The 72,089-nt window shown below is 34.1% G+C and overlaps 3 protein-coding genes across 3 annotated transcripts; all 3 read left to right on the top strand.

Moving 5' to 3' along the window:
- The first annotated feature begins 49,980 nt into the window (after positions 1–49,980).
- LOC131857574 (uncharacterized) lies at positions 49,981–50,463 on the top strand. Its single transcript, XM_059210256.1, has one exon. The coding sequence runs from the start codon at positions 49,981–49,983 to the stop codon at positions 50,461–50,463; it is 483 nt and encodes a 160-aa protein (XP_059066239.1).
- Positions 50,464–52,466: 2,003 nt separating this feature from the next.
- Positions 52,467–55,917, top strand: LOC131050620 (LRR receptor-like serine/threonine-protein kinase EFR). Its single transcript, XM_057984813.2, has 2 exons — positions 52,467–55,180; positions 55,291–55,917. The coding sequence occupies exon 1, from the start codon at positions 52,540–52,542 to the stop codon at positions 54,172–54,174; it is 1,635 nt and encodes a 544-aa protein (XP_057840796.2). The 5' UTR covers positions 52,467–52,539; the 3' UTR covers positions 54,175–55,180; positions 55,291–55,917.
- LOC131857573 (putative leucine-rich repeat receptor-like serine/threonine-protein kinase At2g24130) lies at positions 54,262–57,178 on the top strand. The gene is made up of 4 exons (XM_059210255.1): positions 54,262–55,180; positions 55,291–55,505; positions 56,851–56,921; positions 57,118–57,178. The coding sequence occupies exons 1-4, from the start codon at positions 54,262–54,264 to the stop codon at positions 57,176–57,178; spliced, it is 1,266 nt and encodes a 421-aa protein (XP_059066238.1).
- The last annotated feature ends 14,911 nt before the right edge of the window (positions 57,179–72,089 follow it).

Here is a 72,089-nt window from a genome sequence, read left to right as displayed (position 1 = left end):
ATAGGAGAAGACCATCTCATCACCAAGTGTAAACAAGACCTAGCATTTGAATTTGACATGAAGCAATTGGGTCTTCTACACTATTTTCTTGGTTTAGAAGTATGACAGCAGACTGATGGTATTATCCTAAATCAAGGAAAATACACTATTGACATTTTGAAATGGTTTAGAATGATGGATTGTAAACCAATATCTACACCCGTGGAGACAAATCTACATAAGTTAAAAGAAGTGACAACAAACTCTGAATTAGCAGATTCCACTCTCTACTGATAGATGATTGTGTTAGGATTCCCAAAGATACTGAGAGGGGGGGTGAATCAGTATCTTACCGGTTAGTGAATTTACTTGATTTAAAACATGAAAAGCATATCAATACTATGTACTAGTAAACCAAAAATAATGCAGTAAATAGGAATAACAACAACCACATGAGAATCACACCATAACATAGTAGTTTAACAAGGAAACCCGATGTGGGAAAAATCTCGGTGGGATTTGTGACCCACAATATTCGCTTACTAGCCAAATAAGTGAATATTACTCTTACAATAAGGGTCTGCACATGTAGGAAGGCCAAGTGCTTAGAGCTCACTGCTCAATTACAAAATGGATTATGCAAATCCAATGTCTTGTACTGCTTCAAATTAGCATCTGCTATGCCAGATTCAGTACCGGTTTTAGCTCTACTACATACATATTCCTGGTAGAAAAAGAGAAACAGGAAGAGTATAAAAAACTAGAACCTTCAAGGTATATCAAGAGGACAGAGACAAAGGAAAAGGTAAGGTAGGTGGACCTCCCAGTATAAAGATAACAAACAACTTACCCTCACCACCTCTAGATACTCCATTGGTAGACACTACTGACAATCAACCGACAACTGAGAGTATCGATACACCACACGAGGATACAAATCCTGATCTTGAGGTGTTATATACAATGAACATTGACACTCAGGAAGTCAATATTGTGGTGGATAAGGAATCAACTGAGAAGATAGATGTGGTAATAGAGCCAACAATAGGAAATGTTGAAATTGAAAACATTGGAATTGGGGAACAACAACTAACTGAAGGATTAAATGAACCCCCAGACACTGGAAAGGCAATAACCACAGATGTGCATATTGATGCATCTATTGAGCCACCGACAACTACTGAAACTGAGAAACCAACTGAGTCACCAGCACTAGGCAGCACAGAGGTAAACAAAGAAAAACTGGTAGATACAATAGTTAAACCATCTGAAGAACTGACAAAAGAAAGTTTAGAGGTACATACTGAGATAACATCTGAGAAACCAGCAAATGAAAGCTCAGAAAAACCTTCTGAAACATAGCCAGAGAAATAGGTAGAGCAACAGGCTCCTTCACAGGTACAGGTTGAAGCACAAGTACAGACAGAGACAGTGCCACCGGTCCAAACTAAAAAGCCTAAAACTTTGTTTGTGGAAATGCAAACTCAGACTGACCTACCAAAGGTCGAACCAAGCAAGGAAATAACCACAACCAGAAACATGGCTATTGTAAAAACTGTTGGACAAACATCTGGAACAGCCATGACAAAATTCAGACCTACTAATGTAACTGAGGTCTTATTAGATTTAATAAAGAAGATCATGGATTGCAATGCACAAGCCTATAAGGCTATTGATGACACCATATCAATTCTTAAATTAATTGCACCAAAGTGCACAGTGGATAATAAAGATTCTTTAGGACAACTAGACACATTGTCTAAATTCATCATCGGTAACCTAATCATTATCTCACAAATAAATGAGGATACATTTAAGGAAAGGATGATAAAAGAAAAAGAGAAATTATTTGTGGAAATTGTGAATAAAAACAAAGAGGAAATGGATACTCTTTTATCGGAACTCAATGAAATCATTTTTGACCTCAAGAAACTATACAGGGACACTTGCAAAACAGATGTATTAATAGAGGATCTTGACAAAGAAATCAGCAAAGCACAAGAAAAGATAAACAACATTGCTGACAATCTGATAGGGGCATCAGACTCATTTTTGGAGTTAGAGAAGAAAATTATAGAGCAAGAAGAAAAAATCAAGAAACTAGAGAAAGACAAACAAGAAATTAAGGATAAAGCAAAGGACCTAAAATGCAGACTTAGTCCAAGACTAGGATACCTTATTTCCTTAAGAAAAGAAATATCTGAGGCTTTGGTTCCTAGATTAAAGACACCGGAAGAGAAAATGCACATACTCATTGGTACAGTGCAAAGAATAGATGAGGCAATAAGAGATAGCAAAACTTTTAGTAATGATATAAATTTGATTTTGACAGACATTTTTCAGATTGTAACCCACCGCTTACAAGATTTCTGACAGGACTCCACTGACAGCAAATGACAACCTTTGTCATTGATGTCAAAGGGGGAGTAGAGGCTATGAGAAAAATGATCAACAAATGGTTCATTAGCTCAGGGGGAGCACATATTTTTTTTGGTAACACATTTTTGGTAAGACAATTCTGGCAGATTCATTTTTGGATGACACGTTTTTTATTTTTCTCATGAGTGTTGCCATCAATGCCAAAGGGGGAAATTGTTGGCAAATGCACACTCCAATGAGAAATTGTAGGTGATTGAAGGTTTTGTCATTGATGGAAACCTTTCAATCATATGATACCGGCAAGACAAATATACCAGCACCAACACCAACAGATTGACTCTACACCGACATACAGAACATCGGTAGTGAAAGGAAGGATACTGACATCCTGGCCGACAGGAATTTTGTTTATAATGTATTTTGTAATTAATTGTAAAATCATTGTAAGCTGACATGGCAAGTTGTAATATGACTCATATATGTATGATATCATTGTAGAACATTTGGTAATAAGTAGATAGGCAAAATTATGCAGACCTAATATGCGAATTATAGGTTAAGGGTTTATGTATGTAGCAGAGCTAAAACTAGTACTGAATCTGGCATAGCAGATGCTAATTTGAAGTAGTACAAGACATTGGATTTGCATAATCCAAAATGGGAAGTCACACTGACTTACAAAATGGATTATGCAAATCCAATGTATTTTACTGCTTCAAATTAGCATTTGCTATGCCAGATTCAGTACCGGTTTTAGCTCTGCTACATACATAAACCCTTAACCTATAATTCACATATTAGGTCTGCATAATTTTGTCTACCTACTTATTACCAAATGTTCTACAATGATCTCATACATATATGAGTCATATTACAGCTTGCCATGTTGGCTTACAATGATTTTACAATTAATTACAAAATACATTATAAACAAAATTCCTGTCGGCCAGGAAGCCGGTATCCTTCCTTTCACTGCCGGTGTTCTGTATGTCGGTGTAGAGTCAATCTGTCAGTGCCGATGCTGGTATATTTGTCTTGCTGGTATCATATGATTGTGAGGTTGCCATCAATGACAAAACCTTCAATCACCTACAATTTCTCATTGGAGTGTGCATTTGCCAATAGATTGGGTCCTTGATGTACTTGGTCAACACCAGACCAGATTTTTGTTATGCAGCAAATGCACTCAGTTAGTTTATAGGTGAACCAAGACAGTTACACTTAGTTGCAGCAAAACATTTTCTGAGATACCTACGTGGCACAATTGAATATGGATTAAGATATAATAATGTAGATCTAAATCTACAGGGGTATACTGACACAGATTGGGCTGGAAGTGTAGTTGATTGTAAGAGTACTTCGGGGTGTTGCTTCAGCTTAGGATCAACCATGATTTCCTGGTTTAGCAAGAAGCAATCTTTAGTTGCACAGAGTTCCATCGAAGCTGAGTACATTGCAACATCTATGGGAGCTCTAGAAGCTATGTGGTTAAGAAAACTTCTTATAGGATTGTTTGGACAATCCTTGGATCCCACAATCGTCCACTGTGATAACCAGAGTTGTATAAAGCTTTCAGTGAATCTAGTGTTCCATGACAGATCAAAGCACATTGAGATCCATTACCATTATGTTAGAGACATGGTGGAGAGAAATGTTATTGAGTTGAGATATATTAGTACAAATAAACAAATAATATACATTCTCACCAAACCTCTCTCCAAAACTAAGGTGGAATACTTTATAGGTAAGCTTGGTATAGTAGAAATGTAAGCTTATATGAGATTGAGTCTCAACAATATAAATTTATTGTACTAATATATTTGAAAGATGTTTAATGTGTAAACTCTTTTGTCATGTGTGTGATTACATGACTTCATGGGCCCCTGTGAACATCTTGAAAGGTGGCGATCTTTCAATGATGTTCACTTGTTCTTATGGTTACTATTGTAAGGTGATGACTTTACAATAGATAAGCCTTAGTATCATAATGGATATCATGTGACTTGATATCCATGGACATGTCATGATAGTTCATATCTCTTAAGTGATATTAACTGAGTGGTGATTAACCACAATGAGTTATATTTTTGAGATATTTCATGGTGGATATTATGTGATGTAATATCTGTGGATATGCCATGAGTAGATATTCTTTTTGTAGACATCATGTGACTTGATGCTAGTGTACATAGCAGAAAGGATATTGTGAGTATGGTGAATATCATGTGACTTGATATTTGGGGACATGCCATTACTCCTGATGTCACCATGAGGTGACATCATTTATGATGGATATAATTAGACTTGATATCACATTGAGGTGATATCCCTCCCACACAATATACGTATCTATTGTGTTTACGTGAGGATAGTAATCATCCTCCCTAGCTAAAAGGGAGTGTTAATGAATTGTAGCTTCAATCGGATTATTCCTATCGATGAAATCAAATGCATAAGTGGCCTACCAGCCTTGAGCATTTGATCTCTATCCTTCTTCTATATTCTGCTATGATTATTTGTTATCATATACATGATTGAAATATAACTATTATTAATCATGCTAATGATATTAATCATGTTGTTAATTTCATTCATATCATTAATGTTAATCATGCTATTAATACTAATCACATTGTTGATATTAATTTAGACATACATCGATATTGAGTATCAAAATCCACATTGTTGATATCGATATCATACTATGCTATCAATGATAGCACACTATGATACCGATATAATATATATTAATGTTGCATTGATGTCATTACAGTTCGATAATGAGTATCAACCTTGGTTAAAATTACAATATGAATCGATATCAGTATCGATGATAATTAACAACCAACACACATTGATTAACATTAGTTTGTGTTTAGTGGACATACATATCTACGTAGACACATGTCTCTACGTGGACTATGTCCACATAGAGACATGTCTCCACTCATTAATATTTATATTCAATCCAATATGACTTGGGAGGTACCGAAATTGATAAGTGCTAAACAAGTCTCAGCAATATATATATATATATATATATATATATATATATATATATATATATATATATATATATATATATATATATATATATATATATATATATATATATATATATATTGGAATCGTTGGATCAAGGATATATCAGCAACATCATATATACAAAACCGATTTACATTGCAATCTCATTGTATTGAAGCATCTCCTTATTAATATTGATATTAAAAATTCTGCAGATTGATATATATTCATATTACATTGATATTAATATATATCCAAGAAGAAATTATAGATACATTGTGATCAACATATTATATAAAAAAATTTAAAAATACTATAACCTATAAATCTGATCAAACTTTAACAAACACCTCATACTTACTTAACATTACCATCAAACCACACAAAAACATTTGAATAGTCACTTTTGTACCATCGGTAACATCTGCAGTACACATAGTAACATCAATGACAACACTAGACAAGTTGACATCAATGACAACATAGCTCAAGTTTCAAACAATCTCCCCCTTTGTCATTGATGACAACAATGGTACCATCAATTAGAAATAAACTCTTTCTATCCCACATGTACTGTAACTGTCTCTCTCCATAATTTCTCTCTCCCCCCTTTTGACATCAAGGACAAAGGGAACTTGCGAACAATAACTTTCTCCTCAATTGTAGAACTCTCACCCCCTTTTGGATAAGACTAGTAATTGCAACACTCATTTCTCCCCTTGATAGCAACCACCTCATCAATCTAGGAGACAAAAGTTAATTTTTAATTCTCCCTCTAGAAATATGTACCACCTATATACATCTAGTTTGAAGGAGGGGCATTGAGATACCCAAAGGTATCCTTTATCAGTGCCAAAGAGAATCAGTTTTGAACTTTGTGAAGAATCAAGGATAATTTTGGTATAATCCCTTCGATTAATGAATTGATTAATCCATACTATTTTGACTACCAAAGATAAAATTGGAACTATAATTGATGTGTGAAGGAAATGATTTTGCTAAGTTGACTAAGGGAGCTTATATCAACATAAGCTCAAAAGTCATTTTAATATCCATTGAACTTTTAATACCAAGACACATTAATTGCACAATTTTAATTACACATTCAATACAAGTATAAACAATTTATGGAAGCCTATATATGTTCATACGTGGATGTATATTTATTCTTCATTTCATATACTTACACATATACACATTATACGTATTCATACATTCACTTAATACATGTCTTGATTAAGTAATTAAACCATGAAGATACTTTTGATTACTTAAGAAAGGAAAGGGCCCTAATCCCTCACAAAGAAAGACAACAAACAACAAAATTGAGCAACAACAGAACAACAACTAACACCACACAGTAAAAAGCTATAAAAAATCAAGTAGCCATAATAATATTAATAATAGTAGCCATAATTAAATAATGAAGATGTAAAAAATAGTAGCAATAATAATATTAATAATATTGACAAATAATATTACCACTACAAATTGTGGATTAAGAAAATACGTTAATAACATAGGTAAATCCAACCATGGCTTAGGTCAAGGTTTGATGACCAAGGTGAACATAGACCAACTATCACATACCTGACGATACACAAGGGATTCTTACAAAGTTTGACAAAATGAACTTATTCCAACATGAATGTGTGTGTCACAACTCTGATGGCAACTTAACCCATTTTTGTGTCTCCAACCCTCTCTCTAATGATACTCTCCCTCTCCTCTTGGAGGGTGGTGATATATCTTGCATCCATATTAGTTTGACGATTGTAATTAGACCATTTAGATAACCATCTCATTGTATTAAATATCAAACATTAATCATATTGATTATTTCCAAGGAAAAAATTATATTGAACATCTAACTGGTGCAATCACATAGCTGAGCATATATTCACCCCAAAACTATTATGCAAAGGAGGAAAAAATTAACTATATCATAACAGGGGTGTCACATATCCCCCCTCATGAATCATAGTCCTTGATGATTAGTATCAATGTACACATAATGTGCCATGTTTTAAAGAATGGAATTTACAAGAGTTCTTTAACTATTAAAGACATTAAAAAGGTGATGAAATTTTTGATGGATCTCATCATAGCACCTCTCAGGTGGCACTATCTTTTGGATAGTGCTCCAAATGGACTTTGCATTGTATTATTTCATAGTTATGCAAGCGTAACTTGCACATCACAAGAACCTTGAGAGGATCAATCATTACCACCCTTGGGTCCTATACCTGCAGTGAATTTTGATCAATCATTTGATCAAAATTATATACATATTTCTTCAAATATGATATATGAAATACATTATGCAATTTGGCAAGAGCTGGAGGTCGAGAAATCTTATATGCAACTAGATTGATGACTTCCAGGGCTTCAAAATCCCCCACGCATCTAAGACCTAGTTTGGAAGACTTCCCAATCTTTTATAAGATTTCAAACCATGTTTCCACTTCTATTAGAATAAAAGTGCAATTCCAATGTTCATTGTCGTCTGTAAAATTCATCTAAAATTGACAATGTATCAATTAGAATCAGAGGAGGGAAATCACGAATCCCTATCTAATCAAAGAATCCTAACAAACAAGACAATGCAAATAACACAATATCAAGCAAAATAGGAATTAAGAATGAAATCAATAAAAACTCCCTATTCCGTGACTACGTATAAGTTCCATTGCTATTCTCTTCTATGTGGTATGATGGCTCTCAGATATTACATTGGCAACCTACAAGTGACACAAAGATTCAAAGTTCGTGATCGTTGAAAATGGAGATTGGAAGCTCAATTTATAGATTTTTGGAGAGGATTGATTGAAAAGATGGAACAAACTGATCAAGAGGTGGAACTCAGGTGAGCTCAAATGAAAATTGATAGTTGAACTGCTGATTGTAGGAGTGAAACTCAATAGATTGAATAGATTAATTGAGCCAACTGATTGAGAAAAAGCTAACTGAAGGAAGAAAAAGAATGATTGGAGGAAATAAAGAGGATGACAAAGAAAGCTTAATTTAGAAAAAGCTAACTAAAAGATGAAAATAGAGACTGGAGAGATAAATGATTTAATTAATTAATTGATTGAATTAATTAATTTAGCATGTGCTTGCATTTAGACTTAGATTTTCATTTCAATCTTTGCATGAGATTTTAATTCAAATAATTGAATATATTTTAATTCAATTTAGCATTTGAATATATTTAGAACTTGACTTTGATTTTCAATTTAATTTTTTGAAATCATGCACATGTAATTGAATTTGGAAGAAATTAGAAGAAATAAGAAATTAAATGAAATTAGAATTTGGGGATTTGGAAATGGAAGAATTAATTAGTTAATTAAATAATTTAAAGAAACTATTTAATTATGTAGAAATGGAATTTAATTAAATAATAAAGATTATTTAAATTAAAAGATTAAATCAAATTTAATTAAATAATAAATATTTAATTAATATTTAGAAGAGGGTTGAATGATTAGATGATCAGAGATGAATAATTAGTAATTTATTTAAATAATAAAGATTATTTAAATTGGGGATTTAATAAAAAATAATAAACATTTAATCATTATTTTGAAAATGATTAAAATGATTAAATGATGAAAGAATAAGAAAATAGAATAATTAGTAAGATTATGAGGAAATATGAAATTAGAAGAATTTAAATAAAATGAATTTAGAAGAATAATTAATTAACTTAATTAAATAATAAAGATTATTTAATCAATTAGAGGAATAATTAGTACATGATCAATGAGACATTTTTAGGTGTCTACATTTGCCCCTATTTGAGACAAAGTCGAAATGGCATTGTTTCAAAGAAAACAAAAAATTCTGCCCCAGTATGCCTTGGTACTGCTGTATAGTGTAAATATGCCCCCTCGAAAAAGGTGGTTAGAAAATTCCAAAATGGAGACCATGTTTTCGATATCAGTGTAACGAGCAATCGTGTGAAGTTTCATGCGATTTAGAGATCATTTGAGTAGGCTACATGGCGTTTTATGTTGGCAGGGTCCATGGGCGTCGAGGTGTCAAAAAACCCTAATTTTGAGCTATAAATAGAGATTTATAGGTTTTCATTTGCTCATTTGCACTTTGGTAATTTATTTGTTTTCTCTGTAATTTGTGTGCTTTTATCTATGTATTTGACCATCATGGTTGGTTACAGAGCTCGATTGCACCTGTCTGATTGAGTACGTTCATATCAGAGACCTCCTAGGACTGGTGGCATGGTATTTTTCCAAATTTTTCCTAATTATTTTGCCTGTTTTTTGCTATTTTCAAAAAAAATTCCATGATCAATTCTTCCATTGGATTACGCATTTGATTGTCGGTTTTTACGCATTAGCTTTACTTGTTATGCAAACGCTGTTAATGTCACACATGCATCTTAAATGTCACACATTAGTGTTAAACATGTCACATTCATATATATCATTATGCATGAGCTAGAAATACTACGCAAGGGCTCATTTCATTACGCATTAGCCTTAAATGTCATGCAAGATTCATAAATGTACTGCATTAGTCATAACTATCACGCATTCGTTGTATGTGTAATTTTTGTCATGCGTTGTGAAAATATTTTTTGTTTTTCGAGATCCGATATCTGATATTTTGAATATTTTCTCATTGTAGGAGAACATTGGAGTATTATACTGCCGACAGAGCAGACCTAGTGGACTTGATCTTCGTGCGGACTTACCTAATGAGGAGATCGACAATATCTGACAGCTTGGTCTATATCATGTTTTACATTTGCTAGAGGTTACGGCCAATAGGGCCATGATTACAGCATTGATAGAGCGGTGGCAATCTAAGACTTGTTCTTTTCATCTTCTAACTGGTGAGGCATCCATCACATTAGAGGATGTATGGCATATACTTCATATTCTGATTCATGGTGAGAGGGTTGTGTATGACCATGATGATGGCATTGCTGGATTATGCGCACTTTTTGAGTGTGAGATTCAGGACTTGCAGATTAGTGGCCATTATGACATCCCTTGGGCGCGTTTGGACTATGATGACCTGACCATTGTGTTATGCGGCATTGTTAGTGGTTTGCTATTACCTGATCGACGAGGTCATGGGTTTCCAGTTGGATGGGGTAGAGTGCTCCATGATATGATTGTTCATCGATGATTGTATGCTTCGGGTCCTTGTCTACTTGCCATGTTGTATTATCAGATGCATGGTATTGTGTACCTTGGATACCGTTCTATCAGTTGTGGTGTGACTTTGCTTCAGACATGGGCATGGGAGCACATTTCTATTTCTAGGTCTGTCATTCATGTAGATTTGTAGCCTAGTGAGCCTTATGCTTTCAAGTATACAACAGGGATCAGACACAGGGGTTCGTGGAACACCTTGTACTAGAGGCATCAATTGGATATTCTGCAGCATTTTATTTGGAGACCATACTTGGATTGCCCTGTTTGGCTTGATGATGTAGTACACCTGCCTTTCTACCGACAACAAAGGTATCTTATTGGTAGGATCTTTGAGACCCAGCGGATCATTGAGATGTATCTTCCAAGGCGGGTTCTCAAAAAGTTCGGTGAGGTACAGGTGACACCTGTGGTTACTGCTTACTTTGCTTGAGTATCTCGTGAGGTTTTTGATTAGGGTGTGTGCATTCAGCTACATGTTGCTTCGGCTAAGTCCGATGCTCTGCAGCCCTTACTCTGGGGTTGGGTTAGAGGTGCATCTAATCCAGGTATGACAGTAGAGTACAACGCATGGTTTGATAGGCACGGGCCAGTGCCACTTACTGATCCTGTTGTTCCTATTACAGCTCAGCAGATTCAGCATCCTAGACAGCGGTTGAGGATAGTCACAAGGGAGGGAGCTGGAGGAGGAGGAGAGGGTGGAGCTGAGGGAGGAGGTGGTGGAGATGAGGGAGGAGGTGGAGGAGATGAGGGAGGAGAGGGAGATGAGGATGTAGACATTGGTGGAGACACCGAGTATATTGGTAGTGAGGACAGCGATGATTCTTCTGAATCATCGAGCAGTGAGGGTGGAGATGATGATGAGGATATGCCCGAGATGGAGGATGTTCCTACTGGAGAGGGTAGGATGAGCTACAGATTCTTAGGGCATGGGTCCGGAGTTTAGAAGATGAGGTCGCTAGACGAGACATTGAGCAGCAGACCTACCGTGTAGATTATGGTGTCCTCGAGGCTGAGAGAGACCGTCTCCAGAGGGAGAGAGATGAGGTCATGCGTAGAGGTTAGATTACCATGGATGCCTTTGATCATCTTTTTAGAGAAGGTACCGATGCGCGTGACCAAGCAGAGAGATACTTCACTGCTGTGCAGGAGGCCATTTATTATAGATAGGCATATGAGAGAGCTGTCCCTGAGGGTCAGAGAGATCCTAGCTTCAGTGTGTTTATGGGGAGGAAATCGAGTAGATCTACTTCACGATGGACTAGCAGTGGTGGCATTATGGGACCACCTCGAAATCCTAGGGCAGGATCTAGTGGACAGGATCCACCTGCTGACAGAGGCAGTGTTGGTTGATCATGTTATCTGAGCCTTCAGGCTTATTTATTGTACACATTATCATTTTTGAGTTATATATATATGATATGCAGGTTTTGGCAATGATCTATTTGTGTTTTGCTTTTCCATGTATGCTTATATGAGGCTATGAGTTTTATGATGCCTATCTATTTCATTCTATATGATTTTGAAATGCAATGGTAGTACATGTATGTATTAATGATGCTAATGGATGTAATGGAATTTATAATGAATGCAATGTAATCTATAATGAATGTAAATGAAATCTATAATGAATGTAAATGAAATCTATAATGAATGTAATTAATCTATAATGAATGTAATGAAATATATAATGAATGCAATGAAATCTATAATGAATGTAATGAATCTATAATGAATGTAATGAAATCTATAATGAATGTTTTTGAATCTATAATGAATGCAATGAATCTATAATGAATATTTTTGTATGATAATGGCTAAACCAATTTTAACTCAGATACACCTTGAAGAAATGTTAGTTAGATGATAGAGAGAAGAGATTGATGATAGAAATCATGTTAGAAAGAATGCGATTTGGACAGAAGATGAAAAATCAACAAATTATTAATAAGCAAATGAGATGAGGATGAGAATGAAATTGAATGAATCACAAACTTGTGTCACATATTTTATTGTGCAATAGATATTCATCACTGAGCCTTTTTTTTGAACAATGAAGCTTAGCACATCAGGGTAAAAGGAACCAAGATGCAAAGATATCTCATTGTAGAAACAAACATGTAGTAGACAAGGAGTGAACCCTCCATTTTGGGAATTACGCTAGGGGTCGAGGTATGTGTGGCATCTAATAGCTAGAAGCTCCTATCACAGACACCCACTAGAGAAATTTCCCTAGAATTTCATCGTTTCACACCACAAACAACAAACAAAGAAAAATATAATGCCCATCATAGCTCCTCTAGTCACTTGTAGACATCCCTGAGTAGCATAGGAACAATATCTGTCACCAAATGATAAAAAGATAAAGACTGACCCAGATAAAATTCAGCAGCTATATTGACCTTGTGCCTTCATTTTCAGTTGCTTGATTGGATGATTGATAATGTCTGATCTCAGAAAGTTGCAGACCCTGTTTAAGACTGACGTGTTTGATTTCGAGTGTATCCTCTTCTGTTTAAGACAAGATAATGATCACTTTGATATGGATATGATACAATTGATAAGATAGTTTGATCAGTTGATTGCAGATGTTTGACTAGATAGTCGTATCCTTTGTTAACTTCATGCGAAGTGTTTGCTGGATATCTGCTAGGGTATTTGTTTCTCACAAGACATTTTATTGAAAGTTTTTTCTGATTGATTGATTTTTTATTTTTAGTTCTTTTCCAAGAGCTTTTTTGATGTTTTTGAATTATGTAGATCAATATTTGAACGTTTTTGATTGATTTTTTCAGGATATTTATATGGATGTTTCTGGTATTTCATGATTTTTCACTATTTTTGGATTTTGAGTATTTCAATGTTTTTGGATTTTGAGTATTTCAATGTTTTTGGAATTTTGAGTATTTCAATGTTTTTGGATTTTGAGTATTTCAATGCTTTTGGATTTTGAGTATTTCAATGTTTTTGGATTTTTGAGTATTTCAATGTTTTTGGATTTTTGAGTATTTCAATGTTTTTGGATTTTGAGTATTTCAATGTTTTTGGATTTTGAGTATTTCAATGTTTTTGGATTTTTTCAGTTATGCCCCTAGTGTGCAGACCTATATGACATGATGATCTACAGAATGTACGTAGAGATAAATGAATTTCTAACATGACCTATGTGAATGCAATATGCAAGATGAAGATGCATTTCCTATTCGAACAAGGTTGACTGTGTTTGTTTTTGCATTTGCAATACATCAATTGAAATGGAGGTACAAAACCTTTCATAGATAAGCGGTCAATCAATCCCTAAGGTCCCTGGGATCATTCAAATTAACACACTTAGTGACTAGGATTTACAAATGGAGACGCGGAAAACTTCCCCATTGGTTCTTGAAACTTTGATCTTCTTTTGCCCATGTGTGTGCAGAGGAGTTAATTCCTTCTCATGTGTTCAACAGAGATCCTTAGCATCCTATATGACTAGCTACATGGATTATCCTAACTTCAAAAGCATCCCGAATAGAGCCTCGCTGCTAGCAAGCTTTGAGAGCTCTGATGAGGTTATAGACTATAATTTCTCAAATATTGCTCCATTGCCAATAGGCATTCATAGCCCTGATGGAGTTACTTGCATGTTCCCATAGTCAAGCTTTTTTATCGCACTTTGTATATATGATATTTCAATTATATATCATTGCTCTTTTTCCTTGAAATGGATATTTGGCATAGCTCTTTTTCTTTTTATTTTCTTGCCTTGACTTGTAAGTAATGAAACCTACTTGGGTGTGACAATTATAGCGGCGCTGAGGTAGAATTTTAGATTTTTCACTAGCCATATGATCAACTAGGTGTCTCGAGTGAATTAGAGATTTATTGTGTTTGAGATATAGCAATTGATAGATTTTGGGTTAACAAGTCTCCAATAGTGAAATCACTACCCAACCATAAGTAAAGCGTCGTCACAGGGTAATGTTGAAAATGAATGACCTTAGAACCCCAAAGACTTCATGTCAAAATATTTAAGAAAGGAGATGACCCTTGTTTCTCTTGAATGCAAACAAATGACAAACTTGAGCAGTTGTCTTGTTTTATTGATGCTGCTATATGTAATATCATTTAAGGTGCATGCATTTGAAAAAGAAACTATATGTAATGCAGTGTTTTGAATAATATGATATGCAATTCGAAAAATAAAGCCTACACTACACAACCCTTAGGTATAATATCGTTTAAGGTGCATGTTGTTCATAGGGTCAGAGAGTGAATCTCCCTCCATGGTAGCCAAATTATATGCTCCATTGCCTATAACCCTTGTTATGATGAAAGGACCTAGCCAGTTGGGTTTGAATTTCCCTGGCTTTTCTCGTTCCACTAGGTTCCTTTGATTCTCTTTAAGCACAAGATCTCCCACTTGAAAAGTTCGTGGGTGGACTCTTTTATTATAACTCTGTCTCAGTCTGTTTTGATATCCTTACAAATGGTTGAACGTTGTTTGTCTTTTTTCATCAAGGGTCTCGATCTCTTGGAACCTTGCTACCCTATAGTCTTCCTCTGATATGATGTTCTATAAGGAAACTCTTAGAGACGGTATTTCTATTTCAATAGGGAGTATTGCTTCTATACCATAGACCAAGGAATATGGTGTTGCTCCTGTAGGTGTGCAGACTCTTGTTCTGTAAGCCCAAAGAGTGGGATTTAACTAGAGATGCAAGTCCTGTCCTATGTTAGTGACAACTTTCTTAAGAATATTTAGTATTGTTTTATTTGTAGCCTCTGCTTGTCCATTACTTTGTGGATAATATGGTGTGGCAAATCTCTGATGTATGCGAAATTTGTCACACAATTCCTTCACTTCCTGGTTCTTAAATGGACGTCCATTATCTGTCACAAAGCACATTGGAATTCCGTACCTGCATATAATGTAATTGAGCATGAATTTGGATATCTGCTTTCTAGTGGTGTATGTAAGAGGAATTGCCTCAACCCATTTGGTAAAGTACTCAGTGGCTGTCAAGATGAACTTGTGCCCATTGGAAGAAGTAGGGTTGATTTTACCCACTAGATCTAATCCCCATTGTGAAAATGGCCATGGTGATGTAATGGGTTGAAGATCTTATGTTGGTGCATGAATGAGGTCTCCATGCATTTGACCTTGTTTACACTTCGATACATACTTGTAAGCATCCTTTTCCATAGTTGGCCAGTAATAACCTGTTCTCAATAATTTCTTTGACAATGGTGGACCACTTTGGTGAGCCCCACAAATTCCATCATGGAATTCCTTTGAAGCAAGATGCGCTTCACTCTCATCCAGACATCGAAGAAGAGTTCCATTGAAACCCTTTCTATACAAAGTATCAGCTATAATGGTGTATCTAGATGCCTGCCTAATAAAGGTCTTCTTTTGATTTCTAGACAAATTCAGTGACATGTATTGAGTGTGTAAATATGTATATATTTCATTATACCAAGGTGATTCTGGACCCACAATTGCACATACATGTTCTGCTGAAGGAGTCTCATAAGCCAATAGCATCAACTGTTCTATGATAAAATCAAACTGAGTTTCATTAGCAAACATATTCAGAAGAGATCCTATGGTGACCATTGCATCTGCTGCCTTGTTTTGTATTTTTGGGATCTGTTCAAAGGTGAGTTTGCTAAAGTGCTTTTTGTAATCTTCCACTAGCTTCTTATAAGGCATGAGTTTGTCATCCTTTGTGTTGTAATCATCATTGACCTGGTTTACAATTAATTGTGAATCCCCATAGACCTGTAATTCTTGTATTCTCCACTGTGTAGCTGTACGGAGTCCTATGAGAAGAGCTTCATATTCAACTATATTGTTTGTGCATGGAAAATTTATCCTAAATGATTTATGTATAGAATCCCCTTGAGGAGTAATGAAGAGAATCCCTGCTCCAGGCCCATGACTTTTATATGACCCATCAAAGTATAATTTCCACATTGGAGATGTTGTCAATGTAAACACTGATTCGTCTGGAAAGTCTACGAGCAGTGGGTGACTGTCCTGTAAAGGAGCCTCTGCTAACTGATCTGCTATAACTTGTCCTTTAATGACATTTATGTCTATGTATTCTATGTCAAACTCACTCAAGATCATGACCCACTTAGCCAATCGCTCAATCAATGTTGCTCTGCTCAATAGGTACTTGAGTGGATCAAAGCGTGCAATGAGTTGTACCTTATGACTTAGCATGTAATGTCTGAGCTTTTGAGATGCAAAGAGTATTGCTAAGCACGCTTTCTCTATGGGGGTATAATTAAGCTCATAGCCAATCAGAGTCCTACTTATGTAATAAATGGCTCTTTCTTTTCCATGGTCATCATGTTGTGCCAACAGAGTTCCTAGAGCTGAGTTTGTTGCTGATATGTATAACAATAGAGGTTTTCCTGGAGTAGGTGATACTAACACTGGCATGTTTAAAAGATAATCTTTTAGAACTTGGAAAGCTTCCTGGCATTGTTCTGTCCATTTAAAAGTAACTCCTTTCCTGAGTAAATGTTGGAATGGGTGACACTTATCTATCAACTGTGCTTTGAATCTCCTTATGGATTGTAGTCTTCCTTGTAACCCTTTGAGTTGTTTAAGTGTGGATGGAGGTTGCACATCAATGATTGCCTTGACCTTGGCAGGATCTACTTCAATTCCTCTGTTTGATACTATGAATCCTAATAGTTTACCTGCTGTTACACCGAATACACACTTCTTCAGGTTTAATCTGACATTATATTGCTCCAACCAATCAAATATCCGTGCAAGGACCGTGAGGTGACCTTCTCTTGTTTTTGATTTAGCCAATATGTCATCCACATAATCTTCCATTATGTTGTGGATCATGTCATGAAACAACGTTGTCATAGCTCTTTGGTATGTTGCTCTGACATTTTTAAGACCAAATGGCATCACATTCCAGTAGTATGTTCCCCATGGGAATGTAAAGGCCATTTTATGTTGATCTTCTGGTGCAATTTTAATCTGGTTATACCTTGAGAAACCATCCATTAAGGATATCATTTCATTTTCAGCTGTTAGGTCAACTATCATGTCAATATTGGGTAGCGGGAAGTCATCCTTAGGAAAAGCTTTATTTAGATCTTGGAAATCAGTACAGATTCTTATTCCTCCTATGGGCTTAGTCATAGGTACTAGGTTGGATATCCATTCTGCGTAATCAATAGGTCTAATGAAACCTACATCCAACAACTTTTGTAGTTCTATCTTAACCAGTAATGCAATAATTGGATGCATTTTTCTCAGTTTTTGCTTGTAAGGTTTTACTCCTGGTATTAGAGGTAAATGATGCAACACTAATTCAGAGTCTAATCCTGGCATATCTGAATAGGACCAAGAAAATTTGATAGGTTGTTTCTTGAAAAAATGAATTAATCTATCTTTTTCTTCTTTGCTTAGTGATTTTGCTAGATGGATGTTGTGTACAATCTCCCCTTCTGTTATGTTTACTTCTTTTGTTTCCTCCATAAGAAATGTTGAACTTTCTCTTTCAATAGGAAGGTTACCCAACTCACTCTTGCCATTATGGGTAGTTTGATCCTTATCTTCTATTGTAGAAGTACTTTCTTCTCCAAAGTATGTCATTCTAGTCAGGTCTATAGAAAACCCTTCTTTATGGTCACCTTGTGGAAATCCCTCTCTGACTCTGAGAAATTCTGTAATTGCTTCGTCATTTTCAAACCAATCTAGTGTTGGTTTCCCTTCTTGCCCCCAATCAATCAAGTGTGAATGTACGAGGGGTAAATCATTACTCCCTTCTATAGTAGACTCTGATAACATGAAGACTTGATTGTTTGAGTGACTTTGTGTATTTTCATCTTGTGTAGGCGTTGTTTGATACCTTAATATTTCACTTTCTGGTGGGCTAGAATCATGGAGTGACAAGAACTCATAGTCATGAGAGTCTGTCTCACTTTCCATATACGTTTCATCATGTGAGCTATCATCACTAATTTCATCTTGTTCCTGCCTCTGATTCTGTTGTAGATTGACTGGTCTTCTGTGGACATTTGTTACCCTTCTTAAACCTGGGATAAGCCTTTGCAATCTTTCTTCATTTGTTTCATTTGGTTGAGCCTGAGTTGTTTCTCATGGTAGAAGCAATGACAATAACCATGAATGGGATATAGATGGGGGTGGTAAACCTGTATCTGTTGCAATATTAGCCTATACTAATGTGTCAACGACTACATCATTTTGTACCTCAGTGATAGGTTCTTGCAGGAGTTGTCTCATGTCTTCTCCATCTGATTCTGCACTTGGTGATGTGGGTACCTTATTGCTTGTTTGCGATGTAGATGGAAGTGCCTATATGGACAAATCCCTTTGTGTTATATAGTCTGACAGTTTTCTTGGTCGATTCAATATATCAAGTGTATGTTGTCTTTCTTCTGTGATCAGTTGTACATGCTTATATCCCAATTCTTGATTTCCTGGATTATCATTAGGAACTATAGGTTCTAGCCTTCCTTGTTTTTGTAACCCCAGGCCTGTGGTACCATCATATCCATGTCTCTAAAGCATTTTGAATCCATTGCCATACTGATCTAGTGTGTATTCTAGGTATTGTCATATGATCTTCTTCTCTATATATCCAATGGTTAACATCTTTGTTCAAGGATTCTTCTTGTAAGTCACCCCATCTAATGAAAGAGCATGAGTCTATGTATCTAAAAATTTCTTTTCCTTTGTCTTGTTTCTACAGTGTATTGTGAGGTTTCCCAAAAAACTTAGGAGAAAGAGACAACCGATTCCCATTTAAAGTGTTTGCAATAGAATACTCTCCACAACCCATATCTTTTATTTGTAAGGATGATGTTGTAGGTATATCCTTTTTTGTGTCTATGATTTTTAATGCCTCCAATTGTGTAGTGAGAGGTGCTACTTGATTGATAGGTACCTGATTATCTAAACTTTCTTTCAAGTAATTACAATGTTGGAAAGGATTTGGATCACCCCTTATGGTGATTTCAATACCATTGTATGGGAATTTGACACACTGATGAAATGTGGATGGTACTGCTTGCATGGTGTGGATCCATGGACAACCAAATAGCATGTTGTAGCCCAGTTCTCTATCCAAGACTTGAAAAGTGACCTCTATTGTTATGGGTCCCACTTGTACAGGTAATGATACAATTCCTTTTGATGGACGTTCTTCATCATCATATGCCTTGATGTTTATCCTCTTGGAAGAATCAATGTGAAGTTCAGAATATCCTAGTGCCTTAACCAGTTTTAAAGTACAAATGTTGAGACCAACTCCTCCATCTATGTGTACTCTTCTGATTCATCTCTTATGAATGTAAGCTTCCAGATGTAGTGGGTTGTTATGAAGTAGTCTATCACTAGGAATATCTTGTTCTGTGAATGCAATACATGTGCCTTGTGTCAAATTGCCTACCATAGTCTAGAAGGCATTTTCATCTATATCTCTTTCCACTACTGAATCTTGAAGTGCTTTGTCCAATATAGCTTTGTGAGTAGGTGAAATATGCAAAAGTTTGAATAATGATATCTGTGCAGGAGTTTTCTTAAGTTGTTCAACAACATTGTAAGTCCCTACTACTGGTGGATGAGTTGGTGGTACCCCTTGTAAAGTTACCTTTGATCTGCAAGTAACCACTGCATAGTCTCTATCTCTGGGAGTTATGGTGATTGTAGCGATTGTATTATTTGACTTACAAGATTTGTCAGTATCATAGGTTGTTTTATAAAGATTTATGTTAAATCCCTCTTCATAGTCCTTATGTGTATGTTTGACATCCATGATGTGTTCTATAAGTTCATCTTCAAACCAATCTGAGTGAGATGGTTGATCATGCCCCCAGTCTCTGAGACAAAGATTTGTATCATCATCGTATTTTGGTGCCTCTGATATCATGCAATTTTGGTTTTCATCTGTGTGAGTGTCTTGATATTGCTCATCTTGATCAAGTGTTTCTTATGAATCATTATTTGCTATATCTCCTAAACTAATGTCATGAATAGTGTAGTCGTATGAAACCTTTGTGTAGTTGGCTGTATTATCTTGTGTGCCTGATGTGGTAGCTTTCCCTTTGTCATTCTTGACAAATGGATCCTTGAAAATCATATGATTTGTGTTTGTTGAGGTTTTACCTGTATCGATTGTGATGTCCCCTTGGTCTATCATATCTTGGACCAAGTTTTTCAGTTTGTAGCAACTTGTTGTTTTATGACCTTTAGTCTGATGATAATCACATAAATCATTATCATTCCACCATGTGGGTTTGAATGGACCTAATCATACACTCTGACTTCAGGTAAAGTGATCATGTTTGTCTGTATTAACTTTTTGAGCGCTAACTCAATAGGTTCTCCTAGAGGTGTGTAATTTCTTCTTGGAGCATTTACCTTGGGGTATCTTGTGTTAATGTTTTGTGTAGCATTTACATTTGCAAAGGTCATGTTGTTCCCTATATGTGGATTAGATGACTGACTCGTTCCCAAAGATAGAATGGGTTGAGTTCTGTTTATCATTCTGGCATCTACAATACCATCATTGGTCACATTTTTGTTTTTCGACCAAAACTTGGATTTGTCATTGTTGTTGTTGTTGCCATACTTAATAAGACATTGTTCTATTAGTCCCTTCTCACATTTGAGATCTTTTTCCGTGATTTGTTTGAATGTGGTTAAACATTACATTTGTATCAGATATTTAATCTTAGGAATCAAGTTTTCTGTGAACATGACTACTTGTTCTGTTTCTGGGATAACTGTCTTGTACCTCCTATAGAGAGCCCTCCATCATTGTATGAAGGATGCAAATGTTTCATTATCATATTGTTTAGTGGCACACAAGTCCATCAAAGTAACTAGAGTGTCAATGTTGTGCAAGAAGTTTGCAATAAATTGTTCAACTAATTCTCCCCATGATGTGATGGTTGGTGGTAAATGTGAAAACCACTCTAAAACTGGACCTCCCAGACTTTTAGGAAATAGTCTCATTAGATAAGTATCTTTTGAGGCCACCTCTATACATGTCGTAAAAAAATCCCTGATATGATCTATAGGATCACCCTTCCCCCGATATCTATCAAATTTAGGCGTTTCAAAATATTGTGGGAAAGGCGACATGTATAGTGTGTGATCAAATGGATAAGGATGTAAGTCCTGCATTGTGTAGCTCTTTTTATCATTACCAGTCTGCATGGTTGTCATTTGTTGTGTTAGAATATCTGTTTGAGTCAAAGGTAAACCTTGTATTTATGTATGTCCCACAAAAGGATTCGTGGTTGCATAACTAGGAGGTTGTTGGAAGGCACCAAGATTATAACTTTGTGTGGTTTGCATTCCACTAGGTACTGTGAAATAGGTGATATGTGAACCCATGTTTGGTTGAGTTGTACTTGTTGTATTGGCAAGACCTAGATTTACATTTTGATGACTATATGTTGATCTCATAGAATATGAAACTAGATGTTGGGTAGCACTTGTTGTTTGTGTTTGAATAGGTGCTGAGACACTTGATATTATCAGTGTGTTCTATGTTGGTATACTAACATTGATCGCCGAAGATGACACACTTGTTTGAAATTTTGCATTTGTGTTGACATTTGTTTGGGTAGATACATTTTGAGGAAAACTGGAGGTCGTTGCTTGTATTTGTGTCATGGGTGGTGTTTAACTGTTATCTTGACCTAAAGATTTTCCCGGTGGTAAAATCTTAGTGACATCAAAATCTTGAGTGTTGACCTGTTGACATATCCATATTCCAAGTAGGGTTTACAGACTGTGTGTTGTTCGGATCCATTATTCCTTTCACTGCTAGTCACCTTGTGATGGGCATCTAGACTACTTATATGAGGGTGATTCTATGCAAGATGATGACTTAACACTAGACTATAGACATAAATATGAGGTATGTAAGACTATACTAGACTCTCTATTGAGGATTTTGACGTGAGACCTGTTGAGCTTTTCTAGATTTCTCTAATGCAAGTCTTTCCATTTTTTGACTAAGTTGTTTGGCCTCAATCTCTCTATCAATTCTATAGGAAATCTTAGACTCAATGTTTATCTCATGTATGACTCCTATATATTGAGGTGCGCTTCTTTTTACGTCCCAATCTAAGTTAGCTAGACCGTCAATGATTTCTTGTTGACCATAGTTTGGAACTAGATTAGGTTGCTTGAAGCGGAGCAAACCATCACCTAGGAGACCCATGAAGGCACATGCTATGACTCTATAACTGACAATGGACTTAGACGTATATGAGGTCTAGATGAAATGTAGGACTACGTAACTAATATGGATGATAATGCAAAAAGACTTAGGACGATAATAAGGATGTAAGTGGAACTATGCAAAAGACTTAGGATGATAATGAGGACATAAGTGGGACTATGCAAAAGATGTAGGACGATAATGAGGATGTAAGTGGGACTATGCAAAATACGTAGGATGATAATGAGGACGTAAGTGGGAGTATGCAAAAGATGTAGGACGATAATGAGGACGTAAGTGGGACTATGCATTTAAAAGACTTCCTAGGGTCACAAGTATGTAATGACTTTAAGTTTTTGGTTTCAAAATGGACTTTGTTTTCTGGAACTTCATGTATATGACAAGTTTTGTAGTTTTCCAAATCTGAGAACAATTGCTTGTAGGTATGTATAGCTAACTGACTCAATTTTCATACAATCTCAAAAAATTTGGAGATACGTGGGATAGGGCCTCAAATAGCCCAAGGGATTGACTCAATACTGGTCTAGTACAACGATACATAAAAAATCACAGAATACAATCTTAGGCTAGAAAGTGGACACCATTCAATGAGGCCCCCGCAACAAAATACTAAAACAAGACTGACAGATAGAGAGTCTGGCAGCACTCGCTCCACTCCACGATACACACTTCTCGGGCATTCCAGTCTCTCTTACCCTGAAGATTCGAAGATCTTATCACCAAGGGATTTCTGTCTCATAATGTAAGGTACATGAGGGGTATCTATGGGGTACGATCCGCACTCCCGGAATCACTGAATGTAGGATTTTAGGCAACTAAATTGGTTCTTAGTATTAGGTTTCGAGGGATCTCGATCCAACGATGGATTTTTCAGAGCAAGCCACTTAAGACTTTAATTGAGCTTATCGGTGCAGGGAAGGCCCCCACATACGTCGAATTCACTCAACACTCTAGCCGCCTGACCAGTATACTTATATAGTGGCTCGAAAAAATTGCTCAAGAGTACATTGGGAGAGATGATATCCCCAATGCATCCCAATTTGAAGTACCTCTGTGGGGTGATGAAATCCCCAGTCAAAGATACCCCTCACTACATAGAATTAAAAAAAATGGATGTCGTTGTCACCTCCTTCCTTTCTCCCAAGACCCTGAAGGTGGGTGGAAAGTCAGTCAATGCAACAGTAGGTCCACCCTAGACACAATAAAATTCTTTACCTTAAGAAAAAGAAAAAATGATTTAATCTAATGCAGCTTGATTCACGTTCGTTTTATAGCCCAAATTTAGGTGTTAGATATGCATGTGCATGTCCATTTTAAACACCAAATTGAAATATGAAGGCATGAATGTCAATTTTAACCATTTGTTGATTTTAAGCACCAAAAGACCAATTGTGAGATACATGCATGTCAATTTTAGCCCATGTTCATTTTAAGCACCAAACAACGAAGTGTGAGATTATCCATGCATGTCCATTTTAATTGTTGTTGATTTTAAGCACCAAAAGATGAAGTGTTAGGTGATGCATGCAACAATTCTAATCTAATCCTTTATGCAAATCCGCCACAGGCTGTAAACAGGAGATTAGTAGTAAAATCCAACCAACAGAAAACAAAAGCTCAAAATTTGACAGAAATGAATGCGTAATCTTACCTATGTGATTGCGTGATACTTACAGATCGAATGCGTGAACCTAACAGAGCGAATGCGTAATTTTGACAGACTAAATGCATGATGATGATTGATCGATTGCGTAATACTAATAGGTCGATTGTGTGACAGGCAGACAAACAACAAAAAAAAAGTTAAAAACTAAAAAGAATAAAAGAAAACTAAACCCGATCAGGAACCTGCAAAACCAATTGTGAAGCCCTAGCCAAATCTCTCATCATCCATTCAATATTGATTAGATCATATTTAACTTGATAAGAAAGAACTAAGCTATTATATCTATCAAAGGCTAGTTGATCTTCTGAATCTTGTATCTACTGTTCTGCTCGAAGAACCTTTTGATAGCATTTGGCTTCTCTTCTTTCTTGTTTCGTCCGTCTTGCACCTGAAATTCTAAACTGTACTTTTCTTGCCATAAATTGTTATAATGAAATTATGAAATAAAAGTAATTCAATCCCAGATTAAAGCAATTTTAGACAAAATTAGACAGATGAAATAACAGACAGAAGAAAAAATTAGACAACAATTCTCCCTGCGAATGCGTGATCTAGAAAGGCCGATTGTGTGATCTGAACAGGGCGATTGCGTAACCCTGTCAGAGCGAATGCGTGACCCCGAGGGTTCGAATGCGTAATTTTGTCTATGCGATTGCGTGATGATGTAAGCTCGATTGGATGATGAAGAATCTATTCTCAAAATTCGTGCAACCTAAAAAAATGAAAAATCCGTACAATCCTACAAAAATCACATAGAAAAGAAAGAAGGTTAAATTATTGTTAGTTCACGTCGGGTTCACCAAAATATCATCTGTAAAATTCATCTAAGATTAACAATGTATCAATTAGAATCAGAGGGAAATCATGAATCCCTATCTAATCAAAGAATCCTAACAAACAAGACAATTAAAATAACACAATATCAAGCAAAACAGGAATTAAGAATGAAATCAATAAAAACTCCCTATTCCGTAACTACGTATAACTTCCATTTCTATTCTCTTCTCTGTGGTATGATGGCTCTTAGATATTACGCTGGCAACCTGCAAGTGACACAAAGATTCAAAGTTCGTGATTGTTGAAAATGGAGATTGGATGCTCAATTTATAGATTTTTGGAGAGGATTGATTGAAAAGATGGAACAAACTAATCAAGAGGTGGAACTCAGGTGAGCTCAAATGAAAATTGATAGTTGAATTGCTGATTGTAGGAATGAAACTCAATAGATTGAATAGATTAATTGAGCCACCTGATTGAGAAAAAGCTGACTGAAGGAAGAAAAAGAATGATTGGAGGAAATAAAGAGGATGACAAAGAAAGCTTAATTTAGAAAAAGCTAACTAAAAGATGGAAATAGAGGACGGAGAGATAAATGATTTAATTAATTAATTGATTGAATTAATTAATTTAGCATGTGCTTGCATTTAGACTTAGATTTTCAATTTAATCTTTGCATGAGATTTTAATTCAAATAATTGAATTTATTTTAATTCAATTTAGCATTTGAATATATTTAGAACTTGACTTTGATTTTCAATTTAATTTTTTGAAATCATGCACATGTAATTGAATTTGGAAGAAATTAGAAGAAATAAGAAATTAAATGAAATTAGAATTTGGGCATTTGGAAATGGAAGAATTAATTAGTTAATTAAATAATTTAAAGAAACTATTTAATTGTGTAGAATGGAATTTAATTAGATAATAAAGATTATTTAAATTAAAAGATTAAATCACATTTAATTAAATAGTAAATATTTAATTAATATTTAGAAGAGGGTTGAATGATTAGATGATCAGAGATGAATAATTAGTAATTTATTTAAATAATAAAGATTATTTAAATTGGGGATTTAATAAAAAATAATAAACATTTAATTATTATTTTGAAAATGATTAAAATGATTAAATGATGAAAGAATAAGAAAATAGAATAATTAGTAAGATTATGAGGAAATATGAAATTAGAAGAATTTAAATAAAATGAATTTAGAAGAATAATTAATTAACTCAATTAAATAATAAAGATTATTTAATCAATTAGAGGAATAATTAGTACATGATCAATGAGACATTTTTAGGTGTCTACATTCATCCTAAATAATTGAATCATGTATATATTTTTGAAAGAGAAAAATTATAATTTAATTTGTTTGAAAAAAATGTATTTAACTGTAAAATTGAATAAACATCATACGTGATATCATTTATATATATAATTTCCAATTTTCATGTTGTTTGCAATGTAAAATTTGATATTTAAAAACTTGAATACATTAACACAAATCTATAGTCAATTATTAATATAAAATTTAGAATATGGCAAACATATTAGGCCCACATACCTTCAATTTTTAGATTTGGTCTAAAAAAATTTAAACATTTAATAAATATTTTCCATCAAGTTGACATGGATAATCAAAGGTCAATTTAGAATATAAATTTTAGCATATAAAACACACGTAAGACCCACAAAAACTTAATTTCCAGGCTTGGTCTAAAGATTTTAGATGTATAATGCAAATATCTCTCATCAAACTGATAAAGCTAATTTGTAGTCAATTTAGAATATACACTTTATTAAATGGCAAACATGTATGGCCCACTTACCTCCAATTTGTGTACTCAATCTAAAAGTTGTAGACTTATAATCACATTAAAATATAATTAATTTACACTCAATTAAAAATATAAGCTTTAGTATATGATAGATACATAAGATCTACATATGCTCAATATTTATTTTTGCCTTGGCTCAAAAGTTGACAAAGTGAATATTCGTAGTCAAGTGGGCAAAGAAAAAGTTGATGTATTCCACCATTTCCATGCACCATTGACAATTGCATGGTCTTTAAAATAAATATTATAGAATAGGTGGATACACGGATGCATATTTCCCTTGAAGGTCTATAAGAGAAATATACATATGTGCATGCATATTTATTCTTCATTTCATATACTTACACGTACATTATATGTATTTGTACATTCACGCATACATGTATTGATTAAGTGATTAAACAATGAAGATGTTTTTGATTACTTAAGAAAGGAAAGGGCGTTGATCCCTCACAAAGAAAGATACCTAACAACAAAATTGAGCAACAACAAAACAACAACTAACACCACACACTAAGAAGCTAGGAAAAAATCAAATCTCCATATTAATATTAATAATAGTTATCATAATTAAACAATGAAGATGTTAATAACAGTAGCCATAATAATATTAATAATATTGATAAATAATATTACCACTGCAAATTGTGGTAATAACACAGGTAGATCCAACCATAGCTTAGGTCAAGGTTTGATGACCAATGTTCAAACATAGATCAATTATCACATTATTGATTATAACAAAGTTTGATCAAATCCACTTATTCTGATGTGAATGTGTGTGTGACGACTCTAATGGCAACTTAACCCATTTTTGTGCCTCCAATCCTTTCTAATGATGCTCTCCCTCTCCTGAAGGGTGGTGATGCATCCTATGTCCAACTTGGTTTGACAACTGTAATTAGACCATTTAGATAACCATCTCATTGTATTAAATATCAAACATTAATCACATTGATTATTTCCAAAAAAAAAAAACTCATTTTAAACATCTAACTGATGCAATCACATAAATAAATATATATTCACCACAAAACTATTTTGTAGAGGAGGAAAACAATAACTGTAACTTGATTTGGTGTAATACATGCGTGTAATACATGACTGGGGAACCTGAAGAACTCAGTGAAAAATAATTCTAAAGAGCCTTCCTCGATATTGTTGATGTTGGAAAAAGCTACACCTCGATTGACGATGAACTGGTCCAAGAGGGGCCAGTAGCTCAGTGGTAGAGCACTCCAACAGTGTATGGAAGGTCCTAGGTTCGAGTCCTAGCTAGTCCATGTCTCAACATGGTATCAAAGTCAAGTCCAGGCTAGGAGCCCCAAGCACACGAGAGGTGTGGCTTAAGGGGGTGTGTTGGTGTTGGAATAAGCCACACCTAGATCAATGATGGACTGGTCCAAGAGGGGCCAGTAGCTCAGTGGTAGAGCACTCCAGCAGCGTATTGAAGGTCCTAGGTTCGAGTCCTAGTTGGTCCATGTCTCAACAGATATGAGGAGCATGGTGTAGATACTTTTTAAAGAAAGACAACAGAGAAAGGAACATGAAGCAGAAGCAGTTTCAAAATGACAAGATCGCAAAGACAAGAAGGGAAAACGTCTAGGAGGTGGTGATGACCCACTAGATCCTCCTTAATCTCCTCCTCCTCCTTCTTCTTCTCATTTCTCTTCTTCTCATGCTTATTCTAAAAATCCTTTCAAGGGTGCACATAGGCCTAGGATTAAAATGGATGTGGAATTTGATCTACCAAAGTATTGTATTGAAATAAAAGCTGAAAAACTAGATGACTAGATACAACAAGTTGAAGTCTATCATAGAGTTGAAAACCTCTTATATGATGCTGATAGGATTCAAGTTGCTAATCTTTGGTTGGGAGGTACAACTCTCACCCAGTGGGAGAGTAGGACTTGAGAAAAAATTTCACAACATGGTAGAGTCAGTTTAACCTAGATAAAATCTATAAATGCTCTTAAAATACAATTATATCCCTTAGGTCACATGCAATACTTAATGATGAGTTCGCAAGTTTTTAGACTAGGGAAAGGTCAATCTATTGAGGAGTACACCCATGAATTCCATAAACAAGCCATTGCATTAAATCTTTCTTTGTACACCCAGGTTACTTTGTTGATGTATATAGGCGGTCTTCACTCATATGTCAGACATTCCATTTTGGTCTTGAATCCCTCTAATTGGATGAATTCTATGTCAAGGCTACATATTTGGAATCAAGACGAACGAGTTCTTTTATTGATAAGTTTGATAAGAAATCATCTATGTTTGAGGGGAAACCCAGGGGTAAAGATAAAATAAAGGGGAACAAAATAGCCACAGTGAAGAAAGAGGGTGAAAAACCCACAAGCTCACATTGCAAAAAACAAGGGCATGAAGATTCCAAGTGCTAGAAGCTACAACCAAAACTAAGGCCAAAGAGGTATGGTGGAAACAATGGAAAGAAAAAGATTGGTATAGTGATTCAACAAGATCTTGGATTTAACTATGGGGATGAGACAAAGATTGTAGCTTCTAGGATCCAAGGTAAAGGGAAAGGTATGATTCTCTCTTCTGATGAAAATATTTCTAATGCAAGTATAAATAAAGATTCTGCTCCTAAAGTTGATAAATAATAGAATGAACTATTTCACATTCGAGTTGTAACTAAGCACAGTAAGATTGACACATTGTTTGATATGGGTTTTAAAGTCAACTTAATATTTGAAGAGGTGGTAAAGAAACTTAATTTAACTATAACACCTCATTTGAAGCCATATCCACTTGGATGGGTTTGAAATGATGCTCAACTGCAAATAACAAAATAATGTAAATTGAGATTTTCTATCACTACAACCTTTGTTAATGAGGTAGAGGTAGATCAAGTGTTCTTTTAGATATTTGTGGGCTTGTGTTAGGGAGTCCTTATCTATATGATAGGAAAGCAATATTTTATAAGGGGGAGAGTAAGTATCATCTTTTTAAAGATGGGGTAGAATACATTGTACATGCACACAAAGTTAAGACTAATATTGCACTAGACAATATTGGTCAGATGAAAAGGCTGGTCAATTCTAGTAAGAACTTTGTATTAATGCTTGTAAGAGCCATAGAAGATGAAACATCTGAGGCATTCAAGGGGTGTGACCTAAAACATAAAGCTGAATTGGTCAAAGTTGTTTCCACTTATGATGACTTATTTTGGGAACCAAAGGGATTGCCTCCTAAGAGAGAGATACAACATGGAATCTAGTAGTAGCGGGATGTGCCCCTTCCTAATATCAGCATGTTGTGTAGAATGAAGATATCAAGAAGCAGGTTCAAGAGTTGATTGACAAAGGATTTATTTGTCCTAGTACATCTTCTTGTGGTTCTCCAATTGTGTTGGTTCAAAAGAAGGATGGGACTTGGAGAATATGCATCGACTACAGAGCTTTGAACAAGATAACGGTAAAGAGTAGATATCCTCTTCCTCAAATTTATGATTTACTTGATCAGTTAAAACATGCAATTCATTTTACTAAGTTAGACTTGTGAGGTGGTTATCATAGGATAAGAATTGTAGAAGATGACAATTGAAAAATTGCTTTTAAAACAAAACAAGGACTATTTGAGTGGTTGGTCATGCCTTTTGGGCTTTGTAATGCACTAGATACATTTATGAGAGTCATGAATGATGTCTTTCATCCTTTTATTGATGATTTTGTCGTAGTCTATCTAGATGATATCCTTGTATTTAGTCAAACTTGGGAAGATCATGTAAGTAATGTTAAAAAGTTCTATGATGTATTGAGGACAAAAAACTCTATGTAAAGATGTCTAAATGTGAATTTTCTAAGACATCCTTAGCATAATTAGGCTATGTTGTAGGGGGGGTTCAATTGAAAGTAGACTCTGTGAAGGTTGAAGCTATTATAAAATGGGCTAAGACAAGTATAGTCACAAAAGTTAGAAGTCTATTAGGTGCAGTCCAATAATGGATAAATTTCATTGCAAACTTCTCTTATATTGCATCACCATTGCACACATTAACCATTATGAAGGTAATTTTTTAGTGGGGAGGTCCCTAGTAGAAGGCTTTTGACACTTTGACCAGACTTGCATCAACCATTTGAGATTGAAATAGATACAAGCAGGTTTTCCATGGGAGCATTACTCATGCAAGGTGGTAAAACAATCTGCTACCACTTTGAAACTTTTTCAGGAGTAGTAAGTAACTATCCCACTTATGATAAGGAACTTTATGCATTAGTTCATAGTGTTAAAAAAAGGAAACACTACTTAATCGGGGGAAAAATTGTAATTCAATCCGATCACCAACCATTTCAGTATTTACACTCACAAACTAAGATGCAACAAGGTAGGCATTTTTGGTGGATGGATTTTCTGCAATAGTTTCACTTAGTAATTATAAGAAATGTGCCCATAAAAAAGTAGCAGATATGATCTCTAGGGGTCATAATATGAATGCTTTGATAATCCTTCAGAATAGTTCTATGGTTCATGAAATTTTTCAGGAACAATATGCTAATGATGGACATCTATGGATCTTTAATCCAAGGAAAACATGTAGAATAGAAAGATTACTATGTGTAGGATAAATTATTGTATCACTTGGAAAAATTATCCATTCCAAAAGATGAACAAGAACATGTAATCCGGGAAGCACACACCTCATCGATTGCAGGACACTTTGGGGTAAGCAAAACATTGGCTTAGTTGTAGAAATATTGTTATTGGCCTCGCATGCAAGAGATCGTATCTAAATATATTAAATGATGTGTGATATGTGCAACTAGTAAACCTAGTAACAAGAAGTTGGGGTTGTATACACCTTTACGTGTACCATCTCGTCCATGGGAAAGTGTGTCTATGGAATTTTTTAGGGGTTTACCCATATCTAGGAAGGGACATGTCTATCTTTATGTAGTAGTTGATCAGTTCAGTAAGATATGTATCCTAATGCCATGTAAGAAATAGGTCCTTGCTGAATTGACAACACATATGTACTTTCAACTTGTATGGGTTCATTTTTGGTTACGTGCTTCTATTGTATTGGATCGAGGTTCTCTATTCTGAGGGAAATTTTGCTTAGCATTGTGGGCCTCATGGACACCAAGCTGAAGAAGAGTACAATCTTCCATCCACAGACCAATGCACAAATAGAGATAGTAAATAGGAGAATTTTCCATCTTCTCAGAGGTTACTAAAGTAAGCATCCTAAGTTGTGGGATGAGAGTCTTCACTATGTGTAGCATGCTTACAACCATGGAGCACAGTCTTTTACAAACAGATCTCCTTTTGAGACTTGCTTTAGTTGCATGCCTAAAAGATTGATGGATTTTTGGGGGGGGAATGACAATGTTGAGGATGGATGCCATGAGCTAGATAAGGCTTTAAAGTTCATCTAGAAGGTCCAAGAAATTCATTAGGTAGTGGAAGCGTAGTTGGAGAAGAGCCAAGCAAAATACAAGGCTCGCCATGATAAGCATCACATCGATCATGATTTCCAGGTTGGAGACAGAGTTTGGTTACACATCAGCTTGGAAATAATGCAAGGTGAAGGTAAGAATCTCAAACTAATTAGATATGGTCCCTTCAAGATGTTGGAAAATATCAGTACCAATGCTTTTTGCCTAATTCTTCCTCCATCTATGAAAATTTACTCAGTTGTAAATGTGGAGAATTTGAAATTGTATGAGACTCCAATGATATTGGATGAGGAGATAGATGTCCAGGTTCCTTCTATCGATGAATTATCACCTGAGTACATGAATATGTTGCAAGAGGATGTCATCATAGACATAAATGTCGGATCTTTAAAAAGAGGTGCTATTGAATACCTTAAAGTGCTACGAAAATGAATGCATCTTGGCAAAGCAAGATGGATGGAAGTTGGGGAAGTGAGGAAGTTGTATCCTCATTTACTTTCTGAGTAACCAAAATTTTGGAAGTCCCAAAGCTCTCCAGTGAGGAGGATTGATCTAGGTGGCTCCAGAATCATACGTGGCACCTCGATGGCATGCAATTTTAACAAAAATTTTGTTACAGGTTTCGATCACATAACCTCCTTTATACCAAACATAGTCTCCATCGTTACACTCTCGAAGGATGTCTTTTCTATTTAGAGCATCGGGTTTGTTTTACTATGTTAACTATCAAATATGGTTGAAAAATGTGGCTGCCCAAGGTTGAACCCTCGACTTTCCACCTACTAAAAAATTACACTGTCATTGTGCAATTGATTCCTTATGCTATATATAAGGCCTCAGTTATATTTAAACTATTCATAACCTGAAAACCTTAACAAATAATGATTTATTGCTATAAACTAACCTCTAAATGATGAATGGTCAGGTGAACACACAATAGTGGGTTACACTTTTTTGCCAACTTTGACACTGCAATGTTCCTTTTTAGAAAAAAACTTCAGATTTAGACACCTATTACTTCTAAACTGTAAGGAATTTGTAGATGATGTGAACTAGTGATTTCTATCATTTTGTATGTAGATATAAAAAATATTTTTTTGATAATTTTTGGAATCAATTTTCTTCTATTTTTCTATCTCCCTTCAAAACTAGTTTTTCCCAAAAAGCAACATTTTTAAAGAGTGATACTCACTCTGTACAACATACTTTTTTTTTTCTATAATAAATATGAACGTGATTCTTTTGAATTTGGTTTTGTAACATCGATATCTAGTGTTTGAAATTGGTTTCGTAACATTATCTTCAATATTTCATATTTTATTAAGATTTGAAGTCAAGTTAACTGTAATTTTGACATATGTTCATTTGACTTGTTGTATATGTAACGAAAACCAATTTTATTTTTTTGGTTGGAAAAAGGACTTCAATACCTAGTGCGTAAACATTTTTCAGAATTTTTTGGGCGACGTTTCCTATTTTTCCATAAGAATTGAATGAAGAAGTTCATGTTGAGTGAAACCCTACATTCATAAGAAATAAAATACAAATATATTAATGAAATTAAATATATTAAAAATTATGCTACCTGGAAAGCTAATGTAAAATTGGCTTTTTATCAACATTTGATGGATGCAAAGAAGACTCCATTGCAAGCATGATTTAAAAGTAGAGAGGTTCATCCAAGAAATTTTGATTTAAGAGCCTTTGATCTAACTCTCTTCAATTAATTACTTCAAATGGGACCTCTTAAAGCTTAAATCAATACATTTTCTAAAAAATGTATGATTTCAGCAAAAATCATGATGTATAAAAAAATGGGAACGAGCATTGTGAGTTCACCCGGTGTCAAAATAAAAAAGGGAAAAGAGGTCTAAATGAAAGTTAAAGGAGTTATAAGGGGATATTTTGAATTAATTATGGCTTTTAGCCTTATTAGGCATATTCTATTTATTTAAAAGGGTGATAAGGCTTTTGAATGCAATCCAGGTGATATGAAGGGGAGAACGTTCAAGAGACTTTGATGTCATTTGTACACTTCAAAGTAAGGCTATGCCATTGTTCTTGAAGGGAATGGTCTTATCACAATTGTAATTCAGATTTTTTGTGTCATTTCTACACTTCAGCGTAATGTATGCCATTGTGCTTGAAGGGACTGGTTTTATCACAATTGTTATTCATATTTTTGGAGCATAAATGGACCATTCACTCTGTTGGAGAGGGACTCGGAGATGTAGCCATTTGGCAAACTCCATTATCAATTGTGTTTCGTCTTCTATCTTTTCTCTCTCTTTCTTTCTATTCATCATCTTTAATGTGCTATGTTCATTAAAGCATTTCTATTGCATTAATTCGTTTATTAAGCATTTAAATTCTTTATTGTAATCGTTAAGCATTCTTTAAAACAATTGCCTTAGATCCTAAATTAGATCAATTATTTGACATAATACTGTTTTTTTCTATTTAAAACATTACAAGAAATAAAATATACAATGATCTATTTATATAAATTATTATGACATTCTAATTTTCTTTCCAATTTTTTTTCATAAATAGATTAGGCATTCTTTCAATCTAAGACTCTATTTCCTAAAAATGTGACATTGACTAGATTTAATAGTCTCTTTTTGTTTTTCTACAAAGACATACATTATTATGACACATACTATTCTTTACTTTTTTCAAGTTTTTGTTTCGTGTTTCATAAATCTAAATTTAAATTATTTTTGTCCTAAAATTATATTCCCAATAAATATAACTTTGACTACATATAATACTGTTCTGTCTTTTTATTACCATATATTTTATTATTTGTACATGAAATTCTTTTCGCACTTTCATTCGTAAAACGAATATTTAAACAAACACGTTGTAAGAAAAAAACAATATTGCATATACATGCGTGTAATACTGTAATCCCCGTTAATGTAACCTTGACAGAGAATATATTCGCATTCAGATTGGGAACCGCCACTGTCTGCCATTATCATTGTCATTGTCAGTCTGCCTTCACTTGTGGAAAATAGCTCACTTTTGGAAAATGCATTGACTTGACTTGGTATTGCGTGTTTTTCAAAGAACGAAAAAATCGCGAGAGTGGGAAGGGAGAAAATTTCGCGGTTTGTAACGGCCAGATCAACGGATGGTCTTTTCTACTGCTCTACTTTCAACTGCGCCAGACTTCTCATCCCATATTGTCTTTTCTGCTGCTCTACTTTCAACTGCACCCAACAATTTAGCCACAGATTATGCGCCAGACTTCTCATCATGTATACAGAATTAGCGATAGAAAATTACAAGCTCTTTGCATTTGGAAATAAAAAATTATATATTCAGCAAAAGGCAAGTGTCTAAATCTTTTCTTTCTTTTATTTTCTTTTTCCTTTTAAATTTTACCCACAAACCTGATTACTAAGGCTGGGTCCCATGGGAGGGGTTTGGACTCTATTTTTGTGGAGGAGGCAGTCTCGTGAAGAAATTGATTATTTGGAATCTTTTCCAAAAACATATCAGCCCCTACTTTTTAGGCATGCAAATTTGAACGAGGGGTGGGGCTAGAAAGCTTAGGGATGTTATCTGCCACTTGTCAAAAATCTAAATTTAATTTCTATTAAAAAATAGTTTTGGAGGGAAATGAATAAGGAAATGAATTATTTTTATTTGTTTTTATGATGCACATCTTATAAAATATATTCATGAGACCACCAACCTCCTTAAATTTAGGAGCTTAAATAGCTGGACTACACTACAAAATTCTCTTTGTTGTTAATTCGTTGTTTAATCATTGTGATGTTTATTTAAGCTTTTTAATTTCAATTTCAAGACCTTCAATTTAATTGTTGTAAAAGTTAACATCTCACGTGCAACAATCATAGATCCTAATATCAGATCAAGTGGTATCAGAGCTTGTTTGACTAGTGTTTGTAGAGGTGGATGTAAACGCAATCTAAGAGCCAACGAGGTGAAGGCACATTTGCAGAGTATAATCCTGAGATCGGTAAACACACTAAAGTTGAATACCTATTCTCATGCGCTACCAATATACCATCTGACTTGCTTGAATTCTATTCTTGGTGGTTTGTATTTAACTTCTACGCTAAGGATAGTCCATTTGCCAAAAAGGGAGTCAAGCGGTTTTGAACGACCTCCACTCTTCACATTTTTCTCTCCACCAGTGCAGCTGCGGGTATTTCGGGATTCACATTGGCGATTCTCAGTTTTTGTTAAATGATAATTTGAGAGTTTAGGACTCAGGCCACACCTAAGCCCTTCCCCATTTGGAACCATAAACTAATTCAAATAAACCCAATAAATATAAACCCAACAAGATTATAATATGAGGCTCAATTTAATATAAGCCAAAAATTTAAATAGATGAGAATATTTTAAAAGATGATAAGGTATTTTAAGAGATATAGTTTAAAATTGGGAGATATGAGGGTATTGTAAAATAATATTGTTTTAACCCATTTTAGCATATGGAATTGTATAAAATGGGGTTGATGTTTGTAATGGAGGACATGGAAGAGTAGAGAATGGTAGATAATTGTGAGAGAAGTGTGAGAAGATTTTTGGAGAGCTAAGCCATTTGGAGAATTAGCTTGTGATATTGAATTGTTCATCTATGTGCATTGGGAGATTGAAGTCAAGCTTGTTGTACTTGTTGGAGAAGGACTTTTTGTAATTCATTATCATTCGAGGAGACGTGAGGAGACTTTGTAACAAGTTGAAGACCTTGTAACCTTTGTTATACCCATCTGTTTGCATGAAGACTGTGACGTGACGATAAGAATAAATGGTGAAGCGGGAAAGCCGTTAAAACAAGACACACGTTACATGGAGAATGGTGATGACAGACCATGATACTTATAACACTTAGTGTACAAAACTGTTGGAGTACTTTCAACCCATCCAATTTATCCGATAGTCACGATCTTTGTGATGGTCTTGCAACTCACTAGATACATTATAGACTATTGATTTACAAAGTTAGCGGATGCATCTCATATAAGAGACACCTTTGGTGTAATAAGAATTGCTAAAGTTGTAAGATAGAGGAGTTCATTTTACAGGGGTTATGCTACCAGATTTTCTCTAGAATGGAGCAGGATGTAAATCTCCATGTAAAGGCCTAGAGCTTGAAGATTGTATTATAAATGCCTAGAGCTTGAAGATTGTATTGTAACTATTTTTTGTTGCTGAATAATACAATGGCTCTCTGGTTTTGGAGTGTGGGGTTTTTTAACCAAAAGGGTTTTCCCCATGGTAAATCTGTGTTCTATTCTTCTATCTTTTTCTTCTGTTTTATGATTCCATGTTGTTAAATCTAAATATATGCATGTTGTTGAAATTGCTCTTTGATTTGGCAATATCTTAAATTTCAATCACTTTCCTCTAAGGGTTAATGTGGGAAATAAACTATGTCTGATTCCACTCTATGGCATAGTAATGTGCGCTTGTAATTAATCTTGGATGCGCATACTGATATCAGATGGTTGTTTTCTGGGATGCCCATTTTCCCTTCATTATCCATTTGGTTTTTTCATGATCTATTGTCTAAATGAGTGTTCTCATAACCTAAATATTAGTGCAACTTTCTTGAGCTTTCTCAAGAAAATTCTAGACCATCATGTGGTATCGTTATCATAGAGTTACCTCTTAGTAGAACCATTGCTAAGATTGCAATTTTGAATTTCAATAACAATGTAAGGTCTTGAATTTTGCATCAAAAAGAAAAAAAAATCATATTTTATAGCATATCAATTGATTTTACAACAAAAAATATAATATATCATGTCCTTCATTTTTGTTTATCTAAAACAAGTAGAAAAGCATAAAATTACCATATTGTATTTTTAATTAAAAAAGTAGAAAATTTTAATATGTGAAGTAGTTTCACTCAACCATCTACATATTTATTTCTAGATCCTTGGCTTCCCTCATCAACCAACACTTTTTCCTTAACCAAATCTCCCATCTTTATAGATTTAGGCCTCACATGTTGTCCCTCTTCTTTATCCATAGCCATCCAGATAGCTTTACAAACATACCCTCCGATAATAGATCCATTAGTTTCTCTACTAAAAAAATAGAAAACTTCAAACTCAAATTTTAAATATATAGCTTTACAAACATCCCCTCTAATAATAGCTCATTGTTAACTAATTTCTCTAGCTTGGAACAAATCAATTTGTCATTTAATAATCTCATTGTTCAAGCTTGCCCACTTCAATTGGTCGCCTTTCAAATTTACCATAATTTTTAGGATTGGGATCAAATGAAACTGGGGGAAACACACTAGATGAGATTGGTAACCTCACAAACTTGGTGGCAATAGACCTAGTAGAAAACAAATTCAATGGGACTATTCCATCTACACTCGATAAACTTTGAAATTTGGAAAGATTATCTTTGGACACAAACAATTTGCAAGGAAGAATTCTAGAAAGTTTTGGCCAATCAAAAAGGCTTGGATTGTTGTCTCTTACCGAGAATATGCTTTCAAGGTAAATTCTAGATAGTCTTGGTGAGCTTCCACAACTAAGAGATATTTTTCTTAATCATAATCAACTATCAAGTAAAATTCTTGCAAGTTTAGGGAGATGTTTGACGATGGATGGTGGACTTTGCCCACAAAAACTATCGGGAAATATACCTCCTAAAATTGTAGGTCTTCAGAATCTCCAATTTTAATTGAACATTTTTAACAACTTCTTGCAAGGTTCTATTTTGGAAATAAGAAAAATTATTATGGTTTTAGCTATATATGATTCTCAAAAAAATTTCTTGGGTGTCATTCCTAGTGCATGGCAAGCTACAAGGGTTTGGAATATCTAAATTTTTCTTGGAATACATTTGAGGGTCCAATCCCTACATCTCCGGCAAATCTAGCAATTCTATAGTACATGGATCTTTCGTGCAATAATTTGTTAGGTATGATACTAGTGATTTTCAAAAAGATGAAAAAGCTTTGGTATCTCAATCTCTTTTCAAATAGGTTAATTGGAGAGGTCCCAAAGGGAGCAGCTTTCACAATACTTGATGCCTCACAAATTATGGGAAATCTTGGCCTCTGTGGTGGATGGATAAACTTACCACCATGCTCTCATTCTAATCACAAACAACCATTAGTCTCCAAAAAAGTGATTATTCACATCGGAGTAGGCATTACAATTTTGATCATCTCTTCTATTGGTAGTATTCTTCTATAGATCATACATACATTCTTGTACCCCTTCTCTCAAAGTATGGCCTGCAAAAGTTTCATATGAAGAACTTGTAGTAGCAACTAGTGAGTTCAGTGGTGAAAATATTTTAGGAATCAATAGTTTTGGGCTAGTTTATAAAGGGATTGTAAAGAGTGGTACACATATTGTTGTTAAAGTTCTCAAGTTACAAGATGAACATGCTCCCCAAAGTTTCAATAAAGAATGCAATGTATTAAAAAGAGTTTGACATTGCAATGTAACTAGAATCATTTCATCATGCTCCAACCTTGATTTTAAAGCCTTAATTCTTATTTTTATGTCAAATGGAAGTTTAGAGAGATGGTTGTATCATTCGGAAGGTGGTAGATGCAAATTAAATTTGAGTGATCGAATAAGGATAGTAATGAACATGGTAGAGGGAATGGCATATCTTCACCATTATTGCTTTGTTCAAGTGATTCGTTGTGACCACAAGCCCAACAATGTTCTATTAGGAGATGACATGACTTCATACATAGTAGAATTTGGCCTTTTCAATATTTTTTTGGCAAATTTGTGTATTCTTTGACTTCTACATATGTGCTTTAAGGAGTTGTTGGCTACATTGCACTTGGTTTAGATTTCTCATTATTTCGTTATGCATTTTGTTGGTTTTATTTATCTTATAAACCATTAAATGCTTCAAATGATTTAAGAGTCTTTGATCCCTATTTATTTATTATTATACAACACGGAATAGGTGGAAAACTTACTACAAAAGGAGATGTATATAATTATGGAATTTTAATTCTAGAGCTATTGACAAGGAGGAGACCAACAATTGATATGATCACTGAAGGAGTCAATCTACAAAAATAGATAGAAACACATTTTACAAATAGAATCTCAAGGGTGAGGTGATCCCACAATAGTGGGTTACATTTTTTGGTACATCATGATTTATATTGAAATCACACATTTTTTAGAAAATATAATGATTAAAGCCTTGAGAGGTCCCATTAAGGAATTAATTTAAGAGAGTCAAATCAAAGCCTCTTAGATCAAAATACCTTCAATATAATCTCTCTATTCTTAAACCATACTTGCAATGGAGTATCCTTCACACCTATCAAAATGCTAACAAAAAATCAGTTTTACATTAGCTTTTGAGGGGTCAAATGAATTTATTTATAAGTTTTGTTCTATAAGTATGAGGTCCTTATCATAAGATCTCCGAAAAGTATAATTTAAATATATTTATTTTTTATTTCTTATGAATGTAGGTTTTTCATCAAACATTAAGGACTGTGTTTCACATGTGAAAAAATTAAAAGTTTAAAAATATTGTAAAAGATATATTTTCCCTAGATATTGATATCCTCATTTCAACACAAGAAGAAGTTAATTCAAATGCATAAAAAAAAAGTTATGCATTGCACCATACACCTCTGTACAAATTAAAATTACTCTGACTTCAAAAATTAACTAAAAAAAAATATGCAATAAAAAAATATGAAAAAATATCCATACACTAGATATTGGTGTGAAAAATCTATATTTTAAAACTTAGAATTTTATTCTTACTATAAAAAAAGTTACGCACTACATAGTAAATGTCATTTCTGAAAAATGTTGATTATTGTAAATATTAAGTTATTAAAAGTTACATAAAAATATGGACAATTCATTTCTATTATTTTTTTAAATATATTTGGAATCTACCTTGTATGATTAAGATAGTTGACAGATTGAATACAATTAGAGGTGTATTTCTTGGTACCCCTAAAACTCCTTAATTACCAACATACATCCCACGTTTTCTTGACAATACAAGACGTATAAATGTGTCTTGGTTTAGGGAATAATGAAGGTTCATCTACATCTTCTTCCTAGGTCTATGTAAATATTGTTTTGTTTGCTAGCCAACTAGATAATAATAATGTTTATGTATTATATTTCGTAGTAGATAGTATATTGTGAGGAGATGAAATAATGTTTAAATTATGATATTTATAATGTATAAAATATTGTGACATCATTTATGAGACATTTGAAACTGTGAGCAAAAAAGAGGCTTGCATGTTGTTTATTTTCGATCATATCAATAATACAAATTTAAAATTTTATAATACTAAATATTTAATTTTTTAATTGAAAATATATTGTAATGGTGAAGTTTGTATATTTATGCCAATTTTTATATGTTTTGTAGTTTTAGAAAATACCTTAATGCATGCATATATTATAAAATAACACAATCTTGTGTAAAGTTGGGCTCGATTATGTAACTCTTACCTTATGCATGTGGGGAGAAAAAAAAATAGAAATATAAAGAAAATAGGCAAACACTTTATGACACACTTGAAATGTTCATGCAATAGATAAAATATTATCTTTTGAATTACAAATCATCTTACCAACTTTTTCCATCATTCACACCAACATAGAATTCAAAGATGGGGTAAAGGAAATAGAACACCTATATATAGAGTCTATTTGAAAGGTCCAACTCAGTACCAACCTTTTCTAACTAATAAACTAGGAGGGTGATATTTCCAACATAAAATGATAGAATTATGTTAACTAAGTTTTGAACCAAAATCACTATAGTGATAGTCAAACCTATTTTAGGCATTTCCAAAAAAATCTCATAAAAATATGATATGGAGATAGATCACTATAAATTTAACATTCAATCAAAGAATCATGATTGAGGACCCAATACTGATTTTTTCTAAGAACGTGATGGAAAAATTCAATAGAAATTATAAAAGAGAGTGCACCAATGTGTATCCTTGCTCGATATACCTATGAAGTGTTGGGAATGGTGTGTTGTACACCTTACATAAACTAGATCTCTAGCTCTCACGAAATCACCTATGAATAAACTAGATCTCTAGCTCTCACGAAATGTTAGAAGATGATGTACAAATTATGAAATGCTTAATGTTGAGCAACATGCATGTTGATGTGAATGTTCAAAATTTTTAGATGCATTGTGAGTTGCGAATCATTTTATTGTAAGGTGGTGTGATTGCCTTGCATGGTTAGGTGTTGAATGAAGTATATTTTATTATGAATTAATTATGGTGGTGTTTCCTTGACCAAGTATGAGTCATTGATGAACAAAATATCAATTGAATAGATTCTATACTATAAAGAATGTTATGATGAGATGGACACATTGTCTAGGTTACATTGATAAAATGATGATAACTTAGATTGAAAGTGCTTGTATTTTATGGATCATATATGATAAAGTTGTAATCTATCTTAATGCTACTTTTAGTTGAATGAATTTAATCTTAATATGATTGCTTTTCCATTAAAATATTAGATATTGAAATGATTTTTCTACAAAGGTTTCTATAAGGTGTTAATCATTTGCGAATGAGATAAAATTAGTGCAAATTTGTCTAAATATGAGGATAAAGACAAGAATAAGTACCAAGCAACTTGGTCAAATAGTTGAACTATTAGGGTATGACAAGCACATGTATGATGCTTGTATTTGATATAACATAGAATAAAATTGATTTTTAATTTTTGATATTTCAATGGTCTTCTCTATATCATATAGTCATTAAGACATGACTATTCTTGTGGGGGAATGATGTCATGTAATACCCCTCTAACCTTCACACAATAAGGTAGGTATTATGATACTCAACCTACTCTTAATGCACATAAAGAAAGTATTGAAGTGGGAATAAATGTAGATTAGATGGAAAAGGGGTGATACCACATAATTGGAGAATGCATGTGATATTAAAATCCCCTCCCAATGAGGTAAATATTTGGTTGCTTATATGTAGTTGAGGGTGCTTAAGTTTAATGCATAAATATCCCGACTTTTCTAATTAGGAGGCGACCCGCTATGATACTCTTTTAATGTTATAATGTGTAAGTTATCTAACCATGTTTTCTATGTGTTGTGTTTTGGGAAATGGGCTATGATCTAGGGTAACATCTTCTATGTTTGTATCCTGATTGTGTTTCTTCAAGATTTATGTTGATTTTAGTAGTATGTTGTTTGTTAGATGTTGGTAGACTCAATTGATTTCGTATGTATAATAGTTCAACTGGTAGACTCAATTGATTTGGTAGGCATCTGTCCATACGAGACAGGAGGTTCCATCTATCCAATCTGGGATAGGCATCTACCCAAACGGGGTAGGCATCTATTCATAAGAATAGGATATGCTCTGGCCAGATACTTTAGACTCATTGGGACCATCCGAGTCTTGATCCACTCTCTAAAGACTACACTCCCCTACTAGGAGTGCACCGAGGTCACCGTCCTTAGGAGTATAAAAATAAACAAGCTTGAGTTCCACCTTGAAATTCGGCCTAAAGCCTCAAAAAGTCAAGAGAATCCATACAGGATTCCTTTTGAGTATGCATTGAATTAATTTTAACCTTTCAATTAGTATTTGCACCATTTGATTAAAAGACCAAGGAGCTTCGAGACCTAACTACTCACCCATAACCAAATCCTAATCCCTATCCTCGAACGTCTGAGTACAAGCGACAACTCCATCCCTAGACTGCCTACATACCCATTTCGACACGAGATCAAGGCATAAAGTATGTAGTTCTGGTTTCTAACTATGGTTTAATGTAAACTATTTGGTGGGTACGCAACCCTTTCTAGGGTCAATGTCACAGATAGTTTCTCTGTGGTTGCTACCCATGATGGTAGCTCTATGAAAAAAAGGCTCAAGGTGGCCTCATGCTTGTGGCCTAAAACAACTAGGTCCTATTTCCTATTAAATACATCACCCTTAACCCATTATCATCTGCCAAAATCCATCAAGATAAAATTAATTTCCAAAATCATCACACACATCCAAACCCTGACCAGGGTTTTTTAGATTATTGATCCAATGGGGATTACCTGCCCCTTGGATTTTAACTTCCAAATGACCCTTATTTCTCCCTGACGGTTTATAGGGACGATGCCACAAGCGTTGTTGTTGCAATTTTATTAGGCATTAAGTGCAGTAGTTTAACACGATGACATTACCTGTAAGCGTGACCCAGAGGCACCATAGATACCGAACACTGCTAAGGTATTTGGTTTCAACTCCTCTTGCTTAGCTGCCCATCTAAGAATTAAACTAAAACAACTTTGAAAAGTAACTATTACATGTAAGGAATCTTCTCTTGAAAGTAAGATATAAGTATTACATGCTAAACCATCAACCACTTTGGAAATAGTATTTTCTTGAAAGAAACTATGGAAATAATTAAAATTCTAAAACATGAACTAGATACATGAAAGTACTAATCGCTTGGAAACTATGATACTTGTAAAGATAACTTATGAACATGATTTGAATTACTTGCAAGATATAATTGTTTTGGAACAAGCGTTTACACTTTAAGTATGAATTCTAATACTTGAAAAGTACCATATTGCTTACAAGAAAATTAAATGATTAAATATCAAGATTTTGAAAATGAATTAACACCTACTTGTTTGAAGGGAAAAACTATTTAAAAGAAAAGCTCAACTAATTCTTCCATTTGAAGTAACATAAATTTTACCTTTAATTATCTTCTACAAATGATAACCTTACTTTAAATATAAATCATAGTACTTGAAAGGTACTAAATTACTTGAAAGAAAATTAAATTATTAAGTAGCAAGCCAAATTTAACGCCTACTTGTTTGAAGGAAAAAGAAAACTATTTAATAATAAGCTTCAAAATAGACACATTAATTTTAATTACCAAATTTTGAAAATAAGATTAGAGAGAGTCTAATTACTTGCTTAAAAACCAATATAAGTAAAGCTCCAATCTTCTTCTAGTTGCTTTTGAACTAATGCCAAATCCTTCGCAAGAGATAAATAACTAATCCTTCCACTTGAAGAAATGTTAACTTTACCCTTGGATATTGTCTAAAAAAACATCACCTTATACTTTTCAAATTCTTAGAAGACAAGTAAGGTTTACTCCTAGATTTTTTTCAATTAAAATTGTTGTTTATATTACTAAGCGATCATGGAATATGTTTTCTCAAAGACTAATATAAGGTAAGAATCCAATAATAACAAATTATAACTTATTTCATCTTCAAGCTAAGATTTATTAGACATTCACAAAAGATGAGTACTAAATTTGAGATTCTGTAAGATAAGGTCAAGTTTAACAATATCTTGTAAAACAATAACAATTTGGTTCCATTCCCATTTGCTAAAAACTATTTTATTTTCAAAAAAAGTTTCTTTACATCCTAATCAATACAATTGTTCTTCCAAAATACCATTTCTCCTCTAAGTTTAAATGTTAATAAATTCATTGCTTGTAATATAAATGTGCTTACTTCTTTTTACTAGACTTAAGTGCTTCTAAAGCTTGTCTACTCTTAATAGTCTTGTATACTCTATATCTTGAAACTAAACTTGTGTAAAGATACGTTCAATATTCATCTTCTTGAATTGAAAGAATCTAAACCTTTATTTCAAATTGGTTGGATTACATGAAAAGGGTAACACATTTACTTAGAAGGTAAGTTCTTTTAATCTTTAATACTTGCACTTATTGAAGTATACAAAAGAGTATTGTTTTGATGTCAAATAAATAAGGAACTTAAATAATTAAAATGTATAAGATGTCTTGAAGGGATTCTATTTACTATTTGAGACTAACTAGTGATACTTGGTGAAAAGGAACCATTACTTTGAAACAAGAGTATCAATGCTACAATATCATTTCCCTTTTCTTTCATTTTCTTAAGTTAACTAATTTGTTTATAAGGGGATTTAACTATGATTTCTACATCCTAAAATAAATTAATCCAAGGAAATGGATTTCTCAATGTCCGATTATCTATTTGGATTCCACAAGTGTTAATTGACCTTTTGCCTTAAGCAATATTCATCCTTTCAAACCCCAAAGGGGACTCTCTTTCCCATCATTGGGGAGATAGTAAACTCCTTAAAAATAAGTCCAACTTTGCAACTTGAGTTTCCCATTAATAAATATCTAAATATTTGATTATCCTTTTGAAATATATACGAGTTAATAACAAAGAAGGTGGGGAGGGGACCAACAAGCTCCACTCCCTGTGGGCCCTGTGTATGTAGGGGGTCCGTAGGGGGAGGCGACCCACTGCATGTACAGTGGGCCACGGGGGGGGGGGGGGGGGGGGTACACCCCACTTCTCCTGCCTCTTTTCAAATTAAAAAAATGAATTTAATTTTTTTATTTTTATTTTTTAACTATCATTTAAATTTTGTTATTAATTTATTTATTTTTAATTAATATTTATTTTAATTAAGTTATTAATATTAATTTTTATTTATTTATATATATATATATATTTTGTTTCCTTACTCTAATTTTAAAATTATGTTGGCAATAATATCATGTGCATATTATTTTATTCTAATACATATTTCACTTTATTAATCTCATACATGCATATAAATGTAATCTATATTTCCTTTATCAAATATAAACCAAGAAGGGTGTATGAAATTATATTTCCTTTATCAAAACTGAAAAGATTAAAGGATGAGAATGCAATTTCCTACATTATCTAACCCTCCCTCTTTCTAATCAATCGAAATATCAAAATCTTTCTCTTTTAACTACATAATTTCTCAAAGAAAGAACCTGAATGTGAATGAAAATCCTTATTGTTGAATCACCTCTTGTTTCTCAGCCTTCCTTCCATAATCCTCGCTTTGAAGCTTAATGAAGATCTTCTCCTAAACCTCCTGAAAAATCCTATCTCCTACAATATGTCTACCAAAATTTTCCTAGGAAATAAGCAAGAGGCTAAGAAGTGGTGAATGCAAAGGTAGGTTGCAAATTTATGGAGGGAGAAATAAATGCCTAAGATTAGCTATAAATTTTAAATTGAATACCAAGAGTGGTTTTTCCCATTAGTGGTTAGGAATTGAACTCACTACAACATAATATATAATGGTAGCTTATCAAGTGGTTGACAATCTCAAGATTGTTGCATTGTGTTTAATATATTTCAGACACTAATAATAGTATTGATGCGAACAAGTTAAAAAATGTGTTAAAGAGATGTGTCATCATCAATTGTAATGATGGCAACGGATTGCCTTGTGTACCACTTTATATAAAATTTTTACTAAGGCAATTTTGGTTAGGCTTTCTAGGCTCCTTCCTTAGATAGTTTCCTTGGAGAAGGGTGATTTTGTGCCTAGTCGGGAGACATCTGAAGGTGCGATTGTAACTCATGAAATTTTGCACTCCATATCTCAACAAAAGGTTCCGGCCATGATCCTTAAACTAGACATGCTTAAGGCTTATGATCGTGTTAATTGGCAGTCCCTTGTGGCTGTTTTGTATCGTTTGGGATTTTCGCGTTGCTAGGTCAAATGAGTGTTTTGATGCATATCTTTTGCCCGCTTCTCATTTTTGATTAATGGTTCCCCTTCGAGGTTTTTTGCTTCCTCTTGGGGACTTAGGCAAGGGGATCCCTTGTCCCCTTTCTTGTTTATTCTTTTGGCGGAAGCTTTAAGTAGGGCCATCTCTAATGCTACGACATCTGGGTTATGGTCAGGTATCAAAGTTGATGGCCTCCTTTCTCCACAATCCCATTGCTTGTTTGCTGATGACACGCTTCTATTTGGGGTTGCCTCTTTGAGGGAAGCTCGAGTTATAAAGAAAATTATCTCTGACTATGTTGCTTTTTCTGGACAAAAGGTTAATAATCAGAAGTCCAAAGTCTTTTTTGTGAACGTCTCCCCTCTAGTTAGGGATAAACTCATCCGCTTTTGGAGTTTCCAAGTAGGGACTTTTCCGTGCATGTATTTGGGCATTCCTTTCTTTCTGGGCTCTAAAAATACCTCCTTTTGGGATAAAGTTGTTCATTCAATAACCTCCAAAATTTCCTCCTAGAACCACAAGTGGCTTACGATGGCCGGTAAGATCCTTTTAATCAAATCAGTTTTGAATGCCATCCCTACATATTTGATGTCTATTTTGCAGGCTCCCTCTCAAGTTCTTAAGGACATTAAGGTTTCCCTTAGATCCTTCCTTTGGAATGATAATTTGGGAGGTAGGAAGAAGATCCCTCTTCTTGCTTGGGACAATATTTGTCATCCCAAAGAGCTTGGGGGTGCGGGTATTCGCGATTTAGCTGTTTAGAATAAGGCGTTGGGGGCAAAATTGGTTTGGAAGTTATATCCAAACCCTTATAGAAAATGGGCTTCCATCATGCTTGCTAAGTATTTAAGGGGAGCTTCCAGAGAAAGGATTTTTACTGCTACATCTCTTCCGAAGGGTTCTGCATTCTGGAACTTTTTGGTATCTTGTAGGAGGGTTGTTTTACCACATCTATCTTGGGTTGTCCATAAGGGGAAGAAGGCCCGATTTTGGGATGAAGTCTGGAATGGGCATCCTGCTCTTGCAACTATCTAAGACTGGTCCCCTTTTCCCGATATTCTATCGGACCTTTGGGGGCCTTTTGTTGCAAATTATTTTGACATTGCCTCCACAGATCCATGTTTAGTGGCTAAATGGAAGATTGTTCCTCCCTTGCCTATTGATAATAATCTTAGACTTGCTTTTGTGGAAGAACTTCACAAAAGACCTCTTGTTTTTCACAATAAGGAGGACTCCTTGGTCTGGATTAAGAATGTTGCAGGTTCATATTCAGTAAAAGATGGTTATAATTCTTTGGTTCAGATTTCTTCACCCTCTTCCTGGCCTACTAAGCTTTTTTGGCATCCGACTTGTCTTCCTAAGGTAGGGTCTTTTGCTTGGTTGGCAGTCTAGGATAAAGCCCTCACTGGGATGTGATTGGATAGGCTTGAGATTACAACAGTATTTCCTTGTGTTTTTTATGGTTATTGTATGGAATCCATGGATCACCTTTTCTTGCTTTGTCCATTTGCTTCTGAGTGCTGGTATTGGCTGTTTGGCATGCTTGGTTGGTCTTCTGCTCTTTGTCCTAATCTATTTTCCCAATTCATGGTCTGGCCCTTGTTGTTCTCCTCTTCGTTTTATTCATCTCTTTGGGTTGTGGCCCTATCACTGGTGATCTGGAATCTCTGGCTTGAAAGGAATTCTAAAATTTTCAAACATAAATTTGCCACCTTGATTGATGTAATTGGTAAAATACAATCCTCCATTTGTGAGGTGGTTCTTTCTTTCATCCATAAAAATTTAGATCATTTCAGGTCTTTTTCTCACTGGGACAATTGGGTCACCTGGAAATGGTCTTCGCTTTGTCTAATGCCTTCCCATGGGGCTATATCAGATGGACTATCTTCTCTTGTTAAACGCAAGATGGCTAAATGGAGCCCTCCCCCCTTCCCTTCATTCAAAATTCAGTTTGATGGGGCTTCTAAGGGGAATCCGGGAAGGTCTGGTTTTGGAGTAGTTATTTTTCATCATTCTTCTAAGATCATTAAAGCCGTGGGAAAACATATTGGTCAGGGTACTAATAATGTGGCCGAGTTCCAGGCTTTATCCTTTGGACTTGATCTCGCTCTTTCATTAAACATAAAAGATATTGTTATTGAAGGAGACTCAATGGTGGTGTTTCAGGTGGTTGTTGCCAAAAAATGTCTCTCTTGGCATTTGCAGTATTTTTCAGACCACATTCTTGTGCAATTAAAGTGCTTTTCCACTTTCTCTATCTCTCACTGTTTTAGGGAGATCAATGTCATTGTGGATTTCTTGGTGAATAAGGTTATTGCTGAGGATGCTGATTTCTTAGAGGTTTCTCCTTCGGACATTCCTATTTCCTGCATGAAGCTTCTTTCTTAGCAAGATCTCCTTTCAGAAACCTCCTTCATTTTCTATGCTTGATGTGGTTTTCTTTCGTAAGTGTTTGTAGTGAAGGTGTTGGTCTTCGGGACAATACCTTTGTTGTTGACATTTCTTGTTAGAATTTCCTCATGGAGTAGGGAGATTGTTGTGGCTTCTACTATCGGATTGAGATCCCCTTTATGGTATTGTCTTCTCTTGTCTCCTTGCTTTGTGTGTTTTTTCACTTCCTTATATGGCTATAGGGGGGATGTTGTCCTACCTTATGGCAACATCTCTATTGTAGCTATATTTGGTAGTACCTCCTCACTAAGTATGGAGGTTGGAGGGGCAACTTTTATTTGGCTGGTAGTTTTGGTATTGTATGGGCCTTTGTTTTGCTATCCGTCTGTTCTGTTTGGCTACGTTCTTGTTCATTGAGAATATCCTTGTCAGTGGGTATCTCGGTTTCCTTTTGATGGCATTCAGTGTTTGTTTCGGGGACTATTTGGTACCGGTCTATATTCAACTCCACTCATTACATGCTAATTAGTATCTACTCGGCAGGGGTATGTTAGTTATATTTGTTAGATCCTCTGCTTTTTTAGTAATCATTTTACTTTGTGGTCGGAAGTTGGTGCCTTTCTCATGGGGCTTCGTATCATAATGAAAAGAGTTGGTCCTTTCTTTGAATCATTTGGCATCGTGGTTGATCTGATATTTAGGGAATTGCAATGTAATGATTGCGGTTGTTGTGAGGAATGGGTTTATTTCATCATCAGTTGAGCAGCCTCTTGCTCGTTGTTTTCTCTTATGATGGAAGGATAATCATTACCTAGTGATCTCGTTCTCTGTTATATTCTTGATGGTGTGCAAATATGACATCCATTCTGTCTTTGCATTTTTTCTTACTAACACAAATGCTCTGTCTTTTATGGAGACTTCTTGTCAAAATCGGTGGATGGTGGCTTTTTCCGAGGAATTGGAAAGAGCAGTTAACATGGTGGTGCAGATGGTTTCTTATCCTGTTGTTACTTCTTTGGCTTTTGCTTTGGATTATTCTATGGATCGGTCTCATCCTGCTTCCTGAGGGTTTTCATCACCCTTCTCTTCTTTTTATCTGGATTGGCATATGTTTGCTCACCATATTTGTGCTGGCAGGATCGCTTATTCTTGGTTCTCTTCTCGCTTTGAGTTTTGTTCTCTTTAGAGCCTTGGAATCATGTGGTATATACACAAATTGGTTTTGGGGTGATGGCACTAGTTATGGTTGGACATCATTGGCTCCATTTTGAGATATTTTCTTCTAGACTGGTTCTCACAGCTTCCTTTATATCTAATGCGGTTGGCTACGTATCTGGGGGGTTTATTTGGGATGCCTATGGGCTTTTTGTATTGGGTAGATAGGCTTATGTTTTCTTGAGCAATACTGAAGGGTTTTCTTACTGGTTCTTTCCCTTCAGTGCTCTTTGAACTAGACACATGTAAAAAAATTATAGATTTAATATAATTTTAGTGGTTTCATCCACTTTTATCAAAAAAAAAATAGGAAAACTCATGTGATAAAAAAATCATATACACATTTCTTCAAACATGACATATCAAATTATTTCAAAGACATTTTTCTAATTTATTTTCCTAAACCTTTGAGAAAAGAAAAATAAACTTAAGAAATATCTAATAATCTTATGAAAAAAAAAATGACATATTTTTTGAAAATAGTACTATATAATTTTTTTTACATAAATTAAATATTTTAAAGATGTAGAAATAAAATGAACAGAAATGAAATAATTAGATAAATATTAATTACGACAGGTTTTTAATACCACTCGAGCTGGCATTGTCATTGTCTGCCTTCACTTCATTCATCCGCACTTGTGAAAAATCCGAGACATATCAATTTTCAGCGTGTTTGACTTGACTTGATATTGTGGAAAAGCGAGAAAATTTCGCAGTTTGTAACTCCCAGATCAACAGATGGTCTTTTCTACTCCTCTACTTTCAACTTTACCCAACAATTAGTCACAGATTATGAACCCAATAATTAGCGACAGATTACGCACTCCGTGTATTTTATTTATATGAGAACTTCTTATGACAAATTTTATGAGAACTTCCTTTGCTACTCTAACAATGAAGATCATGATGATGCTTCCTCTGCTACTCTTTTTCTCTCTCTCTGCGCTGCCTCCTCACATGGCAGAGTCTTCCAATCATTCTGATGAAGAAGCTCTCATGGCTTTCAAAGCTGCTATCTCTCTCGATCCATATAATTCCTTACTCCATTGGAATCCCAATCACACCTTCTGTAATTGGACTGGCATTACCTGCTCTTCTCGTCGACAGCGTGTGGTTTCCTTGAATCTCAGTGGTATGGGATTACTTGGCCCCATCTCTCCCTTTCTCGGAAATCTTTCCTTCCTTAGAGTACTTGCTCTCCACAATAATAGCTTTCACGGCCATATTCCATATCAGCTTGGAAGGCTATTTCGCTTGAGAAGGCTTCGGTTGTCTTTTAACAATTTAAGTGGAAGCATTCCACCTGAATTTAGTCATCTTTCAAATTTAGAAGCCCTAGGATTAGGAAGAAACGAATTGACAGGTATTATCCCACCTTTCTTAGGAAACATGTCCTTTTTGAATATCCTTAGTTTGTCCGAAAATGCACTCCAAGGTGGTATTCCTGCCGAGTTGGGTATGCTTAGTCAGCTAAAAAGGCTTGATCTTTGCATGAATAACTTAACAGGGTTGATCCCCGTTGCCCTTTCAAATTGCACTCGTCTCCAAACTTTGGAGCTCTGTGATATCAACTTAAACGGCCCAATTCCATGGGAGTTTGGAAGGCTGTCAGAGCTGCAAGAAGTGGTTTTGTGGAAAAGTCAACTCAGTGGAGAAATACCCCGCTCAGTGGGGAATTGGACTCACCTGGAAGAGCTGGATTTGGGGAGGAACCAACTGAGCGGCACAGTGCCCCTGGAATTTGGTAAGTGGAAGCAGCTGAGATGGTTTAACTTGTGGGGAAATAATTTTGTAAGTGGAAGCAGCGGTCTGCCTATTCTAACAGCGCTAACTAATTGCTCCAGCTTGGAACACCTTGTTTTGGGAGATAATCATCTCACTGGCGTCTTGCCCACTTCAGTTGGTCGCCTTTCAAATTCACTCTCTTTTTTATCTTTGGCCTCAAATGAAATTGGGGGAAACATACCAAATGAGATTGGTAACCTAACAAACCTGGCAACATTAGATCTAAGTGAAAACCGATTCAATGGGGCCATTCCATCTGCACTCGGCAAACTTCCAAATCTGGAAAGATTATATCTGAAGTCAAACAATTTGCAGGGAAGAATTCCAAAAAGTTTTGGCCAATCAAAAAGGCTTGGATATTTGACACTGAGTAAGAATATGCTTTCAGGACAAATTCCAGATAGTCTAGGCGAGCTTCCACAATTAAGAGACCTTTTTCTTTATCGCAATCAACTATCAGGCAATATACCTGCCAGTTTAGGGAAATGTAAGACATTGGAGACGGTGGACTTTTCCCACAACAAACTAACAGGAAACATACCTCCTGAAGTTGCAGGTCTGCAAAATCTCCAGTTTTATTTCAATGTTTCCAACAATTTCTTGCAAGGTTCTATTTTGGAAATAAGTAAAATGGTTATGGTTTTAGCTATAGATCTTTCTCAAAACAATTTCTCGGGTGTCATTCCTAGTGCACTAGCAAGCTGAAAGGGTTTGGAATATCTAAATCTTTCTTGGAATGCATTTGAGGGGCCAATCCCTGCATCACTAGCAGATCTGCAAAATCTGCAGTACATGGATCTTTCTCGCAATAATTTGTCAGGTATGATACCGGTGACTTTCAAAAAGATGAAAATGCTTCAACATCTCAATCTCTCTTCAAACAAGTTGACTGGAGAGGTCCCAAAGGAAGGAGCTTTCGCAACACTCGATGCCTCAGAAGTTATGGGAAATCTTGGCCTCTGTGGTGGATGGATAAACTTGCCACCGTGCTCTCATTCCAATCACAAACAGCCATTAGTCTCCAAAAAGGTGATTATTCCTGTCATAGTAGGCATTGCAATTTTGATCATGTCTCTTCTATTGGTAGCATTTTCTTATATATTATGTAGACATTCCAGTACCCCTGCTCTCAATGTATGGCCTCCAAAAATTTCATATGAAGAACTTGTAGATGCAACTGGTGGGTTTAGTGACGAAAATCTTTTAGGAATTGGTAGTTTTGGGTCAGTTTATAAAGGAATTCTAAAGAATGGTACAAATATTGCTGTTAAAGTTATCAAGTTGCAAGATCAACATGCTCACCAAAGTTTTAGCAGAGAATGCAATGTATTAAAGAGAGTTCGACATCGCAATGTAATAAAAATAATTTCAGCATGCTCCAATCTTGATTTCAAAGCCTTAATTCTTCCATTCATGTCAAATGGAAGTTTAGAGAGATGGTTGTATCATTCAGAAGGCGGTAGATGGAGATTAAATTTGAGTGATCGAATAAGGATAGCAATGGAGATAGCAGAAGGAATGACATATCTTCACCATTATTGCTTTGTTCAAGTGATTCACTGCGACCTCAAGCCCAATAATGTCCTGTTAGGAGATGACATGACTTCATACATCGCAGATTTTGGCCTTTCCAATATTATTTTCGGCAATTCCGTGGATTCTTTGACTTCTACAGATGCACTTAAAGGATCTGTTGGCTACATTGCACCAGGTATATATTTCTCATTATTTCATTATGCATTTTTGCTAGTTTTCTTTATCTTATACATCATCAAATTCTTCAAATGATAGTCTTTGATCCTTGTTTATTTGTTATTATAGAATATGGAATAGGTGGAAAGCTTACTACAAAAGGAGATGTATATAGTTATGGAATTTTAATTCTAGAGTTATTGACAAGGAGGAGACCAACAGATGATATGTTCACTGAAGGAATCAATCTACAAAAATGGATAGAAATGCATTTTCCAAATAGAATCTCAGATGTGGTGGATAATTGTTTGCTTATAGATGCTCATGAATCGGGGACATCAATGGTAATAGAATGCCTTACTCAATTTATACAAATTGGGCTCTTTTGCACAAGGGAGTCACCTCAAGAGCGACCTGATATGACTGAGATAGTTGATAGATTAAATACAATTAGAGGTGCATTTCTTGGTACACCTAAAACTCCTCAATTACCAATAGACATCTCACCTTTTCTTGACAATACAAGAGGTATAAATATGACTGGTTCAGGGAACAATGAAGGTTCATCTACATCTACTTTCTAGGTCTACATAAATATTGTTGTTTTGTTTGCTAGCCAACTAGATAATAATAATGTCCATGTATTATATTTTTTAGTTCATTATATATAGTGAGGAGATGAAATAATGTTTAGATTGTGATATTTATAGTGTATAGAATATTGTGACATTATTTATGAAACATTTGAAATTGTGAGCAAAAAGGAGATGCCCATTTTGTTTATTTTCAGTTATATCAATCATACAAATTAATTTTTTTATAATATTAGATATATTTTATTTTTTATTGAGAAGATATTATAATGGTAAATTTTGTATATCTATGACATTTTTTATATGGCTATTTTTAGAGAATGCTTTAATACATGTATATATTGTAAAATGACACAATCTAGTGTAAAGTTTGGGCTTGATCATTTAGCTCTTACCTTATTCTAATTTTGAGATAATAAAAAAGATTATTACTTTTTTATCATTAATGAATAAATTAGGTACAAAATCCACATTACTCTTGATTCCCCAAATTGAATTTCGTATTTATTTATATTTAACTTCTAAAAATAACCTTTCAATATATCGTTTTCCAACTTTTATTAACTTTAATTATGATTTACTACTTAAATAAATACAAATAAGATACTCTTATCCAAATCATCATCTTACATCTAAGATTCTGCCCTTTAGTCACTAAACAACTTCATGCTAACATTTTTCATTTTAAAAATTATGCGTAACTATTTCCTAAGAATTCAAGCACGTAACTGTTTCTCATATTATATATATCTTATATGGATCTATAGTTTTTTTATTAGAATAAAAATAATTATTATCAATAATAGTTACAATAGTTACAGAAGAACACAGCTGCCACAAAGTTGTAGCTAAACATGGGCCCATAGTTTATATTGACTTAAAAGCTGATTACACTAGAAAAGAAAGTAAATCTGATTCCATTGATAGCCCATTTCAATATAAAAGTTACTCTCTACCAGCCCACTAATGGAGTCTTACAGACTGAGTGACATTATGAATGTTTATTTTCATAATGATAATTTGACTTGCCAATAATATGCAAGCACTATACTAAACTTTAATAAGAAAAGATTAAATCATATAATGTTGTGTGCAGCTGTTTACTGGTGTCTGTTTTTTGTTCAATGAAGAATTCCGAGGAAGGAAATGTTTACAGCCATATAATAGGTTGTTTATTGGGTTTTTCTAATTATATACAACAGATTAATTTATATAGGTTTTCCTCTAATCTCTTTTAGTGTGCATTCTATCAACGACTATCTGCTATAACAATTTATAATACTTGATACAATTTGAAATTTGAAAAAGAATTCGAATTGACTAATTTAATTATATAATTTATATTTTTATTGGGCTTTTCCAGGTGTATATTACCTTATTCTCAAGTCTATATAATTGGTTTTAAGGCTTTCTGTATAGCATAGATGTTCATAAATTTCTGTAAGTAATTATTCTCCTGCAATGGCTTCTATGAGACATGGAATGGTTTTGATGATAATAACAATACTGTGCTTATTATCTAAGAGGATCTAGTATGAAAATCTATCTAGGATTGTGAACATTCTTGATTTTCATATCAATGGCACTGTTATAAAGCTTGTGCACTATGCTCTAACTGACTAGAACAATACCTATGTAATAATAATTAATCCTTTGTTTTTTGTGAGATTTTGCCAAGATCAAGAGCTCAATGAAAAGTACAAAATAGAGACAAAATATTGATAGGAATAAACTGTATTCTATCAAGATGAAATACTGATCAATTGGATCATCAATCAATACATACAATGAATATGAGCCTGTTTATATAGGCAAGGCTATATGGATATGTGAGCACACAAACATGACATGTGGCTCAATAAGAAACAAGGGTAGGTAGGAAATAGGTGTGGTAGGTAGGAGAAACAATATAATATTCTACATGAGATGGATCAAGGGCATTGTTGCATGTTTTTGTGTTGGTAACAAGGGCATTGTTGTATCATGTTTAGTATACATTTCCACACACTAATAATTGTATTGATGTGAACAAGTTGAAAATGTGTTAAAGAGATATGTCATCATCAATTGTAATAATACTAAGATATACATAAAATAGATATATTGAAAAGATTTTAAAATTTCAAGAAAATACATTTGGTAAGTGGATAGACAAATTCCACTCCCTTTGCCAACATAATTTTCCATCTACCAAATTAAGATTTCTAGAATAGAATATCGACATCCATCAAAGCATAGTAAATAAATGAATTTCATTAGATGTTTAACTTTGCCCCATGTTGTAATTAGAATTCCCTTAGTAGAAGTATATTAAAAAAGGAAAACCTAAAAAAGGAATATAAAGAATTTGAAGTAGTGCCTCAAAGAGATGTGCTCTCTTGGAGTATAATGATTCTAGCACATGCACAAAATTTATTATTGTAATTTCTTTAAAACATTCAAGTTAATGCAAATTGTAAGAGTAAATTAAGGTTTGACAATGTTTGCTTATGTCAAAATAAGATTTTTGGTATCTTTGGATGCTCCATTGTATAAATACACGAGAAATATGAAAATGTAGATAAAACAGAGAATAGTATCTTTGCAAATAAAATGAACAAGTTTTGTGTTCCATATCAAGGATGTACAAAATGTATTTGTTGAAATGGCTTTATAAATTTTAGTAATGACAAATATTACGACACTGTGAAAGTTACCCAATGACTTGACTTGGTATTCATCTTCTTTTCCCAACAAGTACAGCGTGTTTTTCTTGGCAAGCATCAGGACTATGCTGGAAAAGTCTGTAATAACAAATGCCTGGAAGTTAGCCAATGACTTGGCTTGGCTTGGTATAGCGTGCTTTTCTTGGCAAGCGTCTAGGCTACGCTGGCAATGCGAGAATAGACAAAATGAAGGATGTGCAGGTCATCTTCACCTCTCACTTATTCACAACACACTCATCTTCAGCCTTAGACAAATACAAGAGGTATATATGTGGCTGGTTTAGGGAATAAGGAAGGTTCATCTATATATACTTCCTAGGTTTACATTTGTATTCTAGTCAATTAGATAATAAGAATGTCCATTTATTATATTTTGTAGTAGATAGTATTTTCGAAGAGATAAAATAATGTTTAGATTGTGATACTATTTATGACACATTTAAAATTATGAGAAAAAAGGAGATGCAGATGTTATTTATTTTTCAATTAAATAAATGATACATTTATTTAAAATTTTATAATATAAAATATTTCATTTTTTAATTAAAAAGATATTGTAATGGTAAAGTTTGTATATTCATGCCATTTTTTATATGTTTTGTGATTATTTTGAGAGAATGTCTTAATACATGTATATATTGCAAAATGACACATACTTGTGAAAACTTGGCTCAAACATTTAACTCTTACCTTATTCTTATACATGTACTCTAATATAATCATTCAAGACTTGTATTTATTGAATTTCTTTCTACATTATCCTTAACAAAAGTAGTATTCATCTAGACTTGATAGTTTGCAAATCCAAGGTCATTTTAATCAAGTTGTGAAAATAATCATTGACTATATAAAATCTAAATTTAAATGTTAGTTAATTTTTGCACATTTTTTTTCAATAGAATTGTTTTACCAAGTATTAATTGGCATGATTTACTTGTATATGCTAATATTTAAGGGCATTCAATTACATTCATGTCATATCTTCTTAACTTTGAAGCATCATTCACATATCATTTGCATTAGGGGAGACAAACTCTTCAATTGGCACATTAAAAAGAATCCAGATCTCCCTGATTACCCTAGAAGTGTGTGTATGCTTGAGGAGAATCACAATTCTTTACCTAATATTTCAATGAGTTTAACTAATAGAATGTCTCCCCTTATATTATTAATGATAATTTTCTAAAGGTATTTCTAAATATCACAAGTATTAGACATGTAAAATGAGTATAAAAAATGAATAAAGTAATAATGTGAGAAGTGGAGAAGAGAATCACACAAAGGACAATTGAGTTTATACATAGAAAATAAATCCACAACTATAGATGAGAGATATACCTATAGATTCAATCCCAAAAAAGAACTAATTTAAGATAAAATTAGACAATTTAGAAAGATAGAGAAAATGCCATTCCTAGAATAAGTATTAGCCAAATCAAAACATCATTAATAAATAAAATCATTCTTCACTTGCAAAGCTAAGTAGCCATTTCCATTATGTTTCATTTTTTAGTGTAATATTTAATTTTAGAATGAACTATGGCTTATAATATACACGTAATAAATATTTTTAGTTTAGATATATTTTTTAAAATATGACTCAAAGATCATTAGTCAACACAAAAAAGTATAATGTCTAAAATAATTTAAAAAATGATTATCTAGGCTTAACTAACCATCATAATATCATAATAAAAAAAAAGATCAAAGAAGAACTTGAACTATGATAACTTACACAATCTATTCTAATGTGTCAAAAAAGTGTTGGCAACAACAATGAGAGAAAACTGAGAGGTAGGGTGAATCGGTTTTCTCCGGATCAAAAAACTTAATCACAAAAACAGATCTGATAAACTGCAACACTAACAAAGATAAGCAAATTGATAACACAACACACAACACCAAGATTTTAACGTGGAAAACCTGGTTAAGGGAAAAACAACGGTGGGAACCTACCCACAATAAGATGATATTCTGTAGTAGTATGTGAAAATATTACAATGGGGAATGGACATGCATTTAGGCACACATCCTAGAGCTCACTGCTCAAAAGATAATGACCCAAAAGGCTACAACCCTCAGGGAAGTCTCATCGACATACAACGAGATTCAAACTACAATTCGGAAAGAATGAACTGCAATAATAGCATCTCCAAATGTTTGATGATAGTTTTGGTTAAGCACGATTGTTTGTTCTGCAACACCAATCTCTGCTCAATCACAATGCCTCAAAGGATGAATCACTTGATCGCACATACACCACGCTCTAATAATGTAGACACAACCACAACACCTAATTAACATGACTATATCACCTATTTATACAATTCATCAACCTTGACAACAAGGTCGACTAAACTCTCAACTCACAATTACAAAATTACATCACATGATACAAAGGTCGACCACCTGACCAATATAATGATTTACATGACATAACATGGACCTAATTAAAATTCCAAAATATGCAACACCACTAAAGATCACACCAAGATCAACCGCAACACACTACACCACTAGGAAAACCACATAACACGAAGAGCATCATCGAATTAGCAAAATCAACAAAAAATCACACAACGATCAATGCAGATCATCAAAATAAATAGGACACAATTAGGAAACACCATAAATCACGTTAGAATCATTGGTAACAACTACACCAACACAACTTATCAAATCTTCATTGATCAACATTTGAACCTCAAGAATACTCAAACAACAACAACTGTCATGAAGAAAGATAACTTGCAGAGCACCAAATCATGAACCATATACAATAAAAATACACAAGACCATCCCAAACAATATCCCAAAATCTTAGATCAAGATCTGATCACACCAAAATATACTGAAGGAAATAATAAACTCTGCAAAGCACTGATCAGAAAAGTAAACTGCAAAACCGGATCATATGATATGATCAATTAAGCTTCACGAATCACCAAAAATAATACAGAAGAATAGAATGATACTAGAAATACACCATGCACCAAACCATAATCCCAATAAACCAATCTGCAATCACCAGAGCATGAATATGTTATCAATGACAACAACATATCCTAGCAATAGCAATGTCCAAAAATCTCCCCCTTTGGAATTGATGGCAACATATGAATGTGAAAAACAATCAATGCAAAGAAAGAAACATATCCAGCAAACTCCCCCTAAGATCAAACAGATAAAACAATTTTTCACATGCATCTCTCCCCCTTTGACAATAATGCCAAAGATCTCAAAACAGATAACCAAACTCTCCCCCTTTGATAAACAAATCATGAATCTCTCTCCCAGGCTAGTCTACCAAAGGAGCAACACCAACTCATCAATGCAGATAGAAAGATAAGGCTATGAGATCCACTAGATTGATGCAACTCAATGCATCTAGTTCTCATCGGGAGGGGTGGATACCTAAAACTTGTCTCTCAAGTAGACAAATGTATCTGTAGGAAAAGGCTTAGTAAAAATATTAGCAATCTATTCCTTTGTAGACACATACTCCAACTTCACTTCCTCTTCAATGAATTTTTTCTCTCAAGTAATGATATTTGATTGACACATGTTTGGTTTTTGAATGTTGCACCAAATTCTTTGGCATGTTAATATCACTGGAATTATCACAATATATGATAGTAGGCTCATCATACATAACTCTAATATCCTTCAACATTTTCTTCATCCAAACTACCTAAGTGCAGCTACCAATAGTAGCAATGTACTCAGCTTCAGTAGTAGATAAGGATATTGAATCTTGTTTCTTACTATCCCATGAAAACAATTTCTTTCCTAAAAAGAATACACCACCAGAGGTACTTTTTCGTTCATCAACATATCCATCCCAATCAGCATCAGTGTAAGCACATAACATGAAATCATCATTCTTCGGATACAACAAACCATAATCTACAGTTCCCTTCAAGTATCTGAATATTCTCTTCATGACAGTGACATGACTCTCTTTCAGATCGTCTTGATATCTAGCAACCATGCACACAACATGCATAATATCTGGCCTAGTTTGAGTAAGATATAGTAGTCCAACAACCATAGATCTATACAAACTCTAATTAGCTTTCAAAGATTCATCATTCTTAGATAATTTACACTCAGTCACCATAGGAGTTCCAACCGGTTTGGAGTCATCTAACCCAAACTTCTTCAACAATTCCTTCACATATTTGGTTTGAGATATAAAAATACCTTTTCCAGTCTGCGAAATGTGCAAATCTAAAAAAAATTTCATCTCACCTATCATAGACATCTCAAATTCCTTATGCATATCACCGGAAAACTTCATGCTCAAGTCATCATTACCTCCAAAGATAATATCATCAACAAAGACTTCAATAATCAAGATGTTATCATTCTCAATCTTAAAATACAGATTACTATCAACAATCCCTTTATTAAATCCCAATTTTAACAAATACTTACCCAATCTAGCATATCAGTCTCTAGGGGCTTATTTTAGTCCATAAAGAGCTTTCTTCAGTTTACATACCATGTCTCCATCGTCTGATAATTAAAATCCATCAGGTTGCTCAATGTAGACTTCTTCGTCAAGATCACCATTCAAAAAGGCAGATTTGACATCCATCTGATATATCTTGAAATCTTTATAAGAAACATATGCAAGCAAAAATCTAACAAATTCAAGTCTAGCTACTAGAGAAAAAGTCTCCTCATAATCAATTCCTTCTTTCTGTGAATATCCTTTGCATACCAATCTTGCTTTATTTCTGACAACTTCACTGGCTTCATTCAATTTATTCTCGAATACCCATTTAGTACCAATAACATTCTTATCATTCGGTCTAGGCACAAGATCCCATGTGTTATTCTTTTCAATCTAATCTAATTCCTCTTCCATAGCTCTCATCCAATTTTCATCTTTGCAAGCCTCAACAACATATTTAGGTTCAACTTTAAAAATCAAACATACCTCTTCAGCAACTAACCTTCTTCTATTCATCACACCTTTATTTTATTACCAATAATCTGATTTTCTGAATGATTCAATCTTACATACCTCCGAGTCTTCTGATTATTCTGATTTTCAGGTTTGTGGACCTCTCCACCGGCAGTAGCAACATCTCAATTAATAGTTTCTACTGGATCAGTCTACTCTGAATAGGGTTTAGAACAACATGTTGACCATCATCATATCCGCAAGCTCTGATCTCTTTTCTATAATCCTCATCAACCTCTACATTTTCACTTTTCACTATCCAGTCTCTTATTGTAGCACTGATAGGCTTTTCTCTTTGTTGAATATCCCAAGAAAATTCCTTCATCACTTCTTGCATCAAACTTTCCTATGTCGTCATCTCTCTTGATATAACATTTGCTACCAAAAATTCTGAAGTATCTCATAGTAGGAACATGATTAAACCATAGCTCATAAGGAGTCTTACCAGTATCACCTTTGATATGAACTCGGTTGAATGTGTAAACAACGGTGCTAATAGCTTCTCTCCAATAGATCTTCAAAATATTCCCTTCAATCAACATAGTCCTTCAACATCCAAGACACCCCTGTTCTTCCTTTCAACAACTCCATTCTGCTATGGGTAACTAGGAGCAGATAATTGTCTTCTAATCCCATGCTTCTCACAGAATGAATAAAACTCACCAAAACAAAATTCCCCACCTCTGTTAGATCTCAGATATTTCACTTTCAATCCTGACTCAGTCTCAACCATTGCTTTGAATATCTTGAACTTGTCTAATGCTTCATATTTCCCCTTTAAAAAGATAACCCACATCATCCTGGAATAATCATCAATCAGCAACATAAAATATCTGTCTCCCTGCACACTTCTGTCATTTGTAGGTCCACATAGGTCAGCATGCACAAGATCTAGCAATCCATCAGATGTATATTGTTTTCTCTAGAAAGAAATTCTTGTTTGCTTACCCAATTGACATTCCTTACATACCAGAATATTAGGCTTAACAATTTTATGTAGATCTCTAACAACTTGAATAGAATTGATCTTAATCATTGAATCAAAGTTAACATGACACATTCTCCTATGCCACAACCAAATTTCATCAATATGAGAAATCAAACAACTTTTCTCACCAGCATTCAAATGAAAAATGCGACCTTTAGTCTTAGTTCTAGATGAAATCTCTATACCAGAGGTATTTAGGATCTTGCATTTACCATTCTTGAATTGTAAATCATAACCTTTGTCAATTATCTGTCCAACACTCAAAATATTATGCTTTAAACCTTGAACATACAAGACACCATCAGTGTTATGCTTACCATCAAAGGAAATAGAACCTCTACCATGGATCACATGGGCTTTGTCATCTCCAAATCTCACTATTCCACCATCATACCTTTCCATACTCATAAATTTGCTTGTATCACCGGTCATATGATGTAAACAACTACTGTCAATCACCCATTCATCTTTCTCTTCAACTTTAGTAGCTAAAGCTTTCTCCTTAATAATGCAACTTGTGGAATCAATAGGTATCGGTCTATCTTCTTTGATAGGAATAAATGCAACTTCATCTCCTTCTGATTCTTCATCTGTAACACCTTCATCAGCAACATAATAGCAGTTCTTCTAATTCTTATACTTCCAGTTATATTTGTAAGGCTTATCATACTTCTCATGCTTCTCATATCTATTATTCCTATCAAACTTATAAAATTTATTATTCCTATCATACTTATCCATTCTCTCTAGGCATCTAGAAGAAAAATGTCCTATTTGATTACAAGAGAAACATTTCAAAGGCAATTTTCCATCATACTTACCATCTCCCTTAGGCAATCTGTGGGCAATCAATGCTTCAAGCTCATCTAGTTCTCTTTCTTGCTCTTCCATCTCTCTCCTTTCTCTTTCCTATCTAGATATTTTGCTTTCATCATGATCATATTTCTTCTTTCCGGATATAGATGCTCTAAATGTTGTCTCAAACTTTCCATGTGATTCACCACATTCGCTCAGCTCAAAAGCAACAATCTTTCCAATCGACATATCTCTTGTCACTGTAGTCACACTCTGGATCTCATTAATAGCAGCTACCTTATATTTGTAAGCATGAGGCAAATATCTCAGCACCTTAGCAACAATTTCATCTTCTTCAAGGGTTCCATCGACACATCTGATACCTAGGACAAGGTCATTCACCTTAGCAATAAAGGTATTTATATTCTCATCTTCTCCCATCTTCAACATCTCATATTTCCCTTTCAAACTCTACAACTTAGCAACTTTCACTTGTCTATCTCCTTCATACAGGGTTTGAAGCTTCTCCCAAATCTCGTGTGTAGTCTGAAGTCCCATTACATTTGTCATCTCTGAATCAATTAGGGCACTCATCAATGCTTCCTTCACTCTAATGTTATGTTCAACTTCCTCGATCTCATCACTAGTAATCCATTCGGAGGAGCAAAGTAGGCATTCTTTGTAATCTTCCAGTAATCCTCTCCAAGACATCTCAAGTGCACGTCCACCCGGTTCTTTCATATAGCATAGTTACTCCCATCAAATCTCAGAATTTCCTTTTTAAAGATAACACCTCCAGTTCTAGTTGCCATCCTGGATCTCCTCAAGTGGTTAAGCTTCTTTGGGAAGATCTAGCTCTAATACCAATTGTTGGCAACAACAATGAGAGAAAACTGAGAGGGGGGGTGAATCGGATTTCTCCATATCAACAAACTTAATCACAAAAATAGATTTGATAAACTGCAACAATAACAAAGATAAGCAAATTGATAACACAACACACAACACCAAGATTTTGACGTGGAAAAATCGGTTAAGGTAAAAACCATAGTGGGAACCTACCCACAATAAGATGATACTCTACAGTAGTATGTGAAAATATTACAATGGGGAATGCACATGCATTCAGGCACACTGCCTAGAGCTCACTGCTCAAAAGATAATGAACTGGAAGGCTACAACCCTCAAGGAAGTCTCACTAACTTACAATAAAATTTATACTACAATCTAAAAAAGAACGGACTGGAATAATAGCAACTCCAAATGCTTGATGGTAGTTCTGATTAAGCACAATTGTCTGCTCTGCAATAACAATCTCTACTCAATCACAATGTTGAAGGATGAATCACTTGATCGCACATACACCACTCTCTGATAATGTAGACACAACCACAACACCTAATTAACATGACTATATCACCTATTTATACAATTCATCAACCTTAACAACAAGGTTGGTTAAACCCTCAACTCACAATTACAAAATTACATCACAAGATACAAAGATTGACCATCGGATCAATATAATGATTTACATGACATAACATGGACCTAATTAAAATTCTCAAACGCGCAACACCACTAGAAATCATGCCAAGATCAACCGCAATATGCTACACCACCAGGAAAATTGCATAACATGAAGAACATCACCGGATTAGCAAAATCACCAAAAACTCACACAATGATGAATGCAGATCATAAAAAAAATAGGGCACAATTAGGAAACACCAACAACCACGTTAGAATCATCAATAATAGCTACACCAACACCACTTATCAAATCTTCATTGATCAACATCTGAACCTCAAGAATACTCAAACAACAACAACTGTCACGAAGAAAGATAACTTGAGGAGAACCAAATCACAAACCATGTGCAAGGAAGATACAAAAGACCATCCCAAACAATATCCCAAAATCTTAGATAGAGATCTGATCACATTAGAATATACCGGAGGAAATACTGAACTCTACAAAGCACTAATCAGAAAAGTAAACTACAAAACCGGATCATATGATATGATTAATTAAGCTTCTCAAATCACAAAAACCAATACAAAAGAATATAATGATACTAGAAATACTCCATGCACCAAACCATAATCCCAATAAATCAATCTGCAATCACTGGAGGAGGAATATGTTGACATCAATGACAACAACATATCCTAGCAGCGACAATGTCCAGCAAAAAGGACTAGCATAATAACAAGGATCCCACATAAACATATCTCATATATAAGTACAACTCAATGATACTCTCTCTTAAGTTATCCTTTCTAATTTCCTCTCAACTTTTATTAATTGGGTTTATCTTTTTAATTAGATTAATACATATATACATGAAGCACTTCATTACGCAACATTATAGAAATGTATATATAGGCACTTTGTCATAGTCTCGAAGATCAGTAATACAAACTATAATTATATATTTAGAACCATTTGTAATATCTTGACCAACCTTACTTTTAGCTTTGTTAATAAAATGAATTTTAATAGTGTGTTTTTTCTTTACTTAAAATAAGTTAGCCTATGCACAAATCTATATATAAATAAGAAATTGTTGACTTCCTTTTAGAATTCAGAAACCATCCCACTTAAACCTTAGAAAAAATATTAAAATTTTGATAATCTAAAGAAAACATAAGATTATTTATATAGAATGTGGGAATTGGGTATCCCCTTGGAAACTGTAGTGCACTTGGTAAACTTTTTAATGTGATTGGTGACAAAGGCATGACACGTCCTCTGGTACCACATGGGTTGAGGGTAGAGGGGACCTCGTGACCTTGTTCTTTACCACATGAAGCTCTTACCAATCAAGCTCAACCCCTAATTTGAAAACATAAGATTTTAGTTTACAAGGCCAATTTAAATTTATTAAGTAGTGTAGCATCGTAAATTGTACATCCCTAATTAGGGTTGTACAATTCCATGCTTAGGTTACCATCTGTCTTAGTGTGTCCCTTTGCATTTTTCATTTTAAGGATTCCTTTGATCATTTAATTATTAATTTAATTAAATCTAAAGTCCTCTCTCAATAATTCACATATTATAAAATTAGGCCCTTAACCCTAAGTGTGCCCCTTTTTATTTCATTTTAATTAATCCTAATAAAGTCCTAATTTTGATCTTCAAAGTGAATTTCGCACATCTAAACACCTTGGATTCATGCACCAATCTATATTTTACTTTGTAATCATGATATTTTACTTCCCTCAAAATTTGGTAAAAATTCAGTCGAACCGCAGCAACCGTTGCCATGGTCTTTACTTTTTCTCCATGAATTTTAGGAGCTTAATTTGGTAGTATTATAATGTTCAAATCCCACTTTATGAATTTTTTTATCAATTCTAGGTTAGCCTATGATCAAAATTAAAGTTAGGGGTTCATATATATAACCCTTTCTTTCCTCATTTGAAGGATCCATTCACTAGCAATTGAACTTGAGACTGTTATGAAGTACTAGTGTAAGTTTTTATGTGGAGTCTACAATCAGAAAATTCATCATTTATCAAGTCATCATCAACCTTTTCATCAACCATGGAAGCTTAGGAGATATTGAAGAATGATAAGGAGATCACTGATTATTGATTGGCTTGTACCTCTCCCTTAAAAGTTTGGTATGGTTTCATGTTATTTTCATATCTCTATGTTAGCCTTTAGATCGACATATTGATAATTTTTGGATTTTCATTATTGCTTTAGATCCATATAGTATTTTTTATTTGAAGCATTTACATTATCTTCATTTAGGGTTTTCATTCCAAAAATAGAGTAGAACTCTAGTTTTGCATGTTTAGCTCATATGAATCTTACAAGCACATGATATTGTAGGGCACACACACTTTTCAATACTTTATTGGCTATTTGTGAAGGTGGAAATCACCAAAACAAGCAGTTTAACTAAGGCAAAACCCTATATAGCTACAAACCCACCATTTCTTAGATTGCAGGTGCAAGTATAAGTTTCTGTTAGAGCTGCAAGTTTCTGAGAAGTTGCAATCAACAAGCATAGATCCAAATCCAAAATTTAGGCCCAAACCTCAAGGACTAGAGAGCCCAGTGCCCTAGTCCCAAGACTAGAGCGCCTAGGGCAAAAACACAAAATTGTGTCACGTTTCAGGCTAACTATTTAACACAAGTTAATTTAAGTAATTCTAACTAAAAAATAATTTTAGTCAAACATATAGTCTATAGAGATTCACTAGCTATCTTATATATGGGCCATAACTTTTCGAATTGGAATTATCCACTAAATTTACATTTTATACCACTTTGGGCTAATTACCATTTTTTTTTTTTGAAAAACTCAATGTTTCAACAATTGCTAGTCTTATAAATAATTTTTTTTTGAAATGTAAAAATACCTTTTTATTTATCTATAAGTGAATTTTACAATATATATATATTTTAATATTTTACATTTTATTTTTATCGAAAGTAGGTCATCAACACTAAAATATAAGGTTGATTATCTTGTAAAGGAAAAATACTACAATTTATTTAAACTTTTTGAAAAAAAAAATGATGCACCAGAGAAAAGAGTCTATGTCAAGAAGATATAATTCTTTTCTAATTTGATAAATAGTTAAGAAAAAAAGTGATTCCAAATGGAAAGAGTTATATTTCAATACATACAACTTTTCAAATTTATTGAAAAATACATATACATAAAAAATAATTCAAAATATATTTTGCGCTAAAGGTTTAAGTTATCAATATAAACAAAATGAATTGAAGAAAAATAGGTAAAATTTACCATATAAAGTGTGATGCCTCATGTAACTTCAATTTTAGCATTTTATCAGCGGCTAAATTATATTGTTTACTTTATAAGAAAGTATATTCAAATAATGTTTGAATTTTTTTTAAAAATTACTAACATAAAATACATAAAAAAAAATATAGAGTTTATTAATTTACATCATTTCAAAATTCAAAAATATTTATTTCACTTTTTATTGATTCTACCTAAAAATTTGGATTAGCATTGGCCATTTCCTTTATAAAAGTGTGACACAACTTTGTGATTATACCCCCCAATGCCCTGATCCTCCCCAGTTACGTGCAAAATTTGGAAGTTTTGATCCGGAGCACTTCAATCTACAAATTTCTAGTTTTCAGCTTAGTACAGTCACTGGAATCAGAGTGCCCAGCATCCTGGTCCTACCAATTAAAGCCCAGATTTCAATATTAGGTGCACATTAGAATTCCTCTCCCAAATCTGTACCTTGTGTCTCAGTTTCACTTCCGTATCAATCTGTTATTTACTATTATTCTAGTTTTTTTCATTACTCCTACTAGCTTAGTTTGTTTATATCCTTCATTTGACTCATTCACTTTCATATTAGTAAAGGAATAGAAACCCTAAAAGTATTCCTTGAGAGTTAGTCAAAGTGAATCACTTCCTTAAGCTCTTTCATATTCCAATGTATTAATGAGAGTGGGATTAGGTCCTAGTTTACCTAATCCCATTTTTATCCATCACAAGTAGTTAACCAATTTTTTGGGAGAGATTTCAATACTATAGAACAAGACATCAAGTCATGAAATAGAAGCAACACTTGCCCAAACAAACATGTAAGAAATAATTGTATACTAATTTTTTATAATAAAGTTAAAAATGTATACTTGAAAGATTCATGCAATCCAAACACAAGACACAATTTATTCTTGGAACTAAGAAATTCACCTACGAGAAATGTTTTTAATAATAAACCCTCTAAAATAAATATTTTTGGGCTCGATCACAATTGACCAAATATTTTCAAACTTGGTGAAATATCTAGATTTTAGATCATTTATCCCATAGGAGTTAAAATTAAATTCTAATCTATCAATAATATAAAGCATTCCATACATAATCTAAATAGTACCATCCAACAACATTTTGCCACATGACTCTGACAAGTTATCCCACAAATTAAGATCATAATTCCAATGAGAAAAATATTTATTTTCTTTGTTAAATTATTTGTGGAATGAAAGTTCTCTATGGAGATTAAAGGATTTTTCATTTAGTGTAATAGACCATCAAATATATCTAAAAGAAAAAGTATTATCATTTAAGATATCCTTGAAAAAAATGCCTAAGATTAGCTATGGATTTTAAATTGATTACTAAGAGTGGTTTTTCCCATTAGTAGGTAGAAATTGAACACACTACAACATAACATATAGTGGTAGCCCATCAAGTAGATGTGAATCTCAAGATTGTGTCATCATGTTTAGTATGTTTCACACGCTAATAATAGTATTGATGTGAACAAATTAAAAAATGTGCTAAAGAGATGTTTCTTAATCAATTGTAATAATTTGAAATATATACATAAAATGGATCTATTGAAAAGATTGCTAAATATCTCAAGAAAACGCAATTGGTAATTAGATACAAAAATTATACTCCCTTTGCCAACACAATTTTTCTTCTACCACAATAGGAGCTTTAGAATAGAATAAGGACATCCATAAAAGCATAAAAACAAAGAAATTTCATTAGATGTTTAACTTTTCCAGATGTTGTAAATAGAATTTCATTAGTTGAAGAATATGAAAAATAGGAAAGCATAAACAAGGAAAAGAATTTGAAATAATGTCTCAAATTGAGGTGCTTTCATGGATTATAATGATTGAAGCACATGCATGGAATCTATTATTGTAAATTATTTAAAAAAGTCAATTAATACTATTTGTAAGTGTCAATTGGGGTTTGCCAATGTTTTCCTAAGCCAAAATAGGAGCTTTGGTATATGTGGAAGTTTGGTTGTATAAATACATGAGAAATATGGAAATGTAGATTATGTAGGGAATAGTATCTTTGCAAAAAGTGAGCAAGTTTTTTGTTTCGTATCAAGGATGTATAAAA

Source organism: Cryptomeria japonica, chromosome 8 (assembly GCF_030272615.1).
Source record: "Cryptomeria japonica chromosome 8, Sugi_1.0, whole genome shotgun sequence".
Taxonomy (NCBI): domain Eukaryota; kingdom Viridiplantae; phylum Streptophyta; class Pinopsida; order Cupressales; family Cupressaceae; genus Cryptomeria; species Cryptomeria japonica.
Note: the sequence above shows the minus strand (reverse complement) of the source record. Positions and strands in the feature narration are given on the sequence as shown.

Excerpts from the sequence above, each read along its gene's own strand:
- LOC131857573 (XM_059210255.1), top strand. The coding sequence starts at position 54,262 with ATGGATCTTTCTCGCAATAATTTGTCAGGTATGATACCGGTGACTTTC. Across the intron at positions 55,506-56,850 it reads ATGAATCGGGGACATCAATG|CTGTTTACTGGTGTCTGTTT; the intron begins GTAATAGAATGC and ends TGTTGTGTGCAG. Across the intron at positions 56,922-57,117 it reads TGTTTACAGCCATATAATAG|GTGTATATTACCTTATTCTC; the intron begins GTTGTTTATTGG and ends GGGCTTTTCCAG.
- LOC131857574 (XM_059210256.1), top strand. The coding sequence starts at position 49,981 with ATGGCTAAATGGAGCCCTCCCCCCTTCCCTTCATTCAAAATTCAGTTT.
- LOC131050620 (XM_057984813.2), top strand. The coding sequence starts at position 52,540 with ATGACAAATTTTATGAGAACTTCCTTTGCTACTCTAACAATGAAGATC.